This window comes from Scyliorhinus canicula, chromosome 25 (genome assembly GCF_902713615.1).
Source record: "Scyliorhinus canicula chromosome 25, sScyCan1.1, whole genome shotgun sequence".
NCBI lineage: Eukaryota > Metazoa > Chordata > Chondrichthyes > Carcharhiniformes > Scyliorhinidae > Scyliorhinus > Scyliorhinus canicula.
In genome coordinates, this window is record NC_052170.1 from 12,161,978 (window position 1) to 12,234,066 (window position 72,089).

General features: G+C 50.9%; 1 protein-coding gene and 1 non-coding gene across 2 annotated transcripts; one reads left to right on the plus strand and one right to left on the minus strand.

Moving 5' to 3' along the window:
- Positions 1 to 21,126: 21,126 nt before the first annotated feature.
- On the minus strand, positions 21,127 to 51,456 carry LOC119957220 (G-protein coupled receptor 54-like). The gene is made up of 5 exons (XM_038785050.1): positions 50,990 to 51,456; positions 43,780 to 43,904; positions 40,619 to 40,754; positions 39,298 to 39,536; positions 21,127 to 22,919 (listed from the first exon to the last, which is right to left on the minus strand). The coding sequence occupies exons 1-5, from the start codon at positions 51,237 to 51,239 to the stop codon at positions 22,569 to 22,571; spliced, it is 1,101 nt and encodes a 366-aa protein (XP_038640978.1). The 5' UTR covers positions 51,240 to 51,456; the 3' UTR covers positions 21,127 to 22,568.
- Positions 51,457 to 59,601: 8,145 nt separating this feature from the next.
- On the plus strand, positions 59,602 to 59,795 carry LOC119957264. Its single transcript, XR_005458777.1, has one exon. It is a non-coding gene; the product is annotated as a U2 spliceosomal RNA (small nuclear RNA).
- Positions 59,796 to 72,089: the final 12,294 nt, after the last annotated feature.

The following is a 72,089-nucleotide window of genomic DNA, read 5'->3' on the forward strand; positions in this document are numbered from 1 at the left end:
GGCAGTTGTTGCTTCACATCCGAGACACACGGTTTGGAACCGTGCGAACAGTAAGCTAACTCCCGAGTCATCCCGATGTAAATTGAGGACGGTTCCTGGAAAAAATAGGCCGCAGTATTTCCACGTATCCAGTCACTGTTTGACGTCCTGCCTGCCAAAGGCGGAGGAGGATGATAGCTGAAAATTAAATGTGCAAGAAAGGGCCTCGGGTTGGGATTGTAACCTATGACTCAAAATGGCTGCCATCGTGTCTAAAATGGCTGCCATCGCATCTAAATGGCTGCCTATCTGTGTGAGGCCTAGCACAACATTTTGAATTAACGTAGCAAAAGAACTACAGCCTTCGGACTCAAGGATATCGGTCAACGGTGCTTCAGGGCGTTGCACTTTCTTCCAAAATGGTCTCCCGCAGCAAACTAACCTGACCTAAAATGAAACAGATGCAGTAATGTCGGAATTGGGCAACATCTGGAACACATAAGTAGAGGTATCACGACTGACTGGAGCTAGTCAGATCAGTCAAGTCCTTTCCCTTTTGTGCAAGAAGTAGCTCTAGAACCTGTACTTGATTTGTTTGCTTGGGTATGTCAAAGGCCAGATTTTCGCGAGGCCTAAGGGTTCCAACAGAGCCCAGATTGCCTGGCGACGGGGCTGTGACTCACTCTGAGAAAACTGCTCCTTGTGCTAGGTGGGCATGGTTTATTGTGAAAGAGTTGCCCTAAGATGGCACTGCACTCTACTGACCGAATGGTTCAAAGAGAGAGATGGGGAGCTTGTACTCTCTGATGCACTCCCAGTACCCCCTTTTCTTGGGATGGCTTCTGTCTTCCGCAAACGGTTTAATGCCACCCCAGGAATTAATACCCCAATCCCAAATTCCGCTGGGCGTGAGTCACACACGTATTTGTTTTCAGCTAAAATCTCAAGCCTGAATTTTTAGGACTCCATCAGCCCCACTGCTATTTCACCCTCGAACCAGATTGATAGGAGGCAGGAACTTCCGTTCTCACTTGGGGTATCAAGTCCCGCCAGGGAGAGATGCCAGCTATTCCGATTGTCCGCCAGCTCTCCAGCCCCTCCTGGCACAGCGCTACAGTGGCTGGAAGAGGCACTGCAGCAACGTGCCTGGAACCAAGTGGGCGGAGTCAGGGTAGGGGACACCTATGGGGACCGAGGGGGTGTTTGGTGTCACGGGGGTTTTAAGACAGAGGAAGGGGAGCGGTAGCGTGAAACCGGTTTATTTACGGTCATGAAAAGTCCACTTACGGCAGCAAATATACACAGAGCAAAGTCCCATTGGGACAACCGACATGCCGATCCCTGTTCAGGCCGGGCCTTTATACTTATGAGTTCCTTTGAGCCCGGGCTTTGCTGGTCTCCGCCCTCTAGTGGGGAAGCTCATATTCTACAAGTCCAATGGGACGATTAATCTGGATATCCCCAAGGACCACGTGGTGGATATTATATGGGGGCCAGGGATGTGGAGGGAGGTCTCCAGGTCATGAAGGGAGGGTGCCCCCAGTCAGAAGGAAGTTTCTGACAAAGATGCCTCCCTCTCCAACCCAACTCTTCCTGCCTGAGATATGGGTGTGATCGTCGTCGTCTCCCCCCCTCCCCCCCCCCCCCCCCCCCCCCCACAACCCCTCACCAATCTGTCATTCACCTGCCAGCCTAAAAATTGAAGCTGGGAGGGGAAAGGCCCTTAAGTGGCGATTAAATGGCCACTTAAGGCCAGGCTTGCTCTCCGAGGCCCTGCCCACCCCAGGGTAAAAATACAACTAGGTTGGGGTGGGGGGATCCGGCATCCCGGAGGGAATTGCTGAAAAAGGGCCGTGGAAGGGAACCTCAAGTCAAATATATCCTGAGGGAAGAATTGATAGAATATCAAATCTAAAAGCGATGAACAATTATGCACATTCTCCCCGTGTTTGTGTGGGTTTTGCCCCCACAACCCAAAGACATGCAGGGTAGGTGGATTGGCCATGCTAAAAATTGCCCCTTAATTGGAAAAAATGAATTGTGTACTCTAAATTTATTTTTTAAAAACCATCACAATTACTATTACATTACAATTGATACTGCACGAGAGGAGGGAGCTGCTTGGTTGGCAAGTGGGCTCCGGTGGAGGCGTTGCCCTAGAGAATGCACCAGGGAACAGTGAACCGCCGAGCTTTTTTTTTTCGAATTCAAACCAGACAAGTTGACTCTGATTGGTCCAGGCATTGCCATAGCCATTCCCCGTGCCAATGCCTTGGCCAATCAGTCGTCTTGCCTGGTTTGAATTCAATCAAGAAGCTTGGCAGTTAGCTGTTCCCTGGTGCATTCTCCACAACACCTCTACCAATCAGGGTCCACTTTCCGACCAATCAGCAACCCCCCACCACATGCAGTATAAATTGTAATGGAACAGTGAATGTAATGTACAATCACTTTGAGATTTGATATCTTTGTGATACTGCCCTGAGGATAGAACATGGAACATACAGTGCAGAAGGAGGCCATTCGGCCCTTCGAGTCTGCACCAACCCACTTAAGCCCTCACTTCCACCCTATCCCCGTAACCCAATAGCCCCTCCTAAGGGTCACTAAGGGCAATTTATCATGGCCAATCCACCTAACCTGCACATCTTTGGACTGTGGGAGGAAACCGGAGCACCCGGAGGAAACCCACGCAGACACGAGGGAGAACGTGCAGACTCCGCACAGACAGTGACCCAAGCCGGAATCGAACCTGGGACCCTGGCGCTGTGAAGCCACAGTGCTATCCACTTGTGCTACCGTGCTGCAAGGATATACTTGCTTGGCATGAAAGGTGCTTTGAGAGGTTGAGTAGAGCGGACATATACCAGCTGGTGTTTCGAAGAATGGGGGTTGAGCTCATTGAAAAGTATAGCATTCAGAAAAGGCTCGATGGTGTAGATGCTGAGAGACTGTTACTCCGTCCAGAGAGTACAGAACTTGGGGAACAGTCTCAGGGGAGTGGGATTAGTGTAGAGTAGGTGTTTTTTGTCAGTACAGGTTTGAGGGGCCGAAGGGCCTCTTCTGCACTGTATGATTCTCCGATAAGGGGTTTTCCACTTAATCTGAGATTCAGAGGAAGTTCTCTACCTAAAGGGTTGGTTCGGGGGAAATTAGTGGATTTAGTAAAAGGGTTGTTGGGGGGGGGGGGGTTAGTGTGTGCTAGTCTTATATCCTGAGTGAACCGCAAACAACCTAAAGAACTGAGATCAGCAAGAACCCCCCCCCCCCAACGGGACCGTGGTTATTTACGTCTGAGCAGACAGTCTCTAGCTAGGAGAAAACAACAGCCCTGCTTTTGGGTGAAGGTTTCACAATAAACCTGTGTAGATTAGATTGGAATTTTAAATAATGTTCTATGTGCTGTCATGTGAGAGTACCTTTAAGAAATGGGTGTTTATAAATGGGTGTGTATATAAATATCTGTAGTGAGAGTACCTTTAAGAAATGGGTGTTTACTACTGCGGTGATGTCAGAGAGTGGGTGGAGCTGGGCTGTCTGTCAGCTTTTTACTTGCGTTTTTGAGCAGGCTGCAGGGTGTGTTTCAGTTTCGTTTTCAGTGTTGGAGTTGAAGCCAGACAGAGCAGCTGTACTGTTGTTCTCTCTGCCATCAAAAGACTATCTCTTGATCATTTGGTGAATTGAGAAGTATAAATGTTTTCAGTAGTGACTTTAACCTGATGTGTTTCTGACAAAAGGTTTTGTTTTTAAGTCATATGGATGTTAAAAAGAAAAGCTTAAAGGTTTACTTAGTGTTGTATTCTTTGGGGGTTGTATTTGAATTAATGGTTGCTAAGATGTTCACTGTATGTTTTAAAAAGGTCAATTTGAGTTCGTAGAATAAATATTGTTTTGCTTAAAAAAATACTTTTCCATTTCTGCTGTGCCACACCTGTAGAGTGGGCCGTGTGCTCCCCATACCGCAATCTATTACAAGTTATGGGTCAGGTGAGCTCCATGATACACTTTGGGGTTCTCTAAACCCTGGCCCATAACAGCGCTGACTGCAAGGGCCGGATTATAGATTCTTAGCGCCCGCCGGCAGCGCGCACACCCGCCCGTGGGGCTTCCGTGCCAGCGACCAGCGCGCTGCCTCCCGCTGCCGAGAATCCCCTCCCAGTGTGTATCTGTGATTTCGAGGTGAGAGTGCTATATTAAAATGCTCTCTCTGCGAGAGCTGTATGAGAGGAGAGTCCCGCTTTGGTGGTATCTCTGGGACATCGTCCTCTAATGCTTGAATCGTGAGTGAGAGCCGCGAGGTTTTGCTGCAGCTTTATAAAACCCTGGTTAGACCACCCTTGGGATATTGTGTCCAGTTCTGGTCGCCCCATTATAGGAAGGATGTAGGGCAGCATGGTGGCCTAGTGGTTAGCACAACCGCCTCACGGCGCTGAGGTCCCAGGTTCGATCCCGGCTCTGGGTCACTGTCCGTGTGGAGTTTGCACATTCTCCCCGTGTCTGCGTGGGTTTCGCCCCCACAACCCAAAAATGTGCAGGGTAGGTGGATTGGCCATGCTAAATTGCCCCTTAATTGGAAAAAATAATTGGCTAATCTAAATTTATTAAAAAAAAAAAAAAAAATTTTTTTAATTATAGGAAGGATGTGGATGCTTTGCAGAAGGTGCAGCGGAGATTTACCAGGATGCTGCCTGGACTGGAGGGAATGTCTTATGAAGAAAGGTTGAGGGAGCTAGGGCTTTTCTCACTGGAGCGAAGAAGGAAGAGAGGTGACTTGATAGAGGTGCACAAGGTGATGAGAGGCATTGATAGAGTGGATAGCCAGAGACTTTTCCCCAGGGCGGAAATGGCTGTCATGAGGGGACATAATTTTAAGGTGATTGGAGGGAGGTATAGGGGAGATGTCGGAGGTAGATTCTTTTCACAGAGAGTGGTGGGTATGTGGAATGGGCTGCCAGCAGAGGTGGTGGAGTCAGAGTCATTAGGGACATTTAAGCGACTCTTAGACAGGCTGATGGACAGCAGTAAATTGAAGGGGTGTAGGTTAGGTTGATCTTAGATTAGGATAAATGGTCGGCACATCATGGGCTGAAGGGCTTGTACTGTGCTGTACTGTTCTATGTTAAACCATCATAACCTGTACCCGAGTCTCCTGCGGTTAGTTGGAAGGAGCCCACCCCAACAATTGTGAATCTTTGAAACCGTCTATTCCAGAGGACTGAGATTGGGAGTAAATTCAAGGCCGAGACAGTCATGTCCTGCAGACTGCCCAAAGTGAATGATGAACTACAGAACACGTAGTTTAAAGAAATTTATTTTAGGACAAACTGCGCAATTAGATAACTAGGATAAATTAAACAATGAACGACTAACACTAAATAACAATCAAGGAACTACTGCAAATACACCTATCTCCCAGCACGACCTGCTCCCAACTCCCAGATCATAGGGTCACGCGATATGCTTACAATGCCACCTAGTGGTCGGAGGTCGTGTGTAACATGATGCACAAACTTGCCTTCGGAATATCATCTCGGAGACGGTCAGATTTTTCGACACTGAAGGAATCAAGGGATGGGGGGGTTAGAGTGAGAACCTGGAGGCAGAAGATGTTCGTATCGATGGTCGAAGGCCATTTGGCCCGACTCCTGCTCCTAGTTCCCATGTTCTTGTGACTGTGTAAAGTCAGAAGCATAAACACTAATGAGCTCTGTCATTTTCTAGGCTACTGGCAAAGCAGTAATGACAGACTCCAGCGCAGGTTTTATTTTTGGCACGGATTATTCTGACACTTTCAAAATGAGTTGGCTTCCTTCTGCATTACATAAACTACAGTTAGTAAAAGGAAAGATTAAACTTACTTTACAATTCCTGACACCTAACAACAAAGTTCTGCTGTTTGCCAATGCTATATATATATATAAAAAGTTTCCTCACAGAATCACAGAATTGTTACGGGCCCGTAAGGAGGCCATTCGGCCCATAGTGTCAGCACTGGCTGTCCAGAAGAGCATCGGGGATTAGTGCCGTTTCCCTGCCTTGTCCCCGTGCCCCGTACATTGCTTCAATTCAAGCAATTATCTAATTTGGCACGGTGGCCGAGTGGTTAGCACTGCAGCCTCACAGTGAAGGGACCGGTGTTCAATTCCCGGCTTGGGTCACTGACTGTGCGGAATCTGCACGTTCTCCCTGTGGCTGCGTGGGTTTCCTCCGGGTGCTCCGGTTTCCTCCCGCAGTCCAAAGGTGGGCAGGTCAGGTGGATTGGCTACGATCAATGCGCGGGGTTAGAGGGATAGGGCAGTGAAGTGGGCCTAGGTAGGGCGCTCTTTCAGAGGTCTGGGCTGACTCAATGGGCCGAATGGCCTCCTTCTGCACTGTAGATAATGTCCTTGTGACTGAACCGGCTTCCACCACACTTCCAGGCAACCCCTTCCAGACCTGAAGCTTTTTCTCACATTACATTTGCTCATTCATTCACGGGACGTGGGCATTGCTGGCATAGACAACATTTATTTTCCATCCCTAATTGCCCTTGAACCAAGTGGCTTGCTGGGGCATTTAAGAATGAACCACATTCGCTGTGGGTCTGGAGTCACATGTAGGCCAGGCTGGGTAAGGACGGCAGATTTCCCTCCCCAAAGGGACATTAGTGAACCAGATGGGTTTTTGTGGCAATCGACAATGGTTTCAGTCATCGTTACACTTTTAATTACTGATTTTCATGGAATTCAAGTTTCATCATTTACCAGGGTGGGATCCAAATCCAGATCCCCCGAGCATTAGCCATTCGCAAATCGCTTCAAATCTGTGACCCTTTCGTTCTTGATCCCTTTATGAGCCAGGAACAGTTTCTCCCCGTCTACTCTGTCCAGCCCCCTCCTAACTTGGAACACCTCAATCAAATCTCCTCTCGGCCGTCTCCACTCCGAGGGGAACAGTCCCAACCTCTCCCATCTATCCTCATAACGGAAGTGCCTCATCCCCAGAACCATCCTTGTGAACCTCTTCGACACTCTCTCCAACGCGTTCACTATATCCTCCCGATAGAGTGACGCCCAGAACACAATACAATCATACAATCCTGACAGTGCAGAAGGGGGCCATTCGGCCCATTGTGGCTCGTTGTGTTCTCTCTTTAATCGGCTCTGTTTATGGCGGTTAACATGGTCGCCTTCCTTAATTCTAATTACGTTTGCTCAAGAGTCGCCCGGTATCTTTCGCCACAAGGTTCAAAACCGAATACTGATCAAAGACACAATACACCAGTTAGTAAGTTCAAAATCAATGCTCAATTATTTACACAGTCAAATATACTCATACACAAAACTCTACCAAGTAAACTATCACCACTAATAAAGCCTATACTTAGCTTCGGGCGCCCACTTAGTCAGAGGAACAATGGCCGTTGTCCGGTTCTGAGGCTGCTGGGGTTGAGCTGGTACGGAATAGTAGCTAGGAGCGTCTGTCTCATAGCGTGCGTTGACTTTGGACTTACTTGTTCTGGTGCAGCTGCTAGGCAGGTCTCTCCTCGCTGAGAGCCAAGGCAAGAGAGCGATTCTCTCTTGGGGGCTTCTTCTTATACCCAAAAGGGGCTACGCGCGCTTTTGGGCGGGCCTTGAACTTGGCCCCAATTAAATGGACTGTATCCTGATCATTGGTATTGACTTCCTCCAATAAAGGGGTGGCTGCCCTGATTGCTGGGCGGGCCCTAGGTGGCCGTTGGCCTGCCCATTCCCCCGCCCCTATCCCTCAACCCCACCTAGCCCCCACATCTTTAGACTGAGGTCTGACTGGTGTCTTGTTATGAGTTCAGCACAGCCTCCGTGCTCTTGTATCTTATGCCCCGATTAATAAACGTCACGGACAACTTCGAATTGGGTGTCGAGGCCTCTCCTCTCACCTCTCCTGACGTGCCGACAGCTTCTCCAAACTGGCTCCCAGATCGGAATGGCTCCATCTATAAGCTGCCAGCAACTCCGTCGATGTAACTCCCGCCAATTTGTGCTTCCACCAGTCAGAATTTGTTTTTATTCATTCACGGGATGTGGGTGTTGCTGGCTGAGGCTGTACTTGTTGCCCATCCCTAATTGCCCTTGAGAAGGTGGTGGTGAGCCGCCTTCTTGGACCGCTGCAGACCCTGTGGTGCAGTTGATGTCGCTGTAACACACCCAGTGCATTGGAAGTAATGGGTAAGGCAAAATCATAGAGAGCAAGGCCAGAAGCAGTGGTCAAAAATATACCATAGTAGGGCAGCACGGTGGCCTAGTGGTTAGCACTGCTGCCTCACGGCGCTGAGGTCCCAGGTTCGATCCCGGCTCTGGGTCACTGTCGGTGTGGAGTTTGCACATTCTACCCGTGTCTGCGTGGGTTTCGCCCCCACAACCCAAAGGTGTGCAGGGTAAGTGGATTGGCTATGCTAAATTGCCCCTTAATTGGAAAAAATAATTGGGTAATCTAAATTTAAAAAATATATATACCACAGTCACGAATAAATCCAACTGGGGTTCAGAATGACATTCTTTACCCAGAGAGTGGCGAGAATGTGGAGCTCGCTCCCACAAGGAGAGATTGAGGTGAAGGTAGGTGAAAACATAAGAGAGAGAGAGAGAACAGAGTACACGGTTACGCCCCTGTCTCCACTCTCCTAGATCACCACCTCCGTTCAACTAATCTCTATCTCCCCCTCACCTCATTATCATGCCCACAAAACTGCTGACGATGGCCACCCACACCATGGGCTGGATTCTCTGCCGGCGGGATGCTCCATTTTGCCGGCAGTGCGGGGGTTTCCCTGTGGTAGTATGACTTGGGGTATTACGGTACCTGGGAGTGTGAGCTGCCATTGGTGCAGAGGGCTCGCTGCCCATTGGCCACGTATCGTGTCCTCTGTATTCTCATTGGTCGAGAGGAAGGTAGCTCCGCCTACGAGGCGGGGTATAAGAACTTGTGTTCCCCAGCAGCCAGGCCATTTCTGTACTCCTGCTGCTGGGCACACTTCTTGCTGATTAAAGCCTTCGCTTCGGACAACTCCTTCGTTTTCGTGTCCATTGATTGTGCATCATTCCCCGACGTCGTGGGGCTGCCCCACAATGGGAAACCCCATTGGCCGACCGGCGTAACAGAGCATCCCGCCGGCGGGATGAAACAAAAATGTGGCACGGCGGGGAGGAGAATCCAGCTCCATTTCTTTTAGTTACTCCTGACAAGAGCTACCCTGGGAGAAGAGGCAGGTCCTCAATCAACCTCAGCAAGGGCAGGAATCGGACCGTCGCTGTCGGTGACATTCTGGAACACGTGTTATTCAACAGAGGTAACCAGCCCGTGGTCGGAGGATCCCCAGGGATTTTCATCTTTTGCAATTATGTATTTATTCATAAACATAAGACATTCCAAAACAGCCATCACAAAAAGTGCAATAATATTCGCGTTGTCTACCGAGATCAAGTTTCACCCTGAGGTGCTTCGATACAATTGTGATATATGTAATATTCACCCGATACATTCAATGTGAGTCATACCGTTTGAAGGGGTTCTGCACAATTCCCCTCAGTTCACTATGGCTGAAAGGTCTTGGACAGCGGCCTTCCCCCATTGCGCCTCTGTGGTGGTTGCCCCAAGCTTTGGCGCGTCTCCCGGCCCGTAGTCCTGGGTTTTGGAACGTGCCAGTCGGCAACCCTCAGTCAGGGGCACCCCTTTGCGCTGGAAGAGTCCGGCGTCTGCACACTTGCAGGCTCCAGGTGCTGGATACGGCCCTGCAATCCTGTGGCGCTCACAGGGCTGGGAAAACATCGCTCGTCGGGAAGGCCGGCGCAGCTTTAACCCGCCTTGAAATCCCGAGAACAGAACTCCGACACTTCGGCCTAACCACGAGACATTGCGTCTTGGCCTCATGCCAAATTAGCCCCCTCCCCGTCAGAGCTGGTGGGAAGGGCTGGGGTTTTCAGACTCTGATTCTCTCTCTCTCTCTCTCACCTTCTAAGGTGCCACCTCTTTGACCGAATCACAGAATGGTCATACGCAGGATGCCATTCGGCCCATCGTGACTGCGGTAGCTCTCAGAATGAGCCTCTCCCCCCCCCCCCCCCCCCCCCCACCCCGGTGCCATTCTCCCCAGCCTTCTCCTCGTAACAGCTCCCTCTGTGTTGATATTCTTTGATGAGCCTTACGACATTGAAAGGTGCTGAATAAATCCAGGTCCGCGTCGCTCATTTCATTTATCGGCCCGACCGCCCGGTCCATTCCAATCCCTGGTCGGCGACAAAGTCGGGATTCGCAGAATCACACGGCGCGGAAGAAGCCCCTTCTGCCCATCCAGTCGGTGCCGGCACGTGAAAATAAACCTGACCTGCCTCATCCCGTTTACCAGCACTTGGGCCCACGAGCCTCGTTTTGTTTTGTTTTCCGATTCCCGCCAGATGTGTTGCCCTCCCACAGGCAGATGGGACTGCGGAGCAGGACGTGATTGGCTTGGCCCCGAGGCTTCGAGGAAAACACACTGACGTTGGCCGAAAGGCATTTCGTGTCTAATTAAATATTGGTCAGGTTTGGGAATTTTAGTTGAATAAACATGTCTTTTTTTTTCCAGATCAAATCCATAATTAGGAATGGTGGGTGGGAGGAGGTGGTGGGGCCTCTGAATTTGGTTAATTTAAAGACGAGCAATTATAGTCAGTCAGGCTGAGCAAGATCACTTGCACAGGGCTGTCACGGAACTGAGGGAAGCCTCTCCACACACGGAGGGTAACAACACAAACTGGATCAGGAGTCATCGAAGAAACATTCGCAGTTACCTGTCCGTTTCCCAGGTGGTTAGCACCGCTGCCTCACAGCGCCAGGGAACCCGGGTTCGATTCCAGCCTCCGGTGACCGTCTGTGCTGAGTTTGAACTTTCTCCCCGTGTCTGCGCGGGGTTGCCTCCGGGTGCTCCAGTTTCCTCCCACAGTCCAAAGATGTGCAGGTTCGGCCAAATTGGCCCCCTTTTAAAAACAGAAAAAGTTCCAGTTCCCACCTCGAAACGCAGGGACCTGGGTTGAGGGGGAGGAGGGGGGGGGGGGGGGGGGGTCACAGCGCAGAACTGGGAGATGGGGGGGGGGGGGGGGGGGTGCCGTACTGCCGGGGGGTGCCATCTTTCAGAATGACGTGGCCAACGGGTTGGCCAGCAGACTGATGCATTTTGGAAGATCAAATTCAAGAGCGGACTAAACGGTCAATGGAAGGGTCTTGGGGAAAATTGATGTGCAGAGGGATCTGGGAGTTCAGGTCCATTGTACCCTGAAGGTGGCAACGCAGGTTGATAGAGTGGTCAAGAAAGCATACAGTATGCTTGCCTTCATCGGATGGGGCATTGAGTACAAGAGTCGGCAGGTCATGTTACAGTTGTATAGGACTTTGGTTCGGCCATATTTGGAATACTGCGTGCAGTTCTGGTCGCCACATTACCAGACGGATGTGGATGCTTTGGAGAGGGTGCAGAGGAGGTTCACCAGGATGTTGCCTGGTATGGAGGGTGCTAGCTATGAAGAAGGGTTGAGTAGATTAGGATTGTTTTCGTTGGAAAGACGGAGGTTGAGGGGGGACCTGATTGAGGTCTACAAAATTATGAGAGGTATGGACAGGGTGGATAGCAACAAGCTTTTCCCAAGAGTGGGGGTGTCAATTACAAGGGGTCACGATTTCAAGGTGAGAGGGGGAAAGTTTAAGGGAGATGTGCGTGGAAAGTTTTTTACGCAGAGGGTGGTGGGTGCCTGGGACGCTTTGCCAGCGGAGGTGGTAGAGGCGGGCACGATAGCATAATTTAAGAGGCAACTAGACAGGTATATGAACGGGCGGGAACAGAGGGAAGTAGACCTTGGAAAATAGGAGACAGGTTTAGATAAAGGATCTGGATCGGCGCAGGCTGGGAGGGCCGAAGGGCCTGTTCCTGTGCTGTAATTTTCTTTGTTCTTTGTACTGCCCCTCCGTGAGGGGCCGAACAGCAGACAGCCTCGTGCACCCCAGATAAGCAAAAGTAAAATTAGAGCCGGCTTTTGTGAAAACCGATGGTGAGACGGCACACCAACCTCCAGCTGAAACTAATTATTGGAAAGCGAGACAAAGCCAAGGATACATCAGAACGGAGCAGAGAGAAAAACCAGGGAGGAAATAAACAGCAGGCAGGAAATATGTTTGGTCGGACATGAGTACTGCTGTTACAGGGAGCTGGTTGAAGATTTGAGTGGCAGCCATTTTCGTTCCCTGATACACTGCTCAGCAAATTTCAAACGACAGGCGTTGTTTTTTTCTGTAATTATGGGTTATGTAGATTATCCCCGGGGATAGCCTCATTCGAACGTAAGAATGCAAGAAGTATGAGCAAGAAGAGGCCACTCGGCCCATCGACCCTGTTCCGCCGTTCAATACTATCATGGCTGATCTGGGGCTCCAACTCCATTTTCGCTCCCTCTCCGCAAATCCCTAAATTTCCCCAGAATCGGCCCTTCCCCGGCAGCCTTGAATATATTCAAGGTGGAGCGTCAACAGCCCTCTCTGCAGAAGAGAATTCCATAGACTCTCTATCAAAGATTATCTGTTCTTCCCCCGGCAGCACTTCCTCCCCCATTCTTCCTCTAGACGCTCCCCCCTTCCCGATCTCTTGTCCCCAAGCTGCCGCTCCCACTCTCAGCTTGCAGTGAACAAAGAACAATACAGCACAGGAACAGGCCCTTCGGCCCTTCAATCCTGTACCGGCCATGATACAACCCTTGGCCAAAACCCCTCAGCACTTCCTAGTGCCATATCCCTCTATAGCCATCCTATCCATGTATTTGTCGCGTTGCCTTTTGAACGCCGTTAATGTATCTGCTTCCACAACCTCCCCTGGCAACACGTTCCAGGCGCTCACCACCCTCTGCGTAAAAAACTGCCTCACACATTTCCTCTAAACTTTGCCCCACGGACCTTAAATCTATAGTGACTGACCCCTCCACCCTGGGAGAGAGTGCCTGCCCATCCACTCTAACCATGCCCCTCATAATCTTCTAGCCCTCTATCAAGTCACCCCTCAACCTCCGTCTTTCTAATGAAAACAGTCCGAGTCTATTCAGCCTCTCCACATAGCTAACACTCTCCAGACCAGGCAGCATCCAGGGACTTCAGCTGGTACCAGCACCAGCCAATTTCTGCCACTAGATGGAGTCTGGTCAATCTACAACCAGGCAAGTACTTTTGACTGTATATTGTATATGTATTGATTTATTTTGTTTTGCAAGTTAGTTCAACAAGGAATGTACAGTGCGATTCAGTACGTTAACTATACAATGCTTTTTATCTGGACAAGGAAAGTCTGAAGGAACTTAACTCTAACTTTAACATTAACTCCTATGGAAATCTATCATTCACAAAAATTTACTCCACTTTAGTCACGATTTTCAGTACCACCCCTACAACATTAAGTGACGATTTAATGTACATTCTACACAATGTTTGGAGTTGCACCCCTGATGCTCTTTTGGTCCTTCCTCCCACTTGACCCTGGACAATGAGTAAGCCATTTGACTGTAGATCTGCGTACTTAGCCCCCTACTCTACTCCCTGTACACACACGACTGCGTGGCAAAATTTGGTTACAACTCCATCTACAAGTTTGCTGACGACACAACCATAGTGGGCCGGATCTCAAATAACGACGAGCCAGAATAAAGAGGGAGATAGAGAACCTAGTGGAGTGGTGCAGCGACAACAATCTCTCCCTCAATGCCAGCAAAACTAAAGAGCTGGTCATTGACTTCAGAAAGCAAAGTACTGTACACACCCCTGTCAGCATCAACGGGGCCGAGGTGGAGATGGTTAGCAGTTTCAAATTCCTTGGGGTACACATCTCCAAAAATATGTCGTGGTCCACCCATGTCGATGCGACCAAGAAAACACAACAGCGCCTATAATTCCTCAGGAAACTAAGGAAATTCAGCATGTCCACATTAACCCGTACCAACTTTTACAGATGCACCATAGAAAGCATCCTATCGGGCTGCATCACAGCCTGGTATGGCAACTGCTCGGCCCAGGACCGCAAGAAACTTCAGAGAGTCGTGAACACCGCCCAGTCCATCACAGGAACCTGCCTCCCATCCATTGACTCCATCTACACCTCCCGCTGCCTGGGGAAAGCGGGCAGCATAATCAAAGACCCCTCCCACCCGGCTTACTCACTCTTCCAACTTCTTCCATCAGGCAGGAGATACAGAAGTCTGAGAACACGCACGGACAGACTCAAAAACAGCTTCTTCCACACTGTCACCAGACTCCTAAATGACCCTCTTATGGACTGACCTGATTAACACTACATCCTGGATGCTTCATCCGATGCCGGTGTTTATGTAGTTACATTGTAAGGGCAGCACGGTGGCCTAGTGGTTAGCACAACCGCCTCACGGCGCTGAGGTCCCAGGTTCGATCCCGGCTCTGGGTCACTGTCCGTGTGGAGTTTGCACATTCTCCCCGTGTCTGCGTGGGTTTCGCCCCCACAACCCAAAAATGTGCAGAGTAGGTGGATTGGCCAAGCTAAATTGCCCCCTTAATTGGAAAAAATAATTGGATAATCTAAATTTAAAAAAAAAAAAAATGTAGTTACATTGTGTACCTTGTGTTGCCCGATTATGTATTTTCTATTATTTCCTTTTCTTTTCATGTACTTAATGACCTGTTGAGCTGCTCGCAGAAAAATACTTTCCCTGTACCTCGGTACACGTGACAATAATCAAATCCAAATCATAGTCAAGCACCTTCGACCATCTGGTCACACGTTCCAGTAACCGTCACTGGATCAGGATCAGGAATCCTACCTGATCTTCTCCCACCCCCGTGGTCCAGGGAATTGAGGCCATTTGTCGTGTCAGAAGAGACTACCCCCTCCGAGCGCAGAATTAAAACCAGGATCTTCTGAGATGCGAGTGTTTGGCAGTGTTGCAGTTCCCTAGTCGGCCACTTGAGGGAGATCCAACCTACCCTTTGTTCTACATCAGCGATGGGCAACCTGGGCTAGTGAGTGGGCCGCATGAGTGACCCTCCTTCATCTCAGTGGGCCACAAATTGAAATTGGGGCTCGTTCACTAACCGTGACCCCGTGAATAAGACTAAATACATTTAATACACGGCGAATATTTCATAACGAGTTATAGAAACTGCTTAATCATTTATATATTAATGGGACTGTCATCAACCTCAAATAGTAAAAGCAAAATAAATATTTACACTTTGGACATGGCACGGCTCTCACAGTCGATGTTGTGAGCAATCCGCTCGCTCCTCACTTCACTCGCTTTACGTGGGAACCACTTCAGTCAGAACAGTAGGAAAAAAACATGGACGGAAATCAGCGGAATGTGGCGACCCTGCGCCTGAGTAACGGTCAACAACATGTCACGGGGGGGGGGCACACTCGGAGCCTTGTGGCCCACAGGTAGCGGGCTACCCACCACGGACCCGGTCCTACAGCGCTTCATGGCTGTCGGGAATGGCCACTCAAGTTGCATCAAACTGCTACAGAATGGGGAGGGTGGAGCGGGGGGGGGGAATGGCACGAACTGCGACAGGTCATCATCTGCAGAATAATCGCATCAACAGAATTTGCGATAACAAGATTCTCTTGTCCTTATGGTAGAATTCACTCCAGACCTCCCCAGCATTCAGGTATCACTGAGGCCTATGATGTTGGCCTTGCTCAACAGCGACCTCTGCTGAGGATGCTTGGTAATCCATTGCAGTTGATGGACTTCAAATAAAACATGAAGGGGGGGGGGGGGGCGACACGCTGGCGCAATAGGTTAGCCCTGCTGCCTCACGGCACTGAGGTTCCAGGTTCAATCACAGCCGCGGGTCACTGTCCGTGTGCAGTTTGCACATTCTTCCCTTGTCTGTGTGGGTTTCACCCCCACAACCCAAAAAAATGTGCAGGGTAGGTGGATTGGCCACGCTAAATTGCCCCTTAATTGGAAAAATCAATTGGGTACTCTATTTTTAAATTGGCGCCGTGGGATTTTGTTACATCCACCCCGAGTGGGCAGGTGGAACCTCGGTTTAACGTCTCACCCTAAAGCACATCCCCTCCAACAACACAGGGCTCCCTCGGTGCTGCTCAATGGTGCCAGCCTTGATTTTCTGTGCCCAAGGCTTGGAGTAGGGCTCGGGCCTGGAGATTCAGAGGTCAGCACAATATTAACTGGGCCATGGATGGCATACACCATCACACTGTCTGATCAATTGTCAGCTTTTGGTTACAGCTGATTTCAAATTACTGTTCGCCAGGACAGATGTACACTGGGCGTGGATTTCTGCTTGGGGCCCAAGTCCCACGATGGGGGTGGGAAGTCGGATGAATTCCCTACTCAGAACGTAGTGGGTAAATCCACCGAATCAAGCGTTTTCAGAGAATTAACTCTACGGCCACGAGGCTGACGTCGAACCTCGTGGCGGATCGACAGGATGTCAACGGCCTTGCCATCATGTCCGGGCACACCCCCCCCTTTCAGATTTGCCCTTCCCCCGAGCCCCACCTTCCCTAGAATCCCTACAATGCAGAAGGAGGCCGTTCGGCCCATCGGGTTCGCACTGACCCTCTGAAAGAGCGCCCTACCTAGGCCTTTCCCATTGACCCCAGAACCTCACCTGATCCACACCTCCTTGGAAGATAAGGGGCTATTTGGCGTGGCCAATCCCACCCTACACGCACGTCTTTGAACTGCGGGTGGAAACCGGAGGAAAGCCACGCAGACACGGGGAGAACGTGCTCACGCCACACAGACGGTGACCCGAGGCCGGAATCGAACCTGGGTCCCTGGCGCCATGAGGCAGCAGTGCTAGCCACTGTGCCGCCCGTTTTTCTTTTTCTCTTCCCCGACCTCCCCCCCCCCTCCCCCAGCCCGAACGCACTATGGGAAGGTCCCCACCCCCAACACCCATGCAACGCACCCAGCTGCTGAGATGATGCTCTACTCCTCAAGCCTCATGGTGAGGTGAATATGATGGTCAAACCAGGATGAAGGGTTATCCAGTAAAGGAACATCACAGAGTCCTCCTGTGCGCCGGTAACCTTTCACGGTTTGGAGTGTGGTGCCTGGAGTGTTAGGGCCAAGCGCTGCCGGGGGGGGGGTTGTTCAGTGGGTTGACAGCTCAGGGGTTCTCCTAGAATTGCACAGCGGAAGGCCATTCAGCCCACTGCCCCTGTCCTGGCTCACTGAAGGAGCTTTGCCATCCGCAACTTACGTTTCCCGCCGCAGTTCCCTTCATAGCGAATGAAGAGCCATAATTAAATACCTTCACCAACTGGGGCAATGATGACGATTGCCACCTGGCGCCTGTGGTTTTCACCCAGAGACAGGGTGACATTTTTAAAACTATTTGCTTTCTTTTTGGAAGGCCTACTCAAACCCAGACAGTCTGAATTCTCAGGAAAAGGGTATCCTTCGGAGGTGGACGTACCCGCGATTTTATGCACAGGACATTGATTGCGGAGGACAAAGGGCACCCTGCCTTCGTCACGGATGGGTAACAAGGGTTTTTCATCCCTTTCGACTTTCTTCCGTGAAGGAGCCTCCAGGCTTCCACCTGTGTCGCCCCCACATCCTTGTAGACTAGAAGCGTCAGGAGGACCATCAGCCGGTGTTCTAACCTGACCAGAGGCCAACGGGTCTGTAACCTCAGAGACCCTGTGGCCTCACCTGAGTACGATCTCCCTAAGCGAAATGGGCGGAGGCACCCCCTTAAGCCAGGGGCCTCTGGGACATAAATACCCCCGGTGCAAGTGTGGGCCGGGGGCGGAAGATCCTTCGGGGAGTAGGAGTTGTAATATTACAGCTAAAATAAATTTGAGATTTTCTTACAGTCATCACTTCTGTGTGGTCACTTGCCCGGAACTTTACAGCCAGAAAACCAGCTTATAATGTCGATAGGGATTGGCCGAGCCCTAACGTCGATAGGGATTGGCCGAGCCCTAACGTCGATAGGGATTGGCCGGGCCCTAACGTTGATAGGGATTGGCCGGGCCCTAACGTTGATAGGGATTGGCCGAGCCCTAACGTCGATAGGGATTGGCCGGGCCCTAACGTCGATAGGGATTGGCCGAGCCCTAACGTCGATAGGGATTGGCCGAGCCCTAACGTCGATAGGGATTGGCCGAGCCCTAACGTCGATAGGGATTGGCCGGGCCCTAACGTCAATAGGGATTGGCCGAGCCCTAACGTCGATAGGGATTGGCCGAGCCCTAACGTCGATAGGGATTGGCCGAGCCCTAACGTCGATAGGGATTGGCCGAGCCCTAACGTCGATAGGGATTGGCCGAGCCCTAACGTCGATAGGGATTGGCCGAGCCCTAACGTCGATAGGGATTGACTTCTCCAGCTTTCACCCTAAACACATTATAGAAGCCATCCCCTATGGACAAGCCCTCCGTCTCCACAGGATCTGCTCAGATGAGGAGGAGCATAACAGACATCTACAGATGCTGAAAGATGCCCTCGTACGAACGGGATATGGCACTCGACTCATCGATTGACATTTCCAACCCACCACAGCAAAAAACACCACCGACCTACTCAGAAGACAAACACGGGACACGACCGACAGAGTACCCTTCGTCGTCCAGTACTTCCCCGGAACGGAGAAACTACGACATCTTCTTCGCAGCCTTCAACAAGTCATCGATGAAGATAAACATCTTGTCAGGGTCATCCCCACACCCCCACTACTCGCCTTCAAAGAACCGCACAGCATCAAACAAACCATTGTTTGCAGCAAACTACCCAGCCTTCAGTACAGCGACCACGACACCACACAACCCTGTCGTGGCAATCTCTGCAAGTCGTGCCAGATCATCGACATGGATACCACCATTGCACGTGAGAACACCACCCACCAGGTACTCGGTACATACTCGCGCGACTCGGCCAACGTTGTCTACCTCATACGCTGCAGGAAAGGATGTCCCGAAGCGTGGTACATTGGCGAGACCATGTAGATGCTGCGAAAACGGATGAACGAGCATCGCGTGACAATCGCTAGGCAGGAATGTTCCCTTCCAGTCGGGGAACACTTCAGCAGTCAAGGGCATTCAACCTCTGATCTTCGGGTAAGCGTTCTCCAAGGCGGCCTTCAGGATGCGCGACAGAATTGCCGAGCAGACACTTATAGCTAAGTTCCGCACACACGAGTGCGGCCTCAACCGAGACCTCGGATTCATGGCGCACTGCATTCACCCCCCACCATCTGGCCTGGGCTTGTGAAATCCTACCAACTGTCCTGTCAATTCACACCTTCTTTAACCTGTGATCATCCCTCTCGCCAGTTGTTCCGTTTGGACCAGTAAAGAGTTAATTACCTACAAAGACTCGCATTCAAAGTATCGTCTGGCATCTTTGACTTTGTCTATATATATGTTTCTGGAACCCACCTCTTCATTCACCTGAGGAAGGAGCAGTGCTCCGAAAGCTAGTGCTTCGAAACAAACATGTTGGACTGTAACCTGGTGTTGTCAGACTTCTTGCTGTGCTCAACCCAGTCCAACGCCGGCATCTCCACATCATTGTACAAGTAAGTTCAGCATTGCAGAGGTGGTGTCGAGCTTCTTGAGTGTTGTTGGAGCTGCACGCGCCACAGGAGAACCTTCAGCCATAGAAACCAGGTAAAACCCTGTCCGGCTTTACGTTTGGCATGTAATGGACAGTGTAAATATTAACTGTAAATTGCAAACGTAGCAAGTAACATACAGAATTGGAGGAAACTGATTTGCTTTACACCGTATGGAATGACTACTTTGAACGGGTCATGTAATCGGCTTCGGTAAATTTATTGAATAATGTATATTTTGGCGGGGTGGGGGGGGGAGCCAGAGGGTCGGTGGTTCAAGCCCCATTCAAGTGAATCTAGGCTGACACTTCAGTGCAGTAATTGAGGGAGTGCTTTCGGATGGACATGTCAAGCCAAGGCCCCACACTGTTTGAAAATGAGCAAAGCCGATCGCTCCAGTGTGCGGACTATAGTTATCCTTCACGCAACATCGCTATAAACACCAGCTATCTTACCATTGTCAATGACAGGGCTCTCAAATATGTCCGATCCATCTCCCGCGCCTCTCTCACCCCTTACCCTCCCTCCCAGAACCAGGATAGAGATCCCTTGTCCTCACCCTACATTCCACGTTCAAAAGATCATCCCCCGCCAGATCCGCCAACTCCAGCAGGATGCCACCGCCAAACACATCTTCCCCTCACTCCCCCTGTCAGCATTCCACAGGGACCGTTCCCGCCGGGATACCCTGGTCCACTCCTCCAGTATTCCCCAACACCTGACCATCTCCCCATAACACCTTCCCGTGCAATCGTAGAAGGTGTAACACCTGCCCCTTTACCTCCCCCCTGCTCACAATCCCAGGGCCTAAAAGACTCTTTACGGGTGAGCCAGCGCTTCACGTGCACCTCCTTCAATCTGATCGATTGCAGTCTTGATGAGGAATCATCCAGACTCGAATATCTCTCCACAGATGGTGATTGTCCAGCATTTCCTGCCTCCATCCTATTATTTTTTTGAATAAATTAAGAGTACCCAATTATTTTTTTCCAATTAAGGGGAAATTTAGCGTGGCCAATCCACCTACCCTGCACATCTTTGGGTTGTGGGGGTGAAACCCACACAGACACGGGGAGAATGTGCAAACTCCACACAGACAGTGACCCAGAGCCAGGATCGAACCTGTGACCTTGGCGCCGTGTTAACCACTGCGCCACCGGGCTGCCCCTGTTTCTATCCTATCATGTACTAGTGAGGTCACGACACGACTGTTTGTGACACCCTGTTATGCATAAAATGGCTACATTTAATTACAAAGTCTTAAGTACAATTTTCAAAGTGATTAATTGACTTTAAAGTATATAAAAGCCAATATCTAAATGCTTTCCTTTCATCGATGGTGGTTTTCCTAGATGTTCCATGTTAAATATTACTCTGCAAATTATTTTATGATGGATAGCCAATTTTGACGTCCACACGAAGAAGGAACAGGAGTCAGCCATTTAGCCCATCCAGCTTGCTCTAACATTTAATAAGATCATGGCTGATCTGATAGGAACCTCAAATCCGCACCCCGCCCACCCCAGTAACTTACCACCCCCTTGGTTACCAAGAATCGATCCACCTCTGCCTTAAAAATATTCAAAGATTCTTCTTCCGCCACCTGTTCAGGATTAGACACACTACCCTCCGAGAGAAAGAATTTTGCCTCATCTAAGTTTTAAATGAGCGGGCCCTTATTTTTAAACAGTGACCCCTGGTTTGTGATTCTATCACAAGAGGAAACATCCTCTCCAAATCCGCCCCCCACTGCCCTGTCAAGACCCCTCAGGATCTTATGTCACTTCAGCCACACCTCAAAGCTACTTAACCTTCCTCACAGAGCACCTCCCAAACCCACGACGACTACCGTCTAGAAGGACAAGGGCAGCAGATACCTGGGGACCCCACCACCTGGAGCTTCCCCTCCAAGTCACTCACCACCCTGACTTGAAAATATATCGGCCATTCCTTCACTGTCACTGGGTCAAAATCCTGGAACTCCCTCCCTAACAGCACTGTGGCTGTACCTACACCTCATGGACTGTAGCGGCTGAGGAAGGCAACTCACCGTCACCTTCTCAAGGGGCAATTAGGGATGGGCAACAAATGCCGGCCTGCCCAGCGACGCCCACATCCCGTAAAAGTGAATTTTAAAAGCACCCCACATTTACAATAGGCTGTTATTGACCTTTATTACCCTCCGCTCTCCCATCCTCCAACAACACAGCTGACACAGAATCCTCCAAGGTGGCGTGTGCTCTGCTTTCTCGCAAAATATGAAGAACATCTGGCTGGTAACCACCCCAAAAAGTTGACACAATACAGACAAGCATTCAACAACAATAAGCCATGCAGTCACACTGGACGTGAATACTGGAAGTTGGCTGGTTGAAATTGGCGCTGGATTCCATGGGTTGAGTTGGACAGACGATGCATTGAGTTGGGTGGATCCATCGCAGATGGGATGATGGGATAGGGTTGCCAACTACAATTAAATGTATTCCTGGGGGTTCTATCACGTGACTTGCCCTCACCCTCCAGCCATTGGTCGGCCAACTCGCCCACCTTCATGACGCACACCAATTGGAAAAGCAAAGACTCGTTACCCAATTGGATGATGCTCGTCAGCTAAAAAGCCATTTTTACGCCAATTTTCAATATTTTTATCGACGGTAAAAGAGAAATATTCAAAAAAAATTGACAAGAAAAAGATATTTTTGAACGCCCCGATGATCTTTCTTCAGGGTCGCACAAGCAATGTCCCGGAGATTGATCTTCAATCCCTGGAGACTTCGGGCCAATCCTGAAGGGTTGGCAAATCAATAAAGCTCGTGATAGGCCATTGGATGAGGTCAATTCCAGGACAGATCAGTTGGGTTGGGTGGGCAGTAAGATAGGTGAGCTCACTGATTCAAAAGAAGAACGGATGGAGTTAACGATGAGGAATTTCCATTTGCACCACTCAGCCATTGGGTGATTGAGGATTCGGTTATCTTCCGGGCTCCTCGAAGACCTTAAGACTCCTCTGTGACAAACTTCATTTCTGCGTTTCTGGAGCCATTGCTGTCTCTCACTCGCTTCTTAAACATAAAGGGGAAGGCCTTTTTGAACGACTTCCTGAAACTCTCGCCCATGAAAGCGTAGACAATGGGGTTGATCGAAGAATTCGCATACGACATGCAGTTGGCCCAGGTTTTAATCTTGTAGGTCTCGTAGTTGGCTTGGAAGTCCGCGTAGAAACTTTGGAAGAGGATGAAGAGCTGGATGGGGCCCCAGCAAACGGTAAACAGCAGGACGATCACCACCACCATCTTGGTAACCTTGGTCCTCATCGCCACCGACCTCTCTGATAAATGATGCACTTGCTGCAAGAGATGGATGGAGAATAAACTGGTAGCTTCTTTTTTAACACATCAAAATCAATAGCAGCTAAGTGCTGTTCACAAATCATTCTTTCTGTTCCTGTCCTCACCTCCTCTTGCTCAAAGAGGTCTCTCAAATATTGACCTTGCTTCCTCAAAGGGAGTAGGATCCTCCATGGCCAATGATGAAATCTAAAGGGAGGCAATGCAGTGGTATTTTTATCTGACTAATAACCCAGAGACATAAAGGTAATGCTCTGGGGAGCTGGGTTCGAATCCCACCGTGGCACACGGTGAAATTTGAACTAAATTAACGTAGAAAATAGGAGCAGGAGGAGGCCATTCGGCCCTTCAAGCCTGCTCTGTCATTCATTATGATCATGGCTGATCATCCAACTCAATAGCCTAATCCTACTTTCCCCCAATAGCCTTCCCACCAAGTGCTATATCTAACTGCTTCTTGTAAACATAATTTTGGCCTCAACTACTTTCTGTGGTAGTGAATTCCACAGGCCCACCGCTCTCTGGGTGAAACTATTTCTCCTCATCTCTGTCCTAAGTTGTCTACCCCGTATCCTTAGACTGTGACCCCTGATTCTGGACACCCACAACACCGGGAACATTCACCTTGCAGCACCTACTCTGTCTAGTTCTGTTAGAACTTTATGGGTTTCTATGAGGTTCCCCCCTCATTCATAGACCATACAGTGCAGGAGGCCATTCAGCCCATCGAGTCTGCACCGACCCACTTAAGCCCTCACTGCCACCCTATTCCGTAACCCAATAACCCCTCCTTACCTTTTTTTGGTCACTAAGGGCAATTTAGCACGGCCAATCCACCTAACCTGCACGCCTTTGGACTGTGGGAGGAAACCGGAGCACCCGGAGGAAACCCACGTAGACACGGGGAGAAGGTGCAGACTCTGCACAGACAGTGACCCAAGCTGGGAATCGAACCCGGGACCCTGGCGCTGTGAAACCACAGTGCTAATCACTTGTGCTACCCATAAATACCACTGCACCATCGCCTCGTGGCATTCTTCTGAACTCCAGCAAATTAAATCCTAACTGATTCAATCTCAGCTCATACGTCAGTCCAGCCATCCCAGGAATCAGCCTGGTAAACCATCGCTGCTCTCCCTCTGGAGCAAAAACATACTTCCTCAGATAAGGAGACCAAAACCGCACACAATATTCCAGGTGTGGCCTCACCAAGGCCCTGTATAATTGCAGCGAGACATCCCTGCTCCTGTACTCAAATCCTCTCGCAATGAAGACCAACATACCATTAGCCTTCTTCACTGCCTGCTGTACCTGCATGCTTACCTTCACTGGCTGCTGCACCTGCATGCTTACCTTCACTGCCTGCTGTATCTGCATACTTACCTTCACTGCCTGCTGTACCTGCATGCTTACCTTCACTGCCTGCTGTACCTGCATGCTTACCTTCACTGGCTGCTGCACCTGCATACTTACCTTCACTGCCTGCTGTACCTGCATGCTTACCTTCACTGCCTGCTGTACCTGCATACTTACCTTCACTGCCTGCTGCACCTGCATACTTACCTTCACTGCCTGCTGTACCTGCATGCTTACCTTCACTGCCTGCTGTACCTGCATACTTACCTTCACTGCCTGCTGTACCTGCATACTTACCTTCACTGCCTGCTGTACCTGCATGCTGCACCTTCACTGCCTGCTGTACCTGCATACTTACCTTCACTGCCTGCTGTACCTGCATACTTACCTTCACTGCCTGCTGTACCTGCATACTTACCTTCACTGCCTGCTGTACCTTCACCGCCTGCTGTACCTGCATACTTACCTTCACTGCCTGCTGTACCTGCATACTTACCTTCACTGGCTGCTGTACCTGCATGCTTACCTTCACTGCCTGCTGTACCTGCATGCTTACCTTCACTGCCTGCTGTACCTGCATACTTACCTTCACTGCCTGCTGTACCTGCATGCTTACCTTCACTGCCTGCTGTACCTGCATGCTTACCTTCACTGCCTGCTGTACCTGCATACTTACCTTCACTGCCTGCTGTACCTGCATACTTACCTTCACTGCCTGCTGTACCTGCATGCTTACCTTCACTGGCTGCTGCACCTGCATGCTTACCTTCACTGCCTGCTGTACCTGCATGCTTACCTTCACTGCCTGCTGTACCTGCATGCTTACCTTCACCGCCTGCTGTACCTGCATACTTACCTTCACTGCCTGCTGTACCTGCATGCTTACCTTCACTGCCTGCTGTACCTGCATGCTTACCTTCACTGCCTGCTGCACCTGCATACTTACCTTCACTGCCTGCTGTACCTGCATACTTACCTTCACTACCTGCTGTACCTGCATACTTACCTTCACTGCCTGCTGTACCTGCATGCTTACCTTCACTGCCTGCTGTACCTGCATACTTACCTTCACCGCCTGCTGTACCTGCATGCTTACCTTCACTGCCTGCTGTACCTGCCGCTTACCTTCACTGGCTGCTGCACCTGCATGCTTACCTTCACTGCCTGCTGTACCTGCATACTTACCTTCACTGGCTGCTGTACCTGCATACTTACCTTCACTGCCTGCAGTACCTGCATGCTTACCTTCACTGCCTGCTGTACCTGCCGCTTACCTTCACCGCCTGCTGTAGCTGCATACTTACCTTCAGTGCCTGATGTACCTGCATACTTACCTTCACTGCCTGCTGAACCTGCATACTTACCTTCACTGCCTGCTGTACCTGCATGCTTACCTTCACTGCCTGCTGTACCTGCCGCTTACCTTCACTGCCTGCTGTAGCTGCATACTTACCTTCACTGCCTGCTGTACCTGCATCCCAACCCTCACTGCCTGCTGTACCTGCATACTTACCTTCACTGCCTGCTGTACCTGCATACTTACCTTCACTGCCTGCTGTACCTGCATGCTTACCTTCACTGCCTGCTGCACCTGCATACTTACCTTCACTGCCTGCTGTACCCTCACTGCCTGCTGTACCTGCATGCTTACCTTCACTGGCTGCTGTACCTGCCGCTTACCTTCACTGCCTGCTGTACCTGCCGCTTACCTTCACTGCCTGCTGTAGCTGCATACTTACCTTCACTGCCTGCTGTACCTTCACTGCCTGCTGTACCTGCATGCTTACCTTCACTGCCTGCTGTACCTGCCGCTTACCTTCACTGCCTGCTGTAGCTGCATACTTACCTTCACTGCCTGCTGTACCTTCACTGCCTGCTGTACCTGCATGCTTACCTTCACTGCCTGCTGTACCTGCATGCTTACCTTCACTGCCTGCTGTACCTGCATGCTTACCTTCACTGCCTGCTGTAGCTGCATGCTTACCTTCACTGCCTGCTGTACCTGCATACTTACCTTCACTGCCTGCTGTACCTGCATGCTTACCTTCACTGCCTGCTGTATCTGCATGCTTACCTTCACTGCCTGCTGTACCCTCACTGCCTGCTGTACCTGCATACTTACCTTCACTGCCTGCTGTACCTGCATGCTTATCTTCACTGCCTGCTGTACCTGCATGCTTACCTTCACTGCCTGCTGTACCTGCATACTTACCTTCACCGCCTGCTGTACCTGCATGCTTACCTTCACTGGCTGCTGTACCTGCATACTTACCTTCACTGCCTGCTGTACCTGCATACTTACCTTCACCGCCTGCTGTACCTGCATACTTACCTTCACTGCCTGCTGTACCTGCATACTTACCTTCACCGCCTGCTGTACCTGCATGCTTACCTTCACTGCCTGCTGTACCTGCATACTTACCTTCACCGCCTGCTGTACCTGCATGCTCACCTTCACTGCCTGCTGTACCTGCATACTTACCTTCACTGCCTGCTGTACCTGCATACTTACCTTCACTGCCTGCTGTACCTGCATACTTACCTTCACCGCCTGCTGTACCTGCATGCTTACCTTCACTGGCTGCTGTACCTGCATGCTTACCTTCACCGCCTGCTGTACCTGCATACTTACCTTCACTGCCTGCTGTACCTGCATGCTTACCTTCACTGCCTGCTGTACCTGCATACTTACCTTCACTGCCTGCTGTACCTGCATACTTACCTTCACCGCCTGCTGTACCTGCATGCTTACCTTCACTGCCTGCTGTACCTGCATACTTACCTTCACTGCCTGCTGTACCTGCATGCTTACCTTCACTGGCTGCTGTACCTGCATGCTTACCTTCACTGTCTGCTGTACCTGCATGCTTACCTTCACCTCCTGCTGTACCTGCATACTTACCTTCACTGCCTGCTGTACCTGCATGCTTACCTTCACTGGCTGCTGTACCTGCATACTTACCTTCACTGCCTGCTGTACCTGCATGCTTACCTTCACTGCCTGCTGTACCTGCATGCTTACCTTCACTGCCTGCTGTACCTTCAGTGACTGGTGTACCTGCATGCTTACCTTCACTGCCTGCTGTACCTGCATGCTTACCTTCACTGCCTGCTGTACCTGCATACTTACCCTCACTGCCTGCTGTACCTTCAGTGACTGGTGTACCTGCATGCTTACCTTCACTGCCTGCTGTACCTGCATGCTTACCTTCACTGCCTGCTGCACCTGCATGCTTACCTTCACTGCCTGCTGTACCTGCATGCTTACCTTCACTGCCTGCTGTACCTGCATGCTTACCTTCACTGCCTGCTGTACCTTCAGTGACTGGTGTACCTGCATGCTTACCTTCACTGCCTGCTGTACCTGCATGCTTACCTTCACTGCCTGCTGCACCTGCATGCTTACCTTCAGTGCCTGGTGTACGAGGACACACAGGTCTCGTTGCACATTCCCCTCTCCTAATTTCTGGCCATTCAGATAATGGTCTGCCTTCTCATTTTTACTACCAAAATGGATAACCTCGCATTTATCCAAATTATACTGCATCTGCCATTCATTCGCCCACTCACTCAACTTGTCCAATCACACTGAAGGATCTCTGCATCCTCCTCACAGCTCACCCTCCCTCCCAGCTTTGCATTGGAGACATTACATTTAATTCCCTCATCTAAATCACACACACACACACACACACACACACACACACACACACACACACACACACACACACACACAGACATGCACAGGCAAACACACGCACTCACAGACACACACACTCACAGGCACGCACACACAGACACACACACACATTCACAGACGCACACACTCACAGGCATGCACACACAGACACACACACAGGCATGCACACACAGACACACACTCACAGACATGCACACACAGACACACTCACAGACATTCACACACAAACACACACACACAGACACACACACTCACAGACATGCACACACAGACACACACTCACAGACATTCACACACAGACACAGACACACACACACACAGGCATGCACACACAGACACACACACAGGCATGCACACGCAAACACACGCACTCACAGACACACACACTCACAGACATGCACACACAGACACACACACTCACAGACATGCACACACAGACACACACTCACAGACATTCACACACAGACACACACTCACAGACATTCACACACAGACACACACACACACAGGCACACACACACAGACATGCACACACAGACACACACTCACAGACATTCACACACAGACACACACTCACAGACATGCACACACAGACACACATTCACAGACATGCACACACAGACACACTCACAGACATGCACACACAGACACACACTCACAGACATGCACACACAGACACACACTCACAGACATGCACACACAGACACACACTCACAGACATGCACTCACAGGCACACACACTCACAGACACACACTCACAGACATGCACACACAGACACACACTCACAGACATGCACACACAGACACACACTCACAGACACACACTCACAGACATGCACACACAGACACACACACTCACAGACATGCACACACAGACACACACTCACAGACATGCACACACAGACACACACTCACAGACATGCACACACAGACACACACTCACAGACACACACTCACAGACATGCACTCACAGGCACACACACTCACAGACACACACTCACAGACATGCACACACAGACACACACTCACAGACACACACTCACAGACATTCACACACAGACACACACTCACAGACATTCACACACAGACACACACACACACAGGCACACACACACAGACATGCACACACAGACACACACTCACAGACATTCACACACAGACACACACTCACAGACATGCACACACAGACACACACTCACAGACATGCACACACAGACACACTCACAGACATGCACACACAGACACACACTCACAGACATGCACACACAGACACACACTCACAGACATGCACACACAGACACACACTCACAGACATGCACTCACAGGCACACACACTCACAGACACACACTCACAGACATGCACACACAGACACACACTCACAGACATGCACACACAGACACACACTCACAGACACACACTCACAGACATGCACACACAGACACACACACTCACAGACATGCACACACAGACACACACTCACAGACATGCACACACAGACACACACTCACAGACATGCACACACAGACACACACTCACAGACACACACTCACAGACATGCACTCACAGGCACACACACTCACAGACACACACTCACAGACATGCACACACAGACACACACTCACAGACACACACTCACAGACATGCACACACAGACACACACTCACAGACATTCACACACAGACACACACACACACAGGCACACACACTCACAGACACACACACGCAGACACACACTCACAGACATGCACACACAGACACACACACTCACAGACATGCACACACAGACACACACTCACAGACATGCGCACTCACAGGCACACACTCACAGACACACACTCACAGACATGCACACACAGACACACACTCACAGACATGCACACACAGACATGCACACACAGACACACACACTCACAGACATGCACACACTCACAGACATGCACACACAGACACACACTCACAGACATGCACACACAGACACACACACTCACAGGCATGCACACACAGACACACACTCACAGACATTCACACACAGACACACGCACTCACAGGCACACACACTCATAGACATGCACACACAGACACACACACTCACAGACATGCACACACAGACACACACACACACTCACAGGCATGCACACACAGACACACACACACAGACACACGCACTCACAGGCACACACATTCACAGACACACACACAGACACACAGACATGCACTCACAGACACACACTCACAGACATGCACTCACAGACACACACTCACAGACATGCACACACAAACACACACACTCACAGACATGCACACACAGACACACACAGAGACACACGCACTCACAGACATGCACTCACAGACATGCACACACAAACACACACACTCACAGACATTCACACACAGGCATGCACACACAGGCACACACACACACAGACACACGCACTCACAGACATGCACTCACAGACATGCACTCACAGACATGCACACACAGACACGCACACACAGACACACGCACTCACAGACACACACTCACAGACATGCACACACAGACACACACTCAGGCATGCACACACAAACACGCAGACACATTCGCTCACACACATACAGAGAGCTACGGAGAGAAACCCTGGTCCCCCCTGTTCCCAGGCCCTCAGGTGCGTCTGCGTGACAGAATTTGTAAAGGGACCAGAGGACAACGGCTGAATGAATCACAATTGTATCTGTTTCGGGATTAACAAGTTTCGAAGACTCTGCTGATTACTGCTTCTTACTACAACATATTTTCAATACCTGTTGTGCAACACAACCTTATTCCAATAACTCAAAAAACTTGGAAGCAGGAGCAAAATATAATGGGTAATAGGGAAGTAGACACAAAGGCAAGATTGAAGTCAATTCAAAGGACTCCTGAGAATCCTGTACAGAGTAAAACAAGTTAATGATTCACAAGGAGCCCATTACACACTCCTGTTCTGGCATTCTAACCCCACAAAGCCCACTCACTGTAAACTTCCATTAGTAACGATATCAACCACCCTCCAGCCATGATTCCACCCTCTGTTTGCAAGTTAATTGTAAATGGCAAAGGCCACCTAGCCCATTCCATCTCAGCCATCCCAGGTTGACCCCTGCCAGGCCATTGGGCCCATCGAGCCCTTTTCTGTCATCTGATAACACTGCCTGCATTATACCAATTCAAAATAATGGAATTGGCTAATTCATGGGAGCATCTGAAAAATAAAACTGTAGGTTTGGTCTTTGTTTTAACACCAGCAGAGGGATTGTAACAATGGTGAATTGGAGATCGAATATTGATTCTCGAAGGATAATTGATCACACAGAGCATTCAACTGATGTTAGGATAGTGGCTACAAATAAATCACTTACAAACCAATTCAACTATGTAGCTAATCTCCCCCATTGAGCCCTCTACAACACCCTCCCTCTAACCTTCAAACTCAAACCCCCTCCAATCCTATTAATCTCCCCAGTGCCCCTCCACCCTTCCCTCAACACGCCGACAACATTCCCCTCCCTCCATCCTTCCACCAAACCACCTCCCACGTTCCCTCCAGCTGCCTACAGCCTTCCCACTCATATCCCCCCAACCCCCTCTCCAACCTTTTCCTCAGCGCCCCCCCCCACACCCAACAACTTCCCCCCAATCTTCCCAAACTTCCCCAACCCCCTCCAACCTTCCCCTCACCCGCCCGTAACCTTCACGACGCACACCGCAGCTTTTCACAAACCCCACCCTCCAACCTCTCCCAGCCTGTGCCAACCTCCCCTCACCCCCTCCATCCTCCTCACCTCCCCCCAACCTCCCCTCACCCCACTCCATCCTCCTCACCTCCCCCAACCTCCCCTCACCCCACTCCACCCTCCCCACCTCCCTCCAACCTCCCCTCACCCCTCCAAACTCCCCACCTCCCTCCAACCTCCCCTCACCCCACTCCATCCTCCTCACCTCCCCCCCAACCTCCCCTCACCCCACTTCCATCCAACTCCCCCCTGCCCCCAACCTCCCCCCACCCCTCCATCCTCTCCCACCTCCTCCAACCTCCCCCCAGCCCCTCCATCCTCCCCACCTCCCCCAACCTCCCCCCAGCCCCTCCATTCTTCCCACCTCCCTCCAACCTCCCCTCACCCCACTCCATCCTCCCCATCTCCCTCCACCTCCCACAGCCCCTCCAACCTCCCCTCACCCCCCCCTCCAACTCCCCAACCTCCCCACCTCACCCATCCATCCTCCTCACCTCCCTCCAACCTCTCCCAGCCCCTCCAACCTCCCCTCACCCACTCCATCCTCCTCACCTCCCTCCAAACCTCTCCCCACCCTCCAACCTCCCCTCACCCTCTCTAACCTCCCCTCACCCCCTCCAACTCCCCATACCCCCTCTAACCTCCCCACCTCCCTGCACCCTCCCCTCACCCCACTCCAACCTCCCCACCTCCCTCCAACCTCCCCTCACTCCTCCAAACTCCCCACCTCCCTCCAACCTCCCCTCACCCCCTCCATCCTCCTCACCTCCCTCCAACCTCCCCTCACCCCACTCCAAACTCCCCACCCTCCCTCCCCTCTCCTCACCCCACTCCATCCTCCTCACCTCCCCCAACCTCCCCTCACCCCTCCCAAACTCCCCACTCCCTCCAACCTCCCCTCACTCCTCCACCCCCCCACCTCCCCCCAACCTCCCCTCACTCCTCCAAACTCCCCCCACCTCCCTCCAACCTCCTCCCACCCCTCCAAACTCCCCACCTCCCCCCCCTCCCCTCACCCCTCCAAACTCCCCACCTCCCTCCAACCTCCCCTCACCCCTCCAAACTCCCCACCCCTCCCTCCAACCTCCCCTCACCCCTCCAACTCCCCCCACCTCCCTCCACCTCCCCTCACACCCCCTCCAAACTCCCCCACCTCCCTCCAACCTCCCTCACTCCTCCAAACTCCCCACCTCCTCCCTCCAACCTCTCCTCACCCCACTCCAACCTCCCCACCTCCCTCCAACCTCTCCTCACCCCACTCCAAACTCCCCCCTCCCTCCAACCTCCCCTCACCTCACTCCATCCTCCCCCCCTCCCCCCAACCTCCCCTCACCCCACTCCAACTCCCCACCTCCCTCCAACCTCCCCTCACCCCTCCAAGTTCCCACCTCCCTCCAACCTCCCCTCACCCACTCCAAACTCCCCACCTCCCTCCAACCTCCCCTCACCCCCTCAAACTCCCCACCTCCTCCCTCCAACCTCCCTCTCACCCCACTCCATCCTCCCCACCTCCCTCCAAACCCCCACCTCCCTGCAAACTCCCCACCTGCCCCCAACCTCCCCCCAGCCCCTCCATCCTCCCCACCTCCCTCCAACCTCCCCCCAGCCCCTCCATCCTCCCCACCTCCCTCCAACCTCCCCCCAGCCCCTCCATTCTTCCCCCCACCTCCCTCCAACCTCCCCTCACCCCACTCCATCCTCCCCATCTCCCTCCAACCTCCCCCGCCCCTCCAACCTCCCCTCACCCCCTCCAAACTCCCCACAACCTCCCCTCACCCACTCCATCCTCCTCACCTCCCTCCAACCTCTCCCAGCCCGTGCCAACCTCCCCTCACCCTCCTCCATCCTCACCTCCCTCCAACCTCTCCCAGCCCCTCCAACCTCCCCTCACCCTCTCTAACCTCCCTCACCCCCTCCAAACTCCCCATACCCCCTCTAACCTCCCCACCTCCCTGCACCTCCCCTCACCCCACTCCAACCTCCCCACCTCCCTCCACCTCCCCTCACCCCCTCCAAACTCCCCACCTCCCTCCAACCTCCCCTCACCCCCTCCAAACTCCCCACCTCCCCCCAACCTCCCCTCACCCCCTCCAACCTCGCCTCACCCCACTCCAACCTCCCCACCTCCCTCCAACTCCCCCAGCCCCTCCATCCAACTCTCCACCTCCCTCCAACCTCCCCCAGCCCCTCCATCCTCCCCACAACCTCCCCTCACCCCACTCCAACCTCCCCATCTCCCTCCAACACCCCCCCCCTCCCCCTTTTCTAAACGTCCCCCAGCATCCCCACAATCTTCCCCGAACCAATGCAGCCAGCCCCCCCCCCCCCCCCCAACCTTTCCCCCAACCATCCCCACAACCCCTCTCCAAGCATTAACACAACAACTTGGGCAGCAGGGTAGCATGGTGGTTAGCATAAATGCTTCACAGCTCCAGGGTCCCAGGTTCGATTCCCGGCTGGGTCACTGTCTGTGCGGAGTCTGCACGTCCTCCCCGTGCGTGCGTGTGTGTGGGGGTTGTTGGGTTACGGGTATAGGGTGGATGCGTGGGTTTGAGTGGGGTGATCATTGCTTGGCACAACATCGAGGGCCGAAGGGCCTGTTCTGTGCTGTACTGTTCTATTCTAACTTTTCGTGCATAATTTCCTGGGGGGGCCTATTCAAACAAAAAACATTGGAATTGCTAAGCTTCCCGAAGGTGGGGAGCAGCAACTAGTGAAGCTGATCCAACACCAACAGACCGGCTTAGAAGTACCGGAACTCTCCGTCTGACAGCTGGTCTGTTAGCTGTGGCCGCTCAGCGTGGATGAGGGGAAACTGTTTGGAATACTGAGCTCGGACCTGCCCCCCCCCCCCCCGGGTGTTTGTACCCTCCTCTTCTGGGCTCTGCACACACACACATACACGCACACGTACACATACACAGATACACACACAGACATATACACATACACCATCACACAGACACACACATAGACACACAAACACATACATGTACACACACACACACAAACTCACACACACACAACACACACAAACACACATACACCACACAGTCACATACATACACACCACATACATGTACACAGATACACGCAAATACATATACACATACACCATCACACAGACACACACATAGACACACACACACATACATGTACACAGATACACGCACAGACATATACATACACAAACACATACATGTACACACACACACAAACTCACACACATACAAACACACATACACCACACAGTCACATACATACACACCACATACACACACCCAATCAAACACACATACACCACTGTCACATACACACACACCCATTCACACACCCATCCTATTAATCTCCCCAGTACCCCTCCACCCTACCCTCAACACGCCGACAACATACCCCTCCCTCCATCCTCCAGCCCCTCCCTCCATCCTCCAGCCTCCACCAAACCACGTCCCGCATTCCCTCCAGCTGCCTGCAGCCTTCGTGCCCACCAACATATCCCCCCAACCCCCTCTCACACACACATATACAAACATAGACACGCACTCACTTACACAGACACAGACAATACCACTCCGAAGCCACCAGAGGGGGTTACCGAGACGGGCTCGTGCAGTTGGCCCAAAGGCCAATTTTAACGAGGACCATTTGTCACTGACTGCCTTAGTTACAATCTGCGACAGTAACAAATCTATTCTGCGTGTTCAATCAAATCAAATTAGACTTTCAGATTAAAAAATAATTCAAAGGTTCTGACTGGAAATGTACCCCAGTGAATTGCCGTCCGAGCATTTCTAAACACTCCTGCACATTTTAAAGAAATGTATTAAGATTTTGCAGAATAACGGAACAAAATTGCAAAGTTACAAAATAATATATGACCATGAGCAAGAAGGAAAGAAAATGGCTTAGCCCGTGTTAGCACAGAATGGAGCAGGAGAACTACAACACAACCACCTCGATATAATCATTAAACAAACTAGATGCTCCCACAGCCCACCAAACATTGAGGGAGTAGCAGGATTCAATCATAAAGACTGTAAGACCAGAAGACATAGGAGCAGAATTAGACCACTCGGCCCATCGAGTCTGCTCCGCCATTCAATCATGGCGGATATTTTCTCATCCCCATTCTCCTGCCTTCTCCCCATAACCCCTGATCCCCTTATTAATCAAGAATCTATCTATCTCTGTCTTAAAGACACTCAGTGACTTGGCCTCCGCAGCCTTCTGCGGCAAAGAGTTCCACAGATTCACCACCCTCTGGCTGAAGAAATTCCTCCTCATCTCTGTTTTAAAGGATCGTCCCTTCAGTCTGAGATTGTGCCCTCTGGTTCTGGTTTTTCCAACAAGTGCAAACATCCTCTCCACGTCCACTCTATCCAGGCCTCTCAGTATGTTGTAAGTTTCAATAAGATCCCCCCCTCCATCCTTCTAAACTCCATTGAGTACAGACCCAGAGTCCTCAACCGCTCCTCATACGACAAGCTCTTCATTCCAGGGATCATTCTTGTGAACCTCCTCTGGGCCCCTTCCAAAGCCAGCACATCCTTCCTTAGATACGGGGCCCAAAACTGCTCACAATACTCCAAATGGGGTCTGACCACAGCCTTGTAGAGCTTCAGAAGTAGATCCCTGCTCTTGTACTCTAGCCCTCTCGACATAAATGCTAACATTGCATTTGCATTTGCCTTCCTAACTGCCGATTGAACCTGCACGTTAACCTGAAGAGAATCATAAACGAGGACTCCTAACTCCCTTTGTGCTTCTGATTTCTGAAGCCTTTTCCCATTTAGAAAATAGTCTGTATCTCTATTCTTCCCACAAAAGTGTATAACCTCACACTTTTCCGCATTGTATTCCATCTGCCACTTCTTGGCCCACTCGTCTGTCCAGCATCCTTCTGCAACCCCCCTCCTTCCTCAACACAACCTGTCCCTCCTCAACAGATCTTTGTATCATCTGCAAACTTAGCAACAATACCCTCGGTTCCTTCTTCCAGATGACTAATGTATATTGTGTAAAGTTGTGGTCCCAGCACTGACCCCTGAGGGGCACCACTAGTCACCGGCTGCCATCTTGAAAAGGACCCCTTTATCCGCACTCTCTGCCTTCTGCCAGTCAGCCCTGGTAAAACACGGTAAAGACATGGCAAAGACATGGTGAAACGGTGCACACCATCCCACACCGCACGGGACCTCAACCATCATTGGGAGTTCAGGTCCATTGTACCCTGAAGGTGGCAACGCGGGTCGATAGAGTGGTCAAGAAGGCATACAGCATGCTTGCCTTCATCGGACGGGGTATTGAGTACAAGAGTCGGCAGGTCATATTACAGTTGTACAGGACTTTGGTTAGGCCACATCTGGAATACTGCGTGCAGTTCTGGTCGCCACATTACCAGAAGAATGTGGATGCTTTAGAGAGGGTGCAGAGGAGGTTCACCAGGATGTTGCCTGGTATGGAGGGTGCTAGCTATGAAGAAAGGTTGAGTAGATTAGGATTGTTTTCGTTGGAAGGTTGAGGGGGGACCTGATTGAGGTCTACAAAATTATGAGAGGTATGGACAGGGTGGATAGCAACAAGCTTTTTCCAAGAGTGGGGGTATCAATTACAAGGGGTCGCGATATCAAGGTGAGAGGGGGCAAAGTTTAAGGGAGATGTGCGTGGAAATTTTTTACGCAGAGGCTGCAGCGCTTTGCCAGCAGAGGTGGTAGAGGCAGGCACGATAGCATCATTTAAGATGTATCTAGACAGATATGTGAACGGGCGGGGATCAGAGGGAAGTAGATCCTTGGAAAATAGGCGACAGGTTTAGGTAAAGGATCTGGATCGACGCAGGCTGGGAGGGCCGAAGGGCCAGTTCCTGTGCTGTAATTTTCTTTGTTCTATCACAAGAAATCAGGATAAACCTCTCGCGGCGTGACCCATGACCCCAGTCATCAATGACCAATTGCTACCTCTCCTCAGATATCAAATGCATCCGCAACTGTACGGGAACCAAGAATCGATTCGCTGTACCCACCCTGACAAAACAAAAAGAAAATACACAAAAATTCTAGGGGGAGTTATACACATCTCACACAACACAACTGAATCCCAAATCAGGCCCAGAGCAGGACCACATCATTCCATATAATTGTGGAGAGGGGATCGACAATAGTATATTCGGATTACAGTCAAACCTCCGGGGCCTCAAATAGGAGAAAAAGAAGGAATAAAGAACTAGAACCACCAGAAAGAACCCACTAGATTACATACCAGGTCACAAGGAAGAAGTAAGGAGAGAGACCAAGGGGAGGATCAGACCTTCAGAGCCTCCCAAAGGTGGAAGAACAAGAACTAATAACCCATTGGACAACAAATAGATCAGGATCCATCCCGTTTTTAAAAAAAATTTACGGGATGTGGGCGTCGCTGGTCAGGCCAGCATTTATTGCCCATCCTTAGTTGCCCTTCAGAAGGTGGTGGTGAGCTGCCTTCTTGAACCGCTGCAGTCCCAGAGGTGTAGGTACACCCACTGTGCTGTTAGGGAGGGAGTTCCAGGATTTCGCCCCAGCGACAGCGAAGGAACGGCCGATATATTTCCAGGTCAGGGTGGTGAGTGGCTTGGAGGGGGAACCTCCAGGTGGTGGGTTCCCAGGTATCTGCTGCTCTTGTCCTTCGAGATGGCAGTGGTCGTGTGTTTGGAAGATGCTGTGTAAGGAGCTTTGGTGAGTTCCTGCAGTGCATCTTGTAGATGGTGCACACGGCTGCCAGCGGCCGTCGGTGGTGGTGGAGGGTTTGAATGTTTGTGGAAAGGGTGCCAATCAAGCGGGGCTGCTTTATCCTGGATGGTGTTGAGCTTCTTGAGTGTTGTTGGAGCTGCACTCATCCAGGCAAGTGGAGAGTATTCCATCACACTCCTGACTTGTACCTTGTAGATGGTGGACAGGCTTTGGGGGCCTGGCCTAGCCCAGCACCACCAAAACACAAGAAACGATATCCCCAGGACCTCCAACAGATCCCAAAAACCTACACCCCCAACGGAGCCCGCACTCTTCCCACCCCATCCGAGGCAATGCCCACTCACACTGAACAGGCCGGGGTGGTGGGAACTACTCCAGCCCTAGCCAACCACTGCGCCACCGCCCCCCCCCACACCCCCCCCCCACACACCCCCTACACCCCCCCCCCCCCCCCCCTCCCTCAGCCCCCAGGGACTCTAAGCACAGAATCTGAGCTGGCATTCCAGTGCAGTGTTGGGAGAATGATGCACTGTTGAGGTGCAGTCGTTCAACTGAGAAACTTAAGGTCCTGTCCCTCATCCTCAGGTGGATGTGAAGGAGAGCCCACGGCGCTATTCTGAAGGGCAGAGAGTTCCTCCCTGGGGTTTGGCCAATATTTATCCCTCAACACCCACATCATTAAAACGGATTGGGTTGTTCTTATCGTCTTGGTATTTCTGCTGTGGCAGCTTTCCTGCGTGCCAGCTGCCTGCCCAGTTTCTGACATGCCAAGAGTAAGTTCACATCTGCAAACTGGCATCGTTGGCTGCGAATGGCCCTGGGATGTCCCCGGACTCTCTTTACCTGATAGTTGTTGTCGATGGGCTCCACCATGGGCCGGCCCACTCGCTTCAACATGATGGTGTAGCACACGCAGATGGTGACCAGGGGGAGAAGGTAGACGGCCAGGAACGTGTAGACTATGAAGGCTTTCTGCTGGGCGTCTGTTGGGAATGCCTCAATGCAGTAAGTCTGCAGCCCGTACCAATAGCCCCACTCTAGTCTGTGGTACATCGCCATGGGGACGGACAGCACGAAGGAACCTGCAAAGAGCAAACAAAGAGAAAAGGGAAAGAATGGAATAAGGGAGGAAATGAGGCACAGGTGGGAGTGGGTAAATCATTAAGGTTATTTGGAAAGGTCCCCATCCCACTTTGTACAAGATAAAGGGGAAGAGTGGTGAAAGGATTAGGATTATGGGTAAAAATAGTCAAAGATGAAGCAGAGGTCTGGGCAACGCGGTGGCGCAGTGGTTAGCACTGCTGCCTCACGGCAACAAGGACCCGGGTTCAATCCCGGCCCACTGTCCGTGTGGAGTTTGCATATTCTCCCCGTGTCTGCGTGGGTTTCACCCCCCCCCCCCCCCACAGCACAAAGATGTGCAGGCTCGGTGGATGGGCCACGCTAAATTGCCCCTCAATTAGAAAAAAAAAGAATTGGATACTCTAAATTAAAATAAAAGATGAAGCACAAGGAGTTTCTATATCTGTAGTGAGAACATGATATGAATTTTCCAATTTAACCCTGTCAGACACTCTGGCTGCTCTGAGGGGTTCTGACCCTCCTCTGATCTCAAATGGAACCCTTCATCCTGAGGTGATTCTCGTAGTGGTAATACCAGAAGGAGATACGAGATTGTTACTCCACCATTGTTTGATGTGGCTTCAGCTGTCTAGGCTGCATACTCCCTAACCCCCTCCCTTAAACTCTCCACCTCTGCACATTATTCAAGTTGCTCCTTACAACCCACTTCCAACCTTTCAGTAATCCTCCGGAATATCTCCTTCTTTGACTCGAAGGTTGCTTTTACTGTCTCAAAGGCACTCTGTGAAGGCTGGAGATGTGTTGACGGAAGAGTCGCTTCCAGCTGTTAAGCTTTGTTGCCTGGCTGTAACACCATTGGCAGCCTCATTGCCCTAGTACTTAGTCCATGTGTTTACCAAGGACTCGCCTTTGCATTGTTGACAGCCCCTAAGGGATGATCCACCCTCTTCCCCCTCCTGTAATTGTGCAGGGGTCTATAATGAAAATGTTAATCTGCTCCCTGCCTTCCCGGAGATTGCTGTGGATTTCCGGTGTTTTTCTCCACCCCATCCGCTACTTATGCTACTTCAGTCGCACTCACCAATCCAGATGGCGATGCTGACCGCCATTGCAAGCCTGGGCGTACGGCGCCGAAGTGACCGGAGCGGATAAACAGTCGCATAGCAACGATCCACACTCATAGCGGTTAACGTGATACATGTTGCCTGGACGGTAACCTATAGAGTCAAGGTTGGGGAGGGGCGGGGGAATAGAAAGACACATCAGTTGTTAAAATTATAGATTGCAAATGCCTTCCTTCCTTCTCCTTACGACTCTTCCAAGGACCATTTGGGAAAGGACTAGACCATTTAGCTTAGAACATGGCTGTTTTTGTACGGCAGCACAAGTGGCGAGCACTGTGGCTTCACAGCGCCAGGGTCCCAGGTTCGATTCCCGGCTTGGGTCACTGTCTGTGCGGAGTCTGCACGTTCTCCCCCGTGTGTGCGTGGGTTTCCTCCGGGTGCTCCGGTTTCCTCCCACAGTCCAAAGATGGTTAGGTGGATTGGCCATGCTAAATTGTCCCTTAGTGACCAAAAAGGTTAGGGAGGGGTTATTGGGTTATGGGGATAGGGTGGAAGTGAGGGCTTAAGTGGGTTGGTGCAGACTTGATGGGTCGAATAGCCTCCTTCTGCGCTGTATGTTCCATGTTTACCTCAACCCCATTCATCCATCGCTCCATATATATCCTTGACTCCTTACCCAACAAAACTCCCTATCGCTCACAGTGTTGAAAGCTTTGATTGTTTCCTCGAATCCAAAGCCTTCATTTAAGATGTTTGCTGCCACTTTTGCACAGAAGGTGCCCCCTGATATCCCTCCTGAAAGGCCAAGCTCTCATCGTACAATTGTGTCCTTTTATTGATGGTTCCTCCTCCAATGGAAACGCTTTGTGCATTACCATCCCTGTCAAACCCTTTTTAAATATTTTAAACACCTCGATTGGAGGCCCTATCAAGCCAAGTTTAAGAAATGTGCCTCGATTATTTATCCTTCTAAGACCCGGAATCACCGAACTTTCAGTAATTCTGAAACAAATGGCTATTTGTTGGGTGAGATTTGGATTGTTCGTCACATATCCACAAAGATGCTTCTCTTTGTACCCTCGGAGTTACCCTCTCCTGGCCTGCTGTAGGTGACATTTGCCCTTCAATATCATGGAGTCCCTACAGTGAAGAAGGAGGCCATTCGGTCCGTGGAGTCAGCACTGACCCTCCGAAAAAGTACCCCACCCAGGCCCCCTCCGCGCCCTAACCCCACAACCCCATCTAACCTGCACAGCTTGGGATACGAAGAGGCAGTGTCTTAGGATGTTCTACCCAAGACCAATACGGGTGCTCCATCACCTCAAGGACTGCAGCGGCTCCAGGAGAAACCTCGACACCTTTCTCAGAATAACTAGTGTCGGGCTGGACTGAGGAAATAAGGTCTTAGCCCAAAACTAGGGAATTGTATCTTGGACCTCTATGATCTGTGCGGAACAGGTATTCACTGAATAGGCTAATGGTCATAGAAAGAATGCAAGCTTGTGCTACTTTGTGTACTTCACCCTCAGGATGTGGGCCTCGCCCGTCTCTAGTTGGGTTTCAGAGCAGTTAAGGGTCAACTACGTTGATGTGGGTCTGGAGTCACGAGGTCAGACCAGATAAGATTGGCACGTTCCCCCCCTCCCCCCCTCGGAAAGGACACTGGTGAATCATCAGGATCTTACAACAATCAAAGATCATAGAATCCCGACAGTGAAGGAGGTCATTCGGCCCGACGAGTCTGTGATGACCCTCCGAAAGAGCACCCTAGCCTGGCCTACTCCCCCGCCCGTTTCCCTGTAACCCCAGCTAACCTTTGGACACTACGGGCAATTTATCATGGCCAATCCACCTAACCCACACATCTTTGGACTGTGGGAGGAAACCGGAGCACCCGGAGGAAACCCCACGCAGACACGGGGAGAACGTGCAGACTCCACACAGTCACCCGAGGCCGGAATCGAACTCTGGCCGCTGGCGCTGTGAGGCACGTCCACCATTATCTTCCAATGACAGGTTAAAAAATAATAATTTAATCAAATGTAAATTCCACCAGTTGGAGGGTGAGATTTGAATCAAGTCATGGACATGGGCCTTTGGATTACTGATTTAGTGACATCACCACAGCCCAACTTGTGGTGTAATCTCATTAAAAATGGCAGTAAAGGACAGACTAAATTTCCTGATGTACCCGTTTCTCCTCTTGCTCAAATTCCCTCACCCTCAAATCCCCTCTCCCTCAAATCCCTCTCCCTCAAACCCCCCTCCCTCAAATCCCCTCTCCTCAACCCCCCTCCCTCAAATCCCCTCTCCCTCAAATCCCCTCTCCCTCAAATCCCCTCACCCTCAAATCCCCTCACCCTCAAATCCCCTCACCCTCAAATGCCCACTTCCTCAAACCCCCTCTCCCTCAAATCCCTCTCCCTCAAACCCCCCTCCCTCAAATCCCCTCTCCTCAACCCCTCTCCCTCAAATCCCCTCTCCCTCAAATCCCCTCACCCTCAAATCCCCTCTCCCTCAAATGCCCACTTCCTCAAACCCCCTCTCCCTCAAATCCCCTCTCCCTCAAATCCCCTCTCCCTCAAATCCCTTCACCCTCAAATCCCCTCACCCTCAAATCCCCTCACCCTCAAATCCCCTCCCTCAAATCCCCTCTCCCTCAAATCCCTTCACCCTCAAATCCCCTCACCCTCAAATCCCCTCACCCTCAAATCCCCTCTCCTCAAATCCCCTCCTCAAACCTCCCTCCCTCAAATCCCCTCACCCTCAAATCCCCTCTCCCTCAAATCCACCTCCCTCAAATCCCCCTCCCTCAAAACCCCCTCCTCAAATCCACCTCCTCAAATCCCCTCACCCTCAAATCCCCTCACCCTCAAATCCCACTCCCTCAAAACACCTCACCCTCAAAACCCCACTCCCTCAAATCCTAGATTCCTTGTGCACTGAAGCATCCACATTGTCGTGGGGAAAAAGACAGGACCTCAAGTCGGTTCCTAAATCCACCTGCCTCCTAAGTCCATTCCGACCTTCCTGTCGATATCCATATCTGCGTCCCAAACTCATCCCACTCGTGTTCCTGCGCTGTGCCGTCACATCCCTACTCTGCTCCCAAATCTTTCAGCACAGACCGATCCCGAGCCGGCTCTAATCACCAGTTCAACCCTTGGCCACTTCTTACCTGCTGGATGTAGTTGACAAACTTGCACATGAAATCTCCAAAAATCCAGCTGGGCAGAGGATAGAGAGTGGCTGTGAACGGGACGCAGCACACCAGGAATATGATGTCCGTCACTGCCAGATTAGCTGCAAGTATAGGAGAGGGTAAAGAAGAGGTGAGTTTGCTCAATGCCCCCCGGGCTAACCTTTCAAACTGGCCCCAGGGGGAAAACAATGGAAGAACCCAGATTTGTCCCTCCTCCCGGGGGGGGGGGAGACGTTCTTGACACAATGCCCTGCCCAACGACACTATCAAACCGGCCCATCGCGCTATTGCACAATGTGGGAGAACTTTATGAGCCACGTCACAGGTTCAGGAACTGGTGAGCCATTTACTCCACACGGAGAGAAGTCGGTATGAGACGCGAGTTTACAATAGACTAACGATAGAAGACTAAACCGGGGAACCCTGTCCACTCAGCCGAAGATAAACGATCCTGTCGCACCTTTCTGAACAGGAGCAGGGCATTTGCCATTGACTCGGCCAACATTCAGCCCTCAAGCAAGACCAAAACAAATCAACTGTCCTTCCAGGCGGGGACGTGCAGGGATGTGCTATGGAAGCGATAGGAACCATATAGATGTAGGTTTCTTCATATCTAAGGCCATGGATCGATGTAAGAAATGGTTCCCATTGATTGTCCCGTGAAGGGAAAGATTCTTTTTGTGTGCCGAAGCCGGAATATATCCTCATCTGTAGGCTTTCAACTAGATCGCGTATCTGACACTCCTCGTTCCCAAAACAAAAGATTCAACACCGATGATGCTCCCTTTTTAAAAAGTGTCCCGCCCTCTCCGGGGCGGCACGGTGGCACAGTGGTTAGCACTGCTGCCTCACAGCGGCAGGGACCCGGGTTCGATTCCCGGCTTGGGTCACTGTCTGTGCGGAGTCTGCACGCTCTCCCTGGGCGCCATTCTCCGCCCCCCACGACGGGTCGGAGAATAGCGGGAGGGCCTTCCCGACATTTTTCCCGACCTCCCGCTATTCTCCCCCCCCCCCCCCCCCCCCCCCCCACGGCCGCCCCACGACACGAATCGCTGCTCGCCGTTTTTTTACGGCGAGCAGCGATTCTACCCTATCCGATGGGCCGATTTCCCAGGCCTTTACGGCCGCTGCACGGCTGACGTCATCGTGCGCGTCAGCCGCCGTGAGTCTTGGCGGCCGGGTTTAGCGAATGTTCGCTAAGCCCGCGCTGCCGTTCTTCCCGGGGCCGCGATACTAGCCCCGACCGGGGGGGGGGTGAATCGGGTCCCGGGAGGGGGCGCGGAGGCTGCCGTGAAACACGGCCAGTTTCACGGCAGCCTTTACGACTCTCCGCATTTGCGGAGAATCGCGCCCCCTGTGTCTGCGTGGGTTTCCTCCGGGTGCTCCGGTTTCCTCCCACAATTCCCGAAAGATGTGCTTGTTAGGTGAATTGAACATTCTGAATTCTCCCTCAGTGTACCCGAACAGGCGCCGGAGTGTGGAGACTAGGGGATTTTCACAGTAACGTCATTACAGCGTTAGGTGGATTGGCCATGCTAAACTGCCCCTTAGTGTCCAAAAGGTTAGGTGGGGTTACTGGGTTACAGGGATAGGGTGGAGACGTGGGCTTAAGTGGGGTGCTCTTTCCAAGGGCCAGTGCAGACTCGATGGGCCGAATGGCCTCCTTCTGCACTGTAAATTCTATGAACTATATATAATGTAAACCAACTTATAACACTGATAAAGATTATAATAATACACACTTATTGTCCCAAGTAGGCTTCAAATGAAGTTACTGTGAAAAAGCCCCTAGTCGCCACATTCCGGCACCTGTTCAGGGAGGCCGGTACGGGAATTGAACTCGCGCTGCTGGCCCTGTTCTACATTACAAGCCAGCTGTTTTAGCCCACTGTGCTAATCCAGCCCCTGAAATTATTTATTTCAAAGACGGCGAGTGTGGACTCCTCCTTGCGTTCCGTGATGCTACATAAATTAGATAAATCTGGACTGATTGGCAGTGGGAGGGGTTGGGGGGGAGGTGGGTGAGAATGTGGCGGGCGGGCAGGTGGGAGGGTGATGTTCAGTATTTTCCTTTGCACCCGTTAAAACTCAAAGAAGAGATTTTCCTTTGGAACCGCTGTCACGATGCATCTTCCGGCTCTGTTATGCTCGATACAACGTCCGCATACTGACCTCCACCCCCACCCCCACTCCCTCTCCCACTCTCCCCCACCTCCGGGTCCAGGTGTAAGGAAAAAGATTTATCCTGCGTCAGATAATTTCTCCTGCAGCCTCTGGTCTGTGAGCAGTGTCCCGCTGTACGGTCAAAGGCTTCCATTCCCTGCCGCAGGCCTATCGAGAAATCATTTGTAATTGATTCCTGGAATCATCCACAAACAGTGCAGGTGATCCAATTGCAAATCATTTGGCAATGATAGCTTTAACCATACGGGCACAATGTGATTCCAGAATCCCATTAACTACAATAAAGGAGAAGAATGTTCTGTGTCCGCGGGAGATAATGCCCGTAGCGGCTGGCTATCCAATAAGTTACAATTCATCCTTCGTGTCTCTGAGCCCACTCACTGCATGTTGCCAAACCCATTATCCCAGTATTTTGTGTTGCATCTGCTGACCGGGTTTCTAGTTGTTTGCAACCACTGCCGTTGGGAGGGGGGGGGGGGGGGGCACCATCAATGAGACAGGACGATCCTGCTGGTGGGACCGGAAGATCCCACTGGCAGTTTGGATGATCCGACTGCCGTGACCGGAATATCCCACTGCCGTGACCGGAATATCCCACTGGCGGGACCGGAACATCCCACTGGCAGGACTGGAATATCCGAATATCCCACTGGTGGGACCGGAAGATCCCACAGGCGAAACCGGAAGATCCCACAGGCGGGACCGGAATATCCCACTGGCAGGACCGGAATATCCGAATATCCCACAGGTGGGACCGGAATATCCAACTGGCAGGTCTGGAATATCCGACTGGCAGGACTGGAATATCCGACTGGCAGGACTGGAATATCCCACTGGCAGGACTGGAATATCCGACTGGCAGGACTGGAATATCCGACTGCCAGGTCTGGAATATCCGACTGGCAGGACTGGAATATCCGACTGGCAGGACTGGAATATCCCACTGGCAGGACTGGAATATCCGACTGGCAGGACTGGAATATCCCACTGGCAGGACTGGAATATCCCACTGGCAGGACTGGAATATCCCACTGGCAGGACTGGAATATCCGACTGGCAGGACTGGAGTATCCGAATATCCCACTGGTGGGACCGGAATATCCGACTGGCAGGTCTGGAATATCCTACTGGCAGGACCGGAATATCCCACTGGCAAAATCGGAGTATCCCACTGGCAGGACCGGAATATCCTGGTCTGTTCTCAGTTTATAGTTACATTGTTCACAAGCCAGATACAGTGGATTAAAAACTATGTCCTTCAGCTGTGAAATCTGTGAGCCCGGCCCATGTTGATGGGATTAAAGACTTTTCTCTCTGTGGTGAATGTAATACGATAATTCACACTATGTCTTTGTAAGCGCTGTAGCGTTATCCGACCACTAGGGGGAGTAGCTCTGGGAATGCTCAGGAGCTTGTACAGGGCTCCACCCTTGGCTCCGCCCACGACTCCTCCCCCTAGTGCTGCTGTATAAATACCCTTGTCCAGAGTCAGCCTGCAGTTCACTGAGAGTTCATCAACGGGTAACAGGCTGGCTCTGTAGTAAGTCGATTAAAGCCTATATTCATATCGGAAACACGTGTCTGGTGAATTGATGGTTCCATCAATCTCTCTCTGATGGTTACAGGGGCTCGAAGTGAAATCAATGTGCTGCGGTTCCTCCACAGCAGGACATTGGTACTTGTGAAGTCTCTTGTTGAGAATTCCTACGGTTCGTCACAAAAACTAATTTGTCAAGCACTAGAGCATGGGAATTGTGCTCAGGAATCTTAGCCCGCACAGACCTATTTGCACCATCGCAAAACGTACTGTTAAGTAGAATGTTGGGATACCGGACCAGACCCCGGTTTTGCATAGAATCATAAAATTTACAGGGCAGAAGGAGGCCATTCGGCCCATCAGGTCTGCACCCACCGGCCCTTGGAAAGAGCACCCCACCTAAGCCCACACCTCCACCCTATCCCCGTAATGCCACCTAATCTTTTTTGGACACTAAGGGCAATTTGGGCAGCACGGTAGTGCAAGCGATTAGCACTGTGGCTTCACAGCGCCGGGGTCCCAGGTTCAATTCCCCGCTGGGTCACTGTCTGTGCGGAGTCTGCACATTTACATAGATTTACATAGAATTTACAGGGCAGAAGGAGGCCATTCGGCCCATCGAGCCTGCACCGGCTCTTGGAAAGAGCACCCTACCCAAGGTCAACACCTCCACCCTATCCCCATAACCCAGTAACCCCACCCAACACTAAGGGCAATTTTGGACACCAAGGGCAATTTATGACAGCCAATCCACCTAACCCGCACATCTTTGGACTGTGGGAGGAAACCGGAGCACCCGGAGGAAACCTACGCACACACGGGGAGGATGTGCAGACTCCGCACAGACAGTGACCCAAGCCGGAATCGAACCTGGGACCCTGGAGCTGTGAAGCGATTGTGCTATCCACAATGCTACCGTGCTGCCCAGTGTCTCCTTGGGTTTCCTCCGGGTGCTTCGGTTTCCTCCCAGTCCAAAGAAATGAAATGAAAATCGCTTATTGTCACAAGTAGGCTTCAATTAAGTTACTGTGAAAAGCCCCTAGTCGCCACATTCCGGCACCTGTTCGGGGAGGCTGGTACGGGAATTGGACCGTGCTGCTAGCCTGCCTTGGTCTGCTTTCAAAGCCAGCGATTTAGCCCTGTGCTAAACCAGCCCCTGGTTAATGTGCAGGTTAGGTGGATTGGCCATGATAAATTGCCCTTGGTGACCAAAAAAGGTTAGGAGGGGTTATTGGGTTACAGGGATAGGGTGGAATTGAGGGCTTAAGTGGGTCGGTGCAGACTCGATGGGCCGAATGGCCCTTCTGCACTGTATGTTCTATGCATGTTCTAATTTAGCACAGCCAATCCACCTAACCCACACATCTTTGGATTGTGGGAGGAAACCGGAGCACCCGGAGGAAACCCACGCACACATGGGGAGGATGTGCAGACTCCGCACAGACAGTGACCCAAGCCGGAATCGAACCTGGGACCCTGGAGCTGTGAAGCAACAGTGATAACCAGTTAGGATACCGGACCAGACCACGGTTTTTGTTAGAATACTCGACCAGACCCCAAACAATTTGCAATTTGTAGAACACAGAATTAACCACATTAACATCACAGAAATAGCTTTACAATTATCAGTTATAAACAGTCCTTAAGTAAAAGGGGAAGGTCTGGGTGCGATTCAGCGGACTCAAGTTAAGTCTGCTGAACGGCACGTTTAGCTGGGTGTGTCGCAGCGCCTACAGCACCGAGGAAGACCCCGCTATTCATAAGACCATAATGGATTGAAGCAGAATTAGGCCATTCGGCCCATCGAGTTTCCACCGCCATTCAATCATGGCTGATATGTTTCTCATCCCCATTCTCCTGCCTTCTCCCCATAACCCCAGATCCCCTTATTAATCAAGAACCTATCTATCTCTGTCTTAAAGACTTTGTGATTTGGCCTCCACAGCCTTCTGCGGCAAAGAGTTCCACAGATTCACCACCCTCTGGCTGAAGAAATTCCTCCTTATCTCAGTTTTAAAGGATCGTCCCTTCAGTCTGAGGCTGTGCCCTCGAGTTCTAGTTTCTCCCAAATAGTTTCTTCCTCTCCACGTTCAATCTATCTGGACCTCTCAGAATTCTGTAAGTTTCAATAAGATCCCCCCTCATCCTTCTAAACTCCCAACGAGTACAGACCCAGAGTCCTCAACCGCTCCTCATACGACAAGTTCTTCATTCCAAGGATCATTCTTGTGAACCTCCTCTGGACCCTTTCCAAGGCCAGCACATCCTTCCCTAGATACGGGACCCAAAACTGCTCACAATACTCCAAATGGGGTCTGACCTCAGAAGTACATCCCTGGTCTTGTATTCTAGCCAATTTGAAAGGCAGACCCGATCTTTCGACCCCCTCCTCTGTGCCCCCACTGCAGTCTTAGGACCCCCCATTTCCAGGGTCCTGGAAACCCCCCCCCCCCACTTCCAGGGTCCTGGAACCCTCCCCCCCCACGCCACCTCTTATGGGCAAGCCCCCTCCCCCCCAGGTCCAACCCCCAGAATGGGCAACCTTGCACCCTGGGAGTACCCCTGGGTCACCTGGGTGCCAGTCTGGCACTGCCAAGGTACCACTTGTCAATGGGATTTCCCACTGAACCAACCCCACGCCGCTGGGAAACCCTTGGGATCTCCCTGTCTCGCCATGCCTCACTAGATGTAGCGCGATCTCGCAATATGAATCCCGCCCGGGATCACTCTCTGGAAAATCTGCATATTAGAGTCAGACAGCAAGTTGCACTCTACCGTGCGTACACAAGATCAAACCAAGGTGTGGGATCTAACCCCCTTGCCTTGGAGCCCTGGGGCAAGCGCCACAAATGGGGACCGGATGGATTGGCACACTTGGGGATCTCCACGTGGATCGGAGACCCCCCCCCTCCCCCTCCCCTCCCCCTCCCCCCCCTCACCCCTGAGCTTGCCCTCTGGGCAGGGTGGCACTACCTGATGCAGCCGGACACTGCCGCCTGGGTGCCAGCCTGGCATTGCCCAGGTGCCCAGCTGGCACTGCGGAAGGCTGGGTTGGGTCCACGCACGGTTGCCGCCGTGTTGTACGGCGCGACCTCTGCGGGTCGTCAGCCGGGCGCTGGCGCGGACCTGGGGACCCGACCATTCTCCATCCGTGTGAGCTGGGAGTTCTGGTGGGGGCCGGCGAGGGGTTGGCGCCGATTTGGGCTGCGGAAACGGAGAAACCCCCCACCCCCCGGTTCCCATTTGGGTAAATCGCGCCCCGAGTCATTTCTTGTGGGAGAATCGCGCCCAACAATATTGATCCGATGTACTTTAAACTGGAACCCCCCCCCCCCCCCCCCCCAGTGAAACCAGGGCGGAAGAGGTCTGGTGCCAGCTGGGGGAGGGGGATTTGGGCTGGGGGCTTTGGGGGGGGGGGGGTAACATTTCGGGGGGGACAACCCCAATTTAAAGCTGGAATCTCACCGATGTAGAAGTTGGTGGCCGTCCTCATCTGGCGGTGTTTGCTGATCACGTAGATGAGCAGCGAGTTTCCCGCCAGCCCCAGCAGCATGATCAGGGCGAAGGCGGAGGGGACGAGCCAGGCGTCGGTCAGGAACGGGGGGCTGCCGTCTCCGGTCAGGTTGAGCAGCGGCCCCGGGGCGGGGGACCGGGCGGCGGGTTCGGTGACGGGCGCGGCGGGAACGCGCGCTCGGGCGGGATTCCCGCTCTCCATTGGCGCTGGGGATTCAGGCGGCCTGGCTCAGCTCAGGCTGGGTGGTTCCTGCTCCCCACAGACTGGGGGGGTCTCTGCCTCTTTCTGTGCTGCCATCCCTGTCTGATCCCAGAATGATTGTGAGCTTGCACAGCGAGAGCAGACAGAGAGAGAGAGAGAGAGAGGGGCAGGGACTAAACATGTTGGTAATGTTCTCAATGCAGGACTGAAGCACCTCACAGTGCAGCCTCTCAGGAGAAAACCTGAACCTGGAACAGGGAACACAGAATCCCCACAGTGCTGAAGGAGGCCATTCAGCCCGTCGAGTCCGCACCCAGCCTCCAAAAGAGCACCCTACCTAACTCCCCACCCACCCATGCACCCTATTCCCGTAACCTAACCTGCACATTTCCGGACCGTGCGGGAGGAAACCGGAGCGCCCGGAGGAAACCCACGCGGACACGGGGAGAACTCCGCACAGACCGTGACCCGAGGTCGGAATCATACCCCTGCTGCCGTGAAGCAGCACTGCTAAGTACTATGCTACCGTGCTGGTCCTACGGGGGGGGGGGGAGGGGGGGTTGAATGTGGTGGGATGCATGGGGGGGTCCGGGTCCCTGCAGAAACGGCCCTAGGGTTGCTGGCGCCCCGGGCAAGCTTAAATTCGGCACCCTTATACATACTCTAAAATTCTTCGTATTTTGTAATCATTACATAAAAATTATGAAATAATTTGTCACGCACTCCTTGATGGCGCCCCCTAGCACATGGCGCCCTGGGCGACTGCCCGAGTTGCCAGTACCTTGAGCCGGCCCTGGGTCCCTGGTGCAGTTTTCGGCATTGGGGTAGCGTTTAAAAATGGCACGCCAATCGTTGCAAACCTTTTTTGTTAAATTTAGAGTACCCAATTATTTTTCCAATTAAGGGGCAATATAGTGTGGCCAATCTACCTACCCTGCACTTATTTTGGGTTGTGGGGGTGAAACCCATACAGACACGGGGAGAATGCGGATTACAGGGTCAACAGCAGGGTTCTGAGGAATGTGGAAGAACAGAGAGATCTTGGGGTTCATGTCCACAGATCTTTGAATGTTGCCACTCAAGTGGACAGAGCTGTGAAGAAGGCCTATAGTGTGTTGGCGTTTATTAACAGTGAGCTTGAGTTTGAGCCGCGGGGTTATGCTGCAACTGTACATGACCCTGGTGAGACCACATTTGGAGTATTGTATGCCGTTTTGGTCACCTCACTATAGGAAGGAGTGGAAGCATTGGAAAGGGTGCAAAGGAGATCTACCAGGATGCTGCCTGGTTTGCAGGATAGGTCTTATGAGGAAAGGTTGAGGGAGTTTGGGCTTTTCTCTGTGGAACGGAGGAGGATGAGAGGCGACTTAATAGAGGTTTATAAGATGATGAGGCGGATAGATAGAGTGGACGTTCAGAGACTATTTCCTCGGGTGGATGTAGCTGTTACAAGAGGGCATAACTATAAGATTCAGGGTGGGAGATATAGGAGGGATGTCTGAGGTAAGTTCTTTACTCAGTGGTTAGGGTGTGGAATGGACTGCCTGCTGTGATAGTGGAGTCGGACACTTTAGGAACTTTCAAGCGGTTATTGATAGGCACATGGAGCACACCAGAATGACAGGGAGCGGGATAGCTTGATCTTGGTTTCGGACAATGCTCGGCACAACATCAAGGGCCGAAGGGCCTGTTCTGTGCTGTACTGTTCTATGTTCCACACGGACAGTGATCCAGGGCCGGGATCTGAACCCGGATCCTCAGCGCCGTAGGCAGCAATGCTAACCACTGTGCCACCGTGCTGCCCCTCGATCGTTACAAACCTAAGTTGCTGGTGAGCTGGGTTCAATCCGAGCATGATGTCGTGGGACCCGGCACTTGAAATTTCTTTTCTATGTTCCCAACTCTGCGATGGCGGAAACCACTGTTGGTGCCAGCAGCGTCAACACCAATTTTCCTGCCCGCCGTCTCACTCTGCCAAATACAAGGTAAAATACCGCCTGTGATACGGTGTCAGGTTTTGCTGCTGTGAAATGACATATTGACTATGCTAAAGGTGCTATACAAATACTAGTTGTTGTTTCAAATTGTTGCCGGGTCCTGATAGAAGCCGATGGATCTTCGCGAGATCCTGGGGCAGAGTTTGAAACATGTTTCAAACAGAGATTCACAAGAACGATCCCAGGAATTAAAGACTTGTCATATGAGGAGCGGTGAGGACTCTGTGTCTGAACTCGTTGGAGTTTAGAAGGATGAGGGGGGGGATCTTATTGAAACTTACAGGATACTGCGAGGCCTGGATAGAGTGGACGTGGAGAGAACGTTTCCACCTGTAGGAAAAACTAGTAACCGAGGGCACAGCCTCGGACTGATGACTCATCTCAAACAAAGACGAGGAGGAATTTATTCAGCCAGAGGGTGGTGAATCTGTGGAACTCTTTGCCGCAGAAGGCTGTGGAGGCCAAATCACTGAGTGCCTTTAAGACAGAGATAGATAGGATCTTGATCAATAAGGGGGTCAAGGGTTATGGGGAGAAGGCAGGAGAATGGGGATGAGAAAAATATCAGCCATGATTGAATAGTGGAGCAGACTCGATGGGCCGAATGGTCTACTCTGGTCCTATGTCTTATGGGCTTATGCTATTTAAGTGTAAAAATGGGGAAGTTGTCGATATTGGATCAAAGAGCAATTAGGTAGCCGAGATCAGTAGTTCCCAGCCCAGCCGTGAACGGTGTGCCGTGAAATAAAGATTCAAAATGGTCTAAAATGCATGTAATTAAACTAAAAATAACCTTTGTTTTCAGCGCTGTGGTTGGCATTTCCAAGACCCGACGAACCTTGGGTGCATGCGCGAGCCCAGAGAGATCCAGAAAGAGCATGGGTGGTTTAGACTTTTTATGTTGGTCAGGCCCATGCCCATGACCAACGGGTCTTGGAGCTGAAGACAGAGGTCCCCGTGGGCCCGCACAAAAAGTGAAAACTCAAAAAGGCGCAAAAACCCCTGGGAGAAGCGAGACAGACGGGGCGAGGTTAAAAAAAAAACAGGAGAGAGGACAGGGTGAAATTAAAAGCGAAATTCCCAATAAAGGAAGAAGGCAAAGAAAATAGGAGACTTGCCTCAAAATCCTTTTATCTTATAGAGGTGCGCCATGGCATCTAAAAGGTTGGGAACCACTGGCCCAGATGGCAAAAGAATCGAAGAGAAACTGTTTTGGTCTTGATGGAACCATCAATTCACCAGTCACGTGTTTCCGATATGAATCTAGGCTTTAATCGACTTACTTCAGAGCCAGCCTGTTACCCGTTGATGAACTCGTAGTGAACTCAGGCTGACTCTGGACAAGGGTATTTATACAGCTGCACTAGGGGGAGGAGTCGTGGCCGGAGCCAAGGGTGGAGCCCAGTTCAAGTTCCTGAGTACTCCCAGAGCTACTCCCCCTAGTGGTAGGATAGTGCTACTGCGCTTACAAAGACAGTGTGAATTATCATATATACATATGTATATTACATTCACCACAGGTCCTGAGGACACTAACTCAAAGGGTAGTCGGGACAGACTCGTTAATAACATTCAAATAGGAAGTGGATGTGAGACTGAAATAATTGTGCGGCTTTGGATGGAGATTAGGGGAATAATTAGATATCCTTCGAAAAGCCAAAAAATACGATGGGCCTAATTGACAACTTCCAGTATGTTGAAGTTAATTTCACATTTTTATTTTTTCGTTTACGAGATGTGGGTGTCGCTGGTCAGGCCCAGCATTTATTGCCCATCCTTAGTTGCCCTTCAGAAGGTGGTGGTGAGCTGCCTTCTTGAACCGCTGCAGTACCTGAGGTGTAGGTACACCCACTGTGCTGTTAGGGAGGGAGTTCCAGGATGTTGCCCCAGCGACAGTGAAGGGGCGGACGATATATTTCCAAGACAGGGTGCTGAGTGACTTGGAGGGGAACCTCCAGGTGGTGGGGTTCCCAGGTATCTGCTGCTCTTGTCCTTCTAGATAGTAGTGGCCGTGGGTTTGGAAGGTGCTGCCTAAGGAACCTTGGTGAGTTACTGCAGTGAATCTTGTAGATGCCACTGTTTGTCGGTGGTGGAGGGAATGAATGTGGAAGAGGTAGCAATCGAGGGGGCTTCTTTAACCTGGATGGTGACGAGCTACTTGAGTGTTGTTGGAGCTGCACTCATCCAGGCAAGTGGAGAATATTCCATCACACTCTTGACTGGTACCTTGTAGATGGTGGACAGGATTTGGGGGGTCAGGAGGTGAGTTACTCGCCATAGGATTCCTAGCCTTTGACCTGCTCTGGTAGCCACAGTATTAATATGGCTGGGTCCAGTTCAGTTTCTGATCAATGGTAACTCCCAGGATGTTGATTGTGGGGGATTCAGCGATGGTAATGCCATTGAATGTCAAGGGGCAATGGTTAAATTCTTTCTTGTAGGAGATGGTCATTGCCCGGCACTTGTGTGACACGAATGTAACTTGCCACTTGTCAGTTGAGGGGCAGCACGGTAGCATAGTGGTTAGCACAATTGCTTCACAGCTCCAGGGTCCCAGATACGATTCCGCTTGTGTCACTGTCTGTGCGGAGTCTGCACATTCTCCCCGTGTGCGCGTGGGTTTCCTCCGGATGCTCCGGTTTCCTCCCACAGTCCAAAGATGTGCAGGTTAGGTGGATTGGCCATGATAAATTGCCCTTAGTGTCCAAAATTGCCCTTAGTGTTGGATGGGGTTATGGGGATAGGGTGGAGGTGTTGACCTTGGGTAGGGTGCTCTTTCCAAGAGCCGATGCAGATTCGATGGGCCGAATGGCCTCCTTCTGCACTGTAAATTCTATGAAAAAAAAGCCCAAGCCTGGATATTGTCCAGGTCTTGCTGCATTTGGACATGGACGGCTTCATTATCTGAGGAGTCACAAATGGTGCTGAACATTGTGCAGTCATCCGCAAACATCCCCACTTCTGACCTTTTGATGGAAGGGATGTCATTGGTGAAGCAGCTGAAGATGGTTGGGCCTAGGAAGCTACCCTGAGGAACTCCTGCAGTGATGTCCTGGAGCTGAGATGATTGACTATGGCAGATGGAATGAATTGAGGCTTCAGTGTTGTGAGGAAGGCTGTCAGCATGCACCAGCTTTGATCGGCAATCATGGATCATGGCTTAAAACAATTCCTGCCCATGTAATATTTAGCAGAGAGGCTTTTCCTCTTTGGAATTCACCGGCAGCCCATGACAGTTTCTTGGCCAGCTGTGAGAATTTCAATGACTATTAGAACAAGCTCGGTTCGAGATTGGGGAATCGTGCTGGGTCTCTTATTTCGGGTGAGGTCAAGGGAGCTTTGTCCAGTAAAGCTCTTCAGCTAGGCCTGTGGCCTTACTGTCACCAACCAGCTGGCAATCCACAATTAAAAGGGAAATCGGCTTTCTATCCCAGGAAATGTAGGGAAAGCGGGATAATCAGGGAAGTGATCGCTGTGTGCAGCAGGTTGTGCTGTCTGAATGTTGCATTTTTGCATAAGTAAAGCGAATGGCGCAAATTCTCAGCAAATGGTGCATTTGTGATGTGTAACTTCACTCGTAACTATTGTAATAAAGGGGGAAAAGGGTGAAACCGGCGAACGAGGCTCATTCAGATCTGCTGAACCGGGTCAGTGAGGGCGCGTTTTGAGCATCCCAAATCTCATAAGAGGCTCTCACAAGATCCAACGGCCTTTCCCCGATACCAAGTCATGCACAATAAGGCTGCTGAATCGCACCCGTTGTATTGTATATATTTGGTGCAGTAAGGGTTAAACACCTGGGATAGTGTGTGACTGCTGTGGTCATGTTTTTTAAAATCCTGGTTTTAAGGACAGCTTGGCTTTTTTGGAGGACGAGGTGCAATTAAAGCATCGTAAAAGTTTGGGCTAATGGACTTTTGTTTATATTAATTCGTTCCCTGGGAGTAGATAATTAGAGACATTGGCCGGAATTCTCCGGCCCTTGTGATTTACCTTTTCTTGCCAGCAGCACATCCCCGCCCATGGGTTTCCAGGTGGCGTGGGGTGCCTTCAATGGCAAATCCCATTGACAAGCGGCAGGAATATAGAATCCCGACCCACCAGTGAACGGCGTGACACCGAGAAACACGTGGCTGCGAACCGGGGAATGCCGCCCATTGTGTTCAGCTTTGTAAGATGGTGTTGTTAATAGAAGGGGCTGCGGCAGTTTCTGGGGGTTCAGTTCAGTTTTGATCTGTCTGTGAACAGACAAGCTCCTTTTCTCCCAGCAGTTTAGTTAAAAAAGTTTTTTGCCTGTGAACAGAACAGAGGTTTATGAAAAGGTTAAGCAGTAGTTTGACACAGGCAATAATCTGCAAGCTGTTTCCTGAAGGATCTCTTTCTCAAAGTGGCTTATCCAAGGCATCTCTTTACAGCAGGTATTCCTGAGTCTGCTAACTATATTTAAAAGTGGATTGTGACCTGAGATGGGGTTTGCTTGAGTGGAGATAAAAGATAGCAGTTAGTAATTAGTGTTTCTTTGTCATTGTTAAGCATTATTTAACTGGTAATTGTAAACTATTTTCTTGTGTGACATTAAAAATATTTTAATCCTGTGTTAGTAATAAAGTTTGTTTTAATATACCATATCCTTATTTATGTGTTAAATCACTCCTGCTATGGGCCAGGGTTTAGAGAACCCCAAAGTGTATCATGGAGTTCACCTGACCCACAACTTTTAATAGATTGTGGTATGGGGAGCACACGGCCCACTCTACAACAGAAATGGAAAAGTATTTTTTAAAGCAAAACAATGTTTATTCTATGAACTCAAGTTAACTTTTTTTAAACATACAGTGAACATCTTAGCAACCATCAATTCAAATACAACCCCCAAAGAATACAACACTAAGTAATGCTTACGCTGTCCTTTTAACATCCAGAAGACTTACAAAAAACATAACCTTTAACAGAAGCACATCAGGTTAAAGTCACTACTCAGAACATTTATAATTCTGAATTCACCAAATGATCAAGAGATAGTCTTTTCATGGCAGAGAGGACAGCAGTACACCTGCTTCGTCTGGCTTCAGCTCCAACACTGAAAAACAAAACCAAAAAGACACACACACACCCAAGCTTTTCTCAAAGTGAAACCAAAAAGCAGAGCCAGAGCTCAGCTCCACCCACACTCTGACATCACTGCAGTGACATGGGCAGCCAAAGATTTCTTAAAGTGACATTCTCGTGACACACCTGAAGCAAAGTTTCTGTCCAGTATCCTAGCAACTGGTCCAAGATCTTAATACATGTTGTACTCAAGTGGCCCCATTCCTTGAATATTTACGATTGGTGAAGGGTTCCAAATAAATGTCTATTTTAATTTTTAGAACTGTGTTGCTTCTGACTGGCTAGCAGACAGCAGTAAGTTACATTACTGAAACTAACAATGTGTGCATGCAAGTAAGTCTCTTCCAACCCTCTGATCAGTTTGATTCTTCACTCAAACTTTCCCCATCCATTATTAACGCTCCTCTGGTTGCAACTTAGCATTGTGTTTTGCTCCTAAACACACCATTGGCCTGTCCAATCACTCCCTGCCGCTCTGGAATACTAACACAGAGCTGTGAGCTCAACCGAGCAGCCCGGGGAGTTATTCAAGGGCTCAGAGCTAGATTTATATTCAGCCCAGCACAGAGTTGTCAATCCGCACTCTTCTGATGTTCCGGCTTTGATCGTTCGCCCTTGTTCTAGGGTTGAAAAGAAGCAGGTGAGATCAGTTGCGAATAAAGCTGAGCGCTTGTAATGAATTTCAATCTACGCTGATGAATCCCCCAGACTAGGTTCCGTTTTGAAACTTTGCCGTTGCTTCAGATGAAGTCTCTTCTGTATTAAATAACACATTTGACCTGTATACACTGTGGGCAGTTTTGATCCACGTATCTAAGGAAAGATATACTGGCGTTGGAGACATTCCAGAGAAGGTTCTATATTCTTCCTCCTTTCTGGATGAAGAGTCCAAGACTCGAACTGTTAACTCGGTTTCTCTCCTGGTAGATGCTGGCGGACTACTGAGTTTTCCCAGCACCCTCTTCTCTTGTGCCAGCGAAGGTTCACCAGGTTGATCCGGGTATGGAGTGATGTTCTCATGAGGCGAGGTTGGGCCTGTACTTATTGGAGTTTAGAAGAATGAGCGGTGACCTTATCGAGACATCCAGGATTCTCAGGGGGCTGGACATGTTAGATGCTGAGAGGTTGTTTCCCTATGTGGGAGAGTCTCGGAACAGAGGGCACAATCTCAGCCCGGGTCCAATTAGGGACAGTGACCGGCTTTCAGCGTCAGCAGGCCCATTCAACGAGGCTTGTGGGATCAGAATACTTAGCTGATCGCTTCTCGGCCTTTTGGCTAAGATCAAGTGTAGTATCTGCTCTGCCTTTTGGCTCAGATCTGGTATATCTCGCTTGTGGGGACCATGAATTGGATTCAATTTGAATTGGTTTTTGGAGCAGGCAAGGAGCTGGATTAGGGGTTCGCCCCGGTCCACACTCTGAGCCCTGGCTTTGTAACTCAGAAAAAGTCATTAAAAAAAAAAGAATACTTAGGCGTTTGTTTTTGGCCGGCGCAGTTGCGATGGGCCGAAGGGCCTCCTCTGTGCGGTAGAGATCTATGACTGGGGCCACTGGCCAGCTTCACAGTGTGGGTACTGCTGAGGGGCTGGCGGTAGGAGTGTCAGCGTGCGATGGAACAAACTTCACTAATGGGGTGGGGGAGGGGGCATGGAGGGCAGCCGCCATTGTAGCAAGATCCAAATTAGCGCTGACATCAGTTTCCCCATGAAGTGGCCGCAATGATATGGCGCCCATAGGGCTGAGAAAGTTTAGCCACTTTCTCTCCACTAACTGCTGCCTTACCTTTTTTAAAAAAATTTAGAGTACCCAATTCATTTTTTCCAATTAAGGGGCAATTTAGCGTGGCCAATTCACCTAACCTGCACATCTTTGGGTTGTGGGGTGAGACTCAGGCAGACACGGGAAGAATGTGCAAACTCCACATGGACAGTGACCCAGAGCCGGGATCGAACCTGGGACCTCGGCGCCGTGAGGCAGCAGCATACTGCTACCCTTACCTGCAGAGCTTTCCATTGTCCACCTCTTTGGGGGCAAGTACCCTTGCAAAGATGGTCTGGAGAGAGATGAGGTGTTTTTTTTGTCGCGGTTCATCCCGAGCAGGACTCTGTGCTCCATGGGCTGTTCCCAGGGACGGACATCAGATGCTGCTGGGGGATCATCAGCTCGGTGAAAGATGCTCTTTGGTCTGCCCGAAACCTGTCAGTCTTCCAACGCAAAGAGTTGTCCCCGAATGAGTGACACATTCCAAAGTGCAGGACTTGATGAAGCCAGCGGCGCAGTGTGGGGAGCTCGCTGTCTAAGACCTTTCAGCCGTAGTGAACCTGAGGGGCTGGGAATTGTATAGAACCCCCTCAGGCTATCTGACTCACATTGAATGTATACGGTGAATATGACATGTATCATAATTGTATTAATGCACCTCAGAGTGACATTTGATGTATGTAGAGAACCTGAATATTATTGCACTTTGTGTGATGGCCATTTTGAAACGTTTGTCATGATCTTGCAGATATTTTACGAATAAAGTATTGTGGTAGTCTGTGTAGAGGTATTACGGTACCTAGTAATGCTGGAACACCATTGGTAGATAATGTGTGTTTTCTATTGAAAATGAAAATCGCTTATTGTCACGAGTAGGCTTCAATGGGGCAGCAGGGTAGCATGGTGGTTAGCATAAATGCTTCACAGCTCCAGGGTCCCAGGTTCGATTCCCGGCTGGGTCACTGTCTGTGTGGAGTCTGCACGTCCTCCCCCTGTGTGCGTGGGTTTCCTCCGGGTGCTCCGGTTTCCTCCCACAGTCCAAAGATGTGCGGGTTAGGTGGATTGGCCATGCTAAATTGCCCGTAGTGTCCTAATAAAAGTAAGGTTAAGGGGGGGGGTTGTTGGGTTACGGGTATAGGGTGGATACGTGGGTTTGAGTAGGGTGATCATGGCTCGGCACAACATTGAGGGCCGAAGGGCCTGTTCTGTGCTGTACTGTTCTATGTTCTATGTTCTTACTGTGAAAAGCCCCTAGTCGCCACATTCCGGCGCCTGTCCGGGGAGGCTGGTACGGGAATCGAACTGTGCTGCTGGCCTGCCTGGTCTGCTTTAAAAGCCAGCGATTTAGCCCAGTGAGCCAAACCAGCCTGTATGGTAGCTCCGCCCTGCAAGGCGGGGTATAAGAGCCCGTGCCGCCCCAGCAGCTTCCTTTCTGTACCTGAGCTGTTGGGGGAAATATCTAGCTTATTAAAGCCTTCAGTTGTACTACAACCTCGCTTTAGTAGTCATAGATTGTGCATCAAGTATATATTTTGCTCAAAAAAGTACCTGCTGAGTTTTCTAAACATTTTCTGCTTCTATATCTGTCCTTTTCTAACTCTGTACAACATCTTTGGATGTTAGGAGTCAGATTTTACCTCCTGATTGATACTATTGCCATGAATTAAGTACCGATGTTGTACTCCCACTGGCATCATTGAGCAGAGAGGATGGTAAATAGCAACTGGTGCAAATTTAATAGAAGTGTCAATCCTTCAGTCAGGCATTTGCTTCATGCCCTGCAAATTTAACAAGCCCATATTCTACGAAAAGAAAAATCCCAAGACACTAACTATCTGAAATGCCAATTTGAAATAGCCGTTGCTTGAATGAGTTTGCCCTGATTGCTTGCTGTACGGTTGCAGGAATAGTTGTTGAGTCAGACATTGGGGACGATTTTAAAGAAGTGGAGAGGTCCTTTCGTCGAAACTTGGACTGCGGTACATTTGCAATCTTTTCGAATCATTTTTGTCTGCCCTGGGATTCAGAGTTTACCTTCTTTGTGACAAAGGTCGAACACAGGAACAGAGGAATTAGGTGCAGAAGTAGGCCATTCAGCCCTTTGAGCCTGCTCTGCTATTCAATCAGATCATGGCTGATCTCTTCCTAATCTCAAATCCACCTCCCACCCTGTTCCCCATATCCCTTTAACCCCTTTTCGAATCAGAAATATATCTATCTCCTTCTTGAAACCATTTAATGCCTCCGATTCCACCGCACTATGGAGCAGCGAGTTCCACAAATTCACCACCCTCTGCGAGAAGTAGTTCCTCCTCGTCTCAGTTCTAAATGATACTAGTAATAACCTTTATTAGTGTCACAAGTAGGCTTACATTAACACTGCAATGAAATCACTGTGATAAGTCACTAGTCGCCACATTCTGGCGCCTGTTCGGGTACACGGAGGGAGAATTCAGAATGTCCAATTCACCTAACAGTACGTCTTTCGGGACTTGTGGGAGGAAACCAGAGCATCCTGAGGAAACCCACTCAGACATGGGGAGAACGTGCAGACTCCGCACAGACAGTGACACAAGCCGGGAATTGAACCTGGCACCCTGGTGCTGTGAAGCAACAGTGCTAACCACAGTGCTACCGTGTCACCACCTCTCCCACCTCTCAATCTACACCTGTGACCTCTCATTCCAGATTTCCCCACAAGGTGGAACATTTGGTCAACGTTTCCTTTATCAATCCCTTTTACTGTTTAATATATCTCTCATCGCTCTAAACCCCAGCGAATATCAGCCCAAACTGTTCAATCTCTTCTCATATGGCAACCCTTTCATCGCTGGACTCAATCGGGTGAACCTCCTCTGAACTGCCTCCAATGCTACCATATCCTTCCTCAAATAAGGAAACCAAAACTGGACACAATACCCCAGATGTGGTCTCACCAATGCCCTTTTGTGGTAATCACCACTGTTGTACATATTAGAATATGTATGGTAAGACCCTGTACGACAGGTATGGCGGTTGTCCCTGCCTGCTGGCTCCGCCCAGTAGGCGGAGTATAAATATGTGTGTCCTCCGTACAGCAGCCATTTCGCCAGCTGCTGTGGGAGGCCACACATCTTAGAGTAATAAAGCCTCAGTTGTATTCAACTCTCGTCTCTGTGCAATTGATCGTGCATCAGCCCTACACAATTGCAACAACACTTCTCTACTTTTATACTCCAGTCCTTTTGCAATGAATGCTAAAATTCCATTTGCCTTTTTAATTACCTGCTGTACCTGCACACCGACTTTCTGCGGTTCATGAACAAAGACGCCCAGATCCCTCTGCACAGACACATTTTGAATCTGTTTTCCATTTAGATAATAATTTGCCTTTCTATTTTTTTCAGCCAAAATGGATAACGTCACACTTACCCACAATAAACTCCATCTGCCAAATTTTGGCCCAATCCCCGAGCCTATCTATACCCATCTGTATCTCCTCTTCAGTGCCTGCTTCCCACCTATTTTAGTATCATCCACAAATGTTACTATGTTACACTCTATCCCTGCTTGCAGATCATTGATATCGATTGTAAACAGTTGAGGTCTGAGGACTGCCCCTGCGGCACCCCCGCTAGTTACAGTTCACCAGCCAGAGAAGGACCCATTTATCCCGACCCTCTGCTTTCGGTCAGTCAGCCAATCATCAACCCAATCCCGCACTGTACCCCCAATCCTCTGTGATCTCACCTTCTGGATCAGTCTTTTATGCGGCACCTTGTCAAACGCCTTCTGGAAGTCTAGATATACTAGATCCACTGGTTCCCCATTATCCACCTTGCTGGTTACATCCTCAAAGAAGCCGTTTGTCAAGCATCACTTACCCTTCATAAAACCAGGCTGACAATGGTGGATTCAGCTTTGTCTTTCCAAATGTTCAGTCATATCCTCCTTAATGATTGATTCCAGCAACTTCCCCATCACAGAGGTCAAGCTAACCGGTCTGTAGTTCCCTACTTTTTGCCCCTCTTCCTTTTTGAATAGGGGTGTCACATTAGCGTGTTTCTAATCCTCCAGGTGCTTGGGGATGGGATCCGCTCGTAAAAATGTTCCCATTACTATGATCCCAGACCAGACGCCAACAGTGGCTAGGATATCGGAAGGAAGCCCCAATATTTCAGTTTATTTGTAAGACTGTGCGGAAAGAATGATTCACTCCAGGCATGAAAAAATAGAGCGTTGGTATTTCTAAAACAAAACTTTATTATGAATGCAATATTAAAATTTTTAACTTCACACCAGAAAAGAAAAGCTTACAATATGCACCTTAAACATGACCACTGAATTTACTGTTATACAATAAGAAAAGACACATGCGGCTCTCAATCCATCTTACTGTGAGAGAATTGTGGAGCCAGGGTCAGGCAGATCAGAATTGGCCTCCTCTCCCTCCCAGCGCTTCTCCAAAACTCACCGCCTCTCTGCATTGCTCTGCTCGATCCAGCAATGACCTCACCTCCCCAAGCTGAAAAACAAATGATCTCTGCAGGTTACAAAAGCACATTAACTCTCCAGGGACTTCCCCCAGACAAACCACATTCCTTTGATCAATTTTACTTGCTGTTTCCCTGAAGCAAAACAAAATCCTTTTCCCAACCATGACCACTGCAGTCAAACACACCATAGGCCAAGATTTTAACCCTTAAATTATCCCAATACTTAGACGCCAATTTTCCTAAAACCCCGCATTCCTCACACCATTGTACCAAACTTTCGATTGCCCTATCCGTTTACCCTGGTTGTGCATCACAAGTAATATAACCAGTATGACTTCAATCTTTCAGGTCGCAGAGTCTCGCCTCCCGGTTTCTGAAGAGCCAGCGGAGGAAGACATCCCCGCCAACTCCGAGTGTCCCGCAGCTATTTCATTTTGGAGTGAGCGTTAAGTGGTCGCAGGTTGGTCCTTCGCCCCTTCACGTGGAGAAAGTCCCGCCCTAGTGAGCCACCAGCCAATCAGACTGCAGTGTGAGCCTGTTGTTTGAATTAAGAACGAAGTTAGGCCATTTTGCATTATTCACTGGGAGGCTGCAGTCAAGTAAACACTGAATAAATATCCTCTTTTGCCCGTTGAGTGATGTTGACGGCAGTAACACCAAAGACATCAGCAAAGCATACATGAGAGAAATCACAAGACACTTCAGTCAAATTAAATCTATTTTCAATAGCCTTCATTTTCAAAAGATTTACCGAGGAGTATGTTTCTTTAATGGCACATTAAGCTGTGAAAATTTAGCTGTTAAACATAAATGTCAAATATAACCTAAACACATTGACTTTCGACATGGATTCAATTAAAGAGATGAAAGATCCCATTGTGCTAAATTCCACATTCAATGCCACTATTCTCAACTTCAAATTACTGCTTTTTCCATCGGCATTTCACAAAATGGATTTTGAAACCCATCAGACAAATGCAAACACGCTTAAATATTCAATGAATAAAGGAGTATTATCTTCATCAGGTATTCATTGATTTGTCTTTGCAGCCAATTGCTAATTGGAAATGTGAAGCAGGTACACCGGCTGTTCAATGTGATGGAGCGGCAATTAGTTTGTGGAGCGAGGTTTGAATAGCAATGAACGGGAGCCATTCCTGAAACCACCGGGATTGATTCTCCGTTTGGGAGATTGAGGGCAATATCGTAATTGGCGATCGGGCAGAGAATCCCTTTTTTCTGGCCGAAGCGGGGGCGGCGCCTGTTTTCAGATGCTCCGCCCCCTCCTAAATGGCGTCATCGAGGAGTACGCCGCACACCCTTGGGACGGCCTCAAGACGTCACCTGAAGGCCCTCCCCCGATGCTCCGCCCCTGATGGGCCGAGTTCACAACCGTGCTCTCGGTTTTCGTCAACCCCGCGTGGCGGCTGCGGACTGTGTCCAGCGCTGCCACAGTCGGGGGGGGGAGGGGGTGAGCCGTGTCACTGGCCGGGGGGGGGGGGGGGGGGGGGGGGCTTCAGCGAGGGCTGGGGGTGGGGAGCGGGCTTTAGCGAGGGCTGGGGGACTCGTGGAGGGCTACAGGGGGGCAGGCTGGGTCCTTGTTGTACGGTGCGACCGCTGCAGGTCAGCGCCACAGACCCGGCCATTCTTCGGTCGTTCTTTGCGCAGAAGCAGGGAGTTTTACCCGGTGGCGCTACTAGCCCCTCACCGGTCGCACACAGTTCCCACACCGGCGTCAGCACTGAACCGCAAAATCGGAGTATCTAGCCCTGAGTGTTCCGGCCCCGGGACTGAATAGTGTGTGATTCATGTTTCCATTAGGGACGCTACTCGTTACGCGATTCAGGACATGCAAACGGGCCAGCACTCTGCCGGCGAGGATTGGAAGCAATTCCTGGCCCAGTGGGCGTTCTAACCACCGGGGCCAAAATTAACGCTAAAGAGCCAGACAGGCTGGAGCTGCTTTTAAGCGCTTCACTCACCACACACTCACTGCAGCCACGGAGCAGACTCCGAGAAGTCCGATTCCTGAATAGGCCCGCTGCCCCATGCCAGCGAGGAGAATAGGAGCACAATCTCCCCCAGGGTGGGCCCAGACTCAAGCCCGTCCCCCTGAACAGCTCCTGGGAGGAGGTGCCAGAGGCAGTCACCGCTGCCAACCTCACCAGGAGGAGGCAGCTGGTGATCCTGAGCGGGTGGGGTATCCCTGGTGAAGCCTCTGCCCTGAGAGGGGCAGAGAACCAGGGAGGGTTCCAAAGGTCTCGGTGCAGGTTCCCTCCGGTTGGGGTGAGCTCTGCTGATGCCCTGCTTCCTCTGCAATGGGGCAGCGCTACTGAGGAGTGCCAACACCTGGTGGGCCAGCGATTCAGCTCGGCCGTGTCCATCCCCTTGGGGTACAAGGGTTTCCAGAGGGGTGACCTGGGTGGGTTCCCACATCACCAGAGGCTCTCTAAACATGTACAAGGACATTTACAGTGAGCAGTCAGCCAGGGGCCTGCACGTAGCACCAAAGGGGAGCATTTAAATCACAGGCTGTAGCAATGGGGGTCTGAGCCGGGCCACCTCGATCCCGAGGGGGCACCCCGGGTCCACGCATTTGGCACCGAGTCATTCCCCGCTACTCCCCCCCCCCCCCCCCCCCCGGCCCAGGCAGGCAGCCCCCCCCAGCAAGCCCAACAATGTTTGGAGTTCCTGAGAGCCTTTTTAGCCTCTCCCTCCCCCTCAACAGCCTTGCCGCCCAGGCCCCGCTCGTACATGTTTGCACCAATTCGCGCCCGTGCAGGTTCCGCCTGAGGGGGGGGGGGTGGAGCATCGCGGAGGGGTGGAGCTTGCAGTGTCCAACCCGCTAATGAGATTTAAATCCATGCAAATGACCCCCCGGCACGGGGCACGATTGTCGTTAACGCTGTCAGCGGCGGGCTGGAGCATGGGGTCTGAATCGGTGCTGGCGGCAAATGGCAACTTCTACATTGCGTGCTATTCTGCGCCCGTTCGCAAGACTCGCTGCCGGCGGAAGCGGAGAATTCAGACCACCATTTCTGTTGAATGGCAGACTGGAACATTCCAAGATCCGAGACCACGACCGTGCTCATTTCCAACACGGCCCACCAGTCTCCAACCAAGGCTAACAAATCCGTGACAAAGTTGCCACACTTTTGTGACGTTGGTTTTGCCCGATATAATTTGAGTTTCACAAAACAAAATTCCCTCGGGAATTACAACATTTGGCCTGGATTTGAAAGCCCTAAGGGGTGAAAGGGCACGGTGGTCCATTCGTCCATTTTAACTGTTTGGCCAATCCGCTAAAGAACAAACAGCAAAAGGTATCTGGCTCTGTGCCATTCGAGTCACTGAATTGCAGACTGCGCGCTAAGGATTGTGTCCCTTATTAAAATTCAGCTCAAATAGTTTCTCACATGAACGAGATGGAAATAAATTAAACAAAGTGATTTCAGAATTAGCATACGGTAATTGGAATTATGTCCAGAATTGGGAATATGAGGACATCAGTCAACGGAGCTGAATAAACAAGTCTTCAGTTCCTTGAAGAGTCACGCACTGTCTGAGCAACAGGCAAACCGCTGTTCAATGTCTGCTGTCCTGTCACAACCTCCAGCAATAATTCTGTCTTCTCCGATTTCTCTCCATGGAGAACCGACTCCTGTTGGGCTTTAGTTCCACAAACACTGACAACCGTCATGTATCTTACCCAAATGTGTGCGTCAGCAGGACTGGGTAATGATCAGGAGGTTCTACCTGTCCCCAGTGTTGTGAAGGATGGGTCTGGCCACAAGGCCGCACAGCGCTCCAAGTAGTTGGACCATGCCGTACCGCCTGTCCCTCGTGGAAACACGAATGCAGAGAAACACCTTCGACCGCAAGTCCATCAGTCAGTGGTCTGCACGTAACGTCCCAAAGGCCCTTCGGGAAAAGGAGATGGTGGATCCTGTCGGATGGTTCCCTGAGCAGACTGTCAAGGCCATTTGGCAGAACGCCTCATCACCAGAACTTTCAAACAAGCACCGAGACCGAGCTTGGCTGGTGGTGAGAAAGGCCCTACCCTGTCAGATCCTTCATACACGCCCGGAGTCTCACCCCATTTGCACGTTGCCCTCGGGATAACTGTGGTGGGGAAGAGACCGTTGTCCACCTCCTTGTGGAACGTCTCTTTGCAAAGATGGTCTGGAGAGAGAGGAGGTGTTTTTTGTCGAGGTTCATCCTGAGCAGCTCCATGACGCAGGACTCTCCTCTACGGGCTGTTCCCAGGGACGCACACCGAGACAAACATCAGCCGTTGCTGGAGGATCATCAACTTGGTGAAAGGCGCTCTTTGGTCTGCCCAGAACCTTATCATAGAGTCCCCACAGTGCAGAAGGAGACCGATTGGCCCATCGAGTCCGCACCAACCCTTTGATGGAGCACTCTACCCATGTCCACTACCCCGTCCACCCCGCCCTATCCTTGTAACCAAAGCTGCAAATCCCTGGCCACTAAGGGGAAATTTAGCCTGGCCAATGCACCTCACCCGCACATCTTTGCACCGTGGGAGGGAATTTCCTCTGGAGCACCCGGAGGAAACCCACGCAGACACGGGGAGAATGTGTAAACTCCACACAGACAGTGACCCAAGGCCGGAATTGAACCCAGGTCCCTGGCGCGGTGAGGCAGCAGTGCTGACCACTGTGCCGCCCGATCTTCCAACTCAAAGAGGTGTCCCTGACCGGAATTTGCAGATTGGCGCATTCCAAAACCCGGGACGACATGCTGAGGGACGCACTAAAGCTTGGGACAGCCACTGCAGAGATGCAATAAGGGGAGGTCGTGGGCTGGGAATTGTAGAGAAGCCCCTCAGGTTGCATGACTCACATTAAATATATCGGGTGAATATTACACATATCACAATTGTATTGAAGCACCTCAGAGTGAAAATTGATGTTGTAGAGAACCTGAATGTTATTGTACTTTGTGTGATGGCCACGTCTGGTGTTGAGATAGAGGATCAGTCATGATCACATTGAATGGCGGAGCAGGCTCGAAGGGCTGATTGGCAGGGCTCTTCCCATCCGCCTTCACGTCTTTAGTGTCTACAAGTCTACCTATTTATTTCTTGAATGCATTCAGTGACTTGGCCTCCACAGTCTTCTGTGGTCGAGAATTCCACTGGTTCACCATCTTCTGAGGGAAGACATTTCTCCTCATCGCAGTGCTAAATGGCCCACCCCGTATACTGGGACTGTGACCCCCCCCCCCGTTCTAGAACCCCAGCCCGGCCAGAGAAAACAACATCACTGTCAGAATTTTCTACGTTTCAATGAGATCCCTTCTCGTTCTTCTAAACTCCAGTGAATCCAGGCGCAGTTGACCCAATATCTCCTCATACGACAATCCTGCCATCCCAAGAATCAGTCTGGCGGACCTTCCCTGCACTCCGTCTGTGGCAAGTATATCCGTTCTCAGGTAAGGAGACCAAAACTGCACACAGTACTCCCGGGGAGGCCTCTCCAAGGCCCTGCACGGCCTGCACCTGAAGAATAATTATCGAGAGATGGTGCCCGACGACTGTCACTATCCAAACAACCAAATCCTGACATGAATCGTCCATTAAGGGCGGCAAGAGAATCTCTCACTAAAAAAGGAGCACCAAAGTCATATGCACACAGAGAATCGGGTATTTTAGAAAGTACAAGAGAATTGTTCTCTCGATACTTGTTTCAAAGTGGATACTTAAGCTGCTAATGTGCTTCGAAGATATTAAGTTGTGGGTTTGCTAATGGATCTGACACAAATGTTTTCACTGACCTGAAACCGATGTTTAACACACCATCTGCTGTGATATAAATTTTCAGCAAGCATTGCGCTGTCAACGGGCATTGCTATGTTTAAAGGATTTATTATTGATTGACAGAAACAACACAAGGGGCTGGATTCTCCGATTTTGGGACTTTGTCCGGAGAATCTGTGGCGTTTTTCATAGAATTTACAGTGCAGAAGGAGGCCATTCGGCCCATTGAGTCTGCACCGGCTCTTGGAAAGAGCACCCTACCCAAGGTCAACACCTCCACCCCATCCCCACAACCCAGTAACCCCACCCAACACTAAGGGCAATTTTGGACACTAAGGGCAATTTATCAAGGCCAATCCACCTAACCTGCACATCTTTGGACTGTGGGAGGAAACCGGAGCACCCGGAGGAAACCCACGCACACACAGGGAGGATGTAGTTTAGGGGCTGGTTTAGCACAGGGCTAAATCGCTGGCTTTTAAAGCAGACCAAGCAGGCCAGCAGCACGGTTCGATTCCCGTACCAGCCTCCCCGGACAGGCGCTGGAATGTGGCGACTAGGGGCTTTTCACAGTAACTTCATTGAAGCCTAACTTGTGACAATAAGCGATTTTCATTTCATTTTCATGTGCAGACTCCGCACAGACAGAGACCCAAGCCGGAATCGAACCTGGGACCCTGGAGCTGTGAAGCGATTGTGCTATCCACAATGCTACCGTGCTGCCCAATGTGGGAAAAATCAGGGCGATCCTCCGACCGGTGAGGGGCCAGCAGCCACGCCACGTAAAACGCACGGCCTTCCCGATATAAACGCCTGGAGAATTGCCGAGTCATCGGCCGCCCATGCGCACAGCGGCGACCTGCAGCGGTCGCGTCGTACACCATGGCAGGACCCGGCCTGCCAAATAGTGCCCTCGTGGACACCACCTTACCACCCCCGGGCTACCCCCTACCAGTCCCCGCAGGCCTTGCTGAAGCCCCCCCACCCGGGTTGGCAGCACGGCTCCCCCCCCCCCCCAACCCCTCCCCGACTGACACAGTCCGCAGCCGCCACGCCGGGTTCCCGGCCCCTGGAACCGCACATCCCCCGCGCGATGGGGAACTCGGACCATCGGGGGCGGAGCATCGGGGGAGGGCCTTCCGGTAACGTGCTGAGGCCGCCCCAACGGCGTGCGGCCTGCTCCCCGGTGACTCCGTTTCGGAGGGGCCGGAGCATCCGAAAACAGGCGCCTCCCCCGATTTCATCGTAAAAAAGGATTCTCCGCCCGATCGCTGATTATAAAAGCGGGGAACAGAGAATCCCGCCCACGGAATCTGCTGCAATATTAAGAAGAGGCAAAGAGTAATCAGCTCAAGGGTATAAATAGGAGTTTATGAGGCGATGACCTGAATGCAAATGTTTGATAAAAGAGTTCTACGGTCAACAACTGATTGTCCACGTTTTCATGCCAGGAATCGAACCTGGGGCCCCAGCGCTGTGAAGCAACAGTGCTAACCACTTTGATACCGTGCTGAGGGTCAGAAATACGAGGTGGGGCTGGGGCATGAATCATTAATTCCTGATATGTGCTCTTGGTGGATGAAGAAACACGACTGGCAGAAACCCAACTATGCTCGAGGGCCAGTAAAACGTAACCCTATAGACATGCAGTCAAATGAAACCCTCTGTGCCAAGTTAAATGTGTGAGAAGTGTTCCAAGGTGGCACCCTTCAAATGCTGGAATGTC

What these genes read in the sequence shown, in the direction of transcription:
- LOC119957220 (XM_038785050.1), bottom strand. Translation starts at nt 51,239, where the DNA reads ATGGAGAGCGGGAATCCCGCCCGAGCGCGCGTTCCCGCCGCGCCCGTC. An exon ending in GGCCACCAACTTCTACATCG is followed by an intron (nt 43,905 to 50,989) that starts GTGAGATTCCAG and finishes CTATACTTGCAG; the next exon opens with CTAATCTGGCAGTGACGGAC. An exon ending in TTGTCAACTACATCCAGCAG is followed by an intron (nt 40,755 to 43,779) that starts GTAAGAAGTGGC and finishes TTGACTCTATAG; the next exon opens with GTTACCGTCCAGGCAACATG.